This window comes from Cryptomeria japonica, chromosome 2, assembly GCF_030272615.1.
Source record: "Cryptomeria japonica chromosome 2, Sugi_1.0, whole genome shotgun sequence".
Lineage (NCBI taxonomy): Eukaryota > Viridiplantae > Streptophyta > Pinopsida > Cupressales > Cupressaceae > Cryptomeria > Cryptomeria japonica.
The window spans coordinates 570576075-570648163 of NC_081406.1; the positions used below are offsets into that span (position 1 = coordinate 570576075).

At 36.4% G+C, this 72089-nt stretch overlaps 1 protein-coding gene across 3 annotated transcripts; it reads right to left on the bottom strand.

The window, feature by feature from the left end:
- Positions 1-3252: 3252 nt before the first annotated feature.
- Positions 3253-41216, bottom strand: LOC131043557 (F-box/LRR-repeat protein 15). 3 transcript variants are annotated; one of them, XM_057976776.2, is made up of 17 exons: positions 39402-41216; positions 33014-33263; positions 32721-32853; positions 32538-32637; positions 32189-32386; positions 31798-32068; positions 31259-31357; positions 31078-31166; positions 30872-30971; positions 30557-30727; positions 12552-12704; positions 5532-5692; positions 5027-5225; positions 4407-4903; positions 4228-4291; positions 3952-4038; positions 3253-3847 (listed from the first exon to the last, which is right to left on the bottom strand). In XM_057976776.2, exons 1-17 carry the CDS (start codon positions 40544-40546, stop codon positions 3770-3772), a joined length of 3795 nt encoding a protein of 1264 aa, XP_057832759.2. In that variant the 5' UTR covers positions 40547-41216; the 3' UTR covers positions 3253-3769. The 3 variants fall into 3 exon arrangements, with proteins under 3 accessions (XP_057832759.2, XP_057832760.2, XP_057832761.2); XM_057976777.2 differs by having other exon boundaries at positions 33014-33260; positions 39402-41215; XM_057976778.2 differs by having other exon boundaries at positions 3670-3834.
- Between the last annotated feature and the right edge of the window lie 30873 nt (positions 41217-72089).

Genomic DNA, 72089 nt, shown 5'->3' on the forward strand with positions numbered 1-72089 from the left:
AAAGAGAAAAATTCTTGAATTCTAATCAAGAGTCTCCTTGTTGCTAAACCCTATTATGTACTCTATCGTCCATACTACAATATCTAAAGCTCTTGCAACTCCCATTAATTTGTTTTGATAACGTTTAAGATACATCACCATTTATCATTGACTAAGTAACACTTCCTTAGGCTCCTATTGTTTTTGCTTCATATACTTGTATGTTCTTTACTTGTCATCTCAACATAATTTTTGAAAATTCATTTCTTTCTATGTTTTTGATTGACATCAATGCTAACTTTATTAAAAACCTTGAACATGAAACCCAAAATACCATTGAAAAATCAATGGGACTATTAATTATGGTGATTGTCATGTCCACGTATTGTACTACTTATTTTCGTTTTTATTTGTCATAATTATATGCCAGGAGTTTTGCAAATAAAGTACAAAATCTTTGAAACAATAAAAAACTTGGATTATCTTGTCCACCTATGCTTTAGCCAATGCAACTTTTAACGATTATCATTAATCTTTGAAATTCCCTACACGCCACAATCAACACTCTCCCATGAAAGAGCATTCGGTGCCCTTGATTTGTATTTTTCATTGCTTTATTTTTTACTTATGTTTTCGTTCTCTTATATTATCATTCTTTTTCTAAGATACACCTATAACCAATACAAATTATACTATCTCCAAAGGGCAAGGGGGCAAGTGGGACATCTATACAAACTATTGCTTTGCTATCACTAATGCACCTTATAGATAGGAGGGCCCATTTGCCAAGCAATTGTTTTCCTTAGAGCCTTCTCCCTAACTAAATTGATTAGAAAGTTGTTGCGGAGTCATTAGCCTACTTGGATGGGATTGAATCACCCAAAGAATCTTTTGTACACGAGAATGGAAGACCTAGCTACAATAATAAAGATGACAAAGGAGACTATCAAACCATATAGAATGCAACTCTCCATAACGGCCAGACACAAGGGACAACACTACAACCAACATTGCTAGTATCCTATTCCAACGATGGGGGAAAAGCACATGCACTTCCCTTAACCTACCAATATAGACTTGCCTTGAGAGTCGACTCACACGTCTTCCGGTGTAAGCTGTCCTATCTTTTAGTGCATCACCTTTTAATTAGATGATTGATCCTTTTCCCATTATGTGTGTCATTAGACACCTAATCACCCCATGGATAGTAGGACCCCACCATCTATTACAACTGATGCTCTCAAAGATTGCCTAGATTCACATCTACAAGAGAAACTAATTCTGCAAATACAAGTGACCTAAAAACAAAGCGTTCAACGCCACCCATAGATTGTAGGGTGCTACTATATATCACAAGGGCGAACATATTGACAATAAGGAGGTTCAGAGCAACCTCAAGTATTAAAGTGTCAATATGCATCGGCATTAATTTTGCTTAACCACCAACACTGTTGAGGCCTGGGGCAAGACTTCTACAGATTACAGTTTAAGGATTTGTCTGAGTTGTGGTTGTTCGTCTACTATAGAGCCATTATTTTCAATGTAAAGGAAGGAAAAAGCAACCTGCTTTTTTTATTAACATCAAGCCTACATGTGTGCATCGAGTCTATTCAGCTGAGTTGACTTATTGAAACAGAGCATCATATGCGGAAGAAAAAGGAAAAAAATAAACACTTCAAACACTCGGGGGCTCAGAACCCCTTCGCAAAAAATTATGTGCACATCCAAGACCCTTAAACACAATCAGCACTGCTGAGTAGAGAACCCTCTCATCACCTATCAGTAAAAGCTTGAGCTTGACCTTTTTCGTAAACACAACATACGAAGACATCCAGGACCCTAAAAACATCAAACAAGAAAACCACGTTAACTTTCTTTCATTTTCAACTTTGCTTTTTAACATTAAAAAATGCTGGAAAACTATTTAGTTTGAAGATTAAACCTATATGCAATGATTAGCAGTCCCTGATTACAAGGATTGCATTTCAACTTTCTTTTGACGTCTTTAATTGTTGTGCTTCATGAATGGATATCGTGTAAATGACAAAAACAGACATGCTTTTACCTCTAATGAATCTCTCAGTGAAAAATATGTGCACATCCAAGACCCTTAAAACCCCATCAGCACTGCCGAGCAGAGAGCCCTCTTATCACCTAAGTAAAAGGCTTGACCTATTTGGTTACCAAAACATATATGAAACATCCAGTTCCCTAAAACAATAGACAATAATAACAGGTTTAATTTCTTTAATTTTCAACCTTGCTTTGTAACCCAAAACAATGCAGGGAAACTTTTTAGTTTGAACCTATCTGGAATTATTTCAAAACTTGAGCCATTGAATCTTAAAGTCGACTGAATGCTTGAGGAGTAATTCCAGACAATGACGATTAGAATTCAGCTTAGTTTTGACCTCCCTTAACTGTTGTGTGTCGTAATCTTCATGAACAGATGCCATGAAATTTATGGCAACAATAAACGTGTTCATTTATCTGTGAATGTAATAGACCAGAAATTCAATAAACACTTGTAAATCAAGATTACGCTTATTTGAAGTGTACAAGAATATATGTGGACAGGTATTTTTTGGTAATGAAGTGTATTAGATATTCTTTTGCATAGTGAATCCTTAAACTACCCTGTCATGCATTGCAGGCTAAGTTTCTGTAAAAGCAGCATTCTAGATCAGATAATAATTACCCAAAAATGTGCATATCCAAGACCCTTCAAACATCACCAAGCCATGTCCTCAAGTGGCAAACATGAATTTATTCTCGAGCATCACACTTTTCTAGGAAATGCTTATTAATCATCACCATATGTTCTGATTATGAGAAAACTGTAACATGAAGGGTACAAGTTATCTGAAAATAAATACATGAGACAAGAAGCAACTTACTGAATAATGACAACAATCAATTCTATTTGCAGATTTTCCCCAGCATAGAGCTGAATAGAAATTTTTAGCACTATATCTTCTTAGTAATTTACAGAAAATTGTAAGCGAGAGAATTTAAACTTATAGAAGTGTAATTTCTATAAAAGAACAATAAAATACAAGACACGTTAAAAAGTCAAACCTTCAATGATCTGAGTACTGATTGAACTTGTCACATGAGATCTTCATGTTTGGCTACAAGAATGAATCTGATTTATAAGTGACCACCTACTCAATAACATATTAAAAAGGTTTAAAAGAAAAAGCAGGATGTATTACATCTTTGTAGTCAGGTACTCCAGTTATCTGGGATTTAACAGAAAGGTTGCAATGAGAATGACCAAGATATCATGACAGATACTCATATACAAACGGCAACTATACGTTCATAGATACACAAACAAAATTCCTAAATGGAATTTTTAACTCTCCATCCAAAATCTGCAACTATAACTTTTCTTTACATGGTTGGACTCACTGGCCCACATTATGTATGAATCGGGAATGCTAAACTGATTTTTCCAGAATCAACAAACTTGGAATAATATCTCTTACGTCACAAAGTAAGGGCATGCTTACAAAGCAGTTGCCCTAAGCTGTTATATAGGATATGAGACACTACACTAAGTAAACAAAGAATTAACCTCTATTAAAAACATTTCCGAATGCAAGTCTCCAGCCAAAAAGGCAGACTCAGAACAGTTAACAAATTCTGCCTACAATCCCAATGAATTTGAAAAATGCCACCATTAAAAGAATTTGGGCATTGAAAATTCAATTTTCATAAGAATTTGATCCAAACCGATAGTAGTTAAATTAGCAAATGGTTATTTAAAGCATAGCCCATGAGATAGCTATACCGACACACTGCTGAAAAGGCGTTTCAGGCCTGGAGATATCATGCGCAACTTTGAAATGCCTGTCAAAGAAATCTATTTTAAAAAGCATTGATATTAGTCTATCTGATATACAGTAATACAATTTTGAAAATTTATCTCATTAACTAATCAATAATGCTTTGCACATTACAGCTAACCTTAGGACAAAACCGAATGTCTAGTGTTTCAAGTGAATTACTGCTCCTAATAGCAGATTCCACTTCTTCTTCCTCAATTCCACATCCCTGGAAGAAAAGGAAATTGTAAACAGAGCCATAGGGATTTTCTTATTTCAAATGCAGAGAAAACTGTAAGCTGAAAATCCATTCTTTGCTAATTACATGTTGGCTCAAAGTAAAATCAGATGAGAATCCAAAGGGAACCTTGTGAAATAAGCACAGGATTGATAATAATAAAGAGTTCAAGTAACATACTTGAAGAAACAAGCTTATTAGTCGAGGGCAATCCAGCTTCAGGACCTCCAAAGCTAAGCAGTTGCTGATGCAAAGTCCACAATATGTTACTTTCAAGTCCAATGGAGACATCTCAATGTATAAACATCACAATATCATCAATTATTGCCACAAGACAAAACAAACAAAAAAAATCTGACCTTAAATTCAATGATATGAGATTGCAACAACCCAAAGCAACCTCCTTTAAATTAGCTGAGAGAGAAAGATTTAATGAAGAAAGGTGCAAACAACATGCCGATGCAGGAATCGTAACTTTCTTAATGTTTGGGCATCCCACACAATTGAGGTTCTCAAGCAAACGATCTTGGATCCTTTCATCATCCATCCAGTCAGAGGAGCTTTCAAGTTCATCCGTGCTGGTTTGTCCTGTATGCACACTGACAGCATTGTCTATGCTAGTGCAGTTATAAAGTCTGGCAGCTTCCAAACCCCAATCAAGATCATACATATTTGCACAGCCATTTAAGCTAACGTGAGTCAGATGAGGGCACCATGCAAGAAGCTTCTCTATAGCAGACTGGCAGAGACTACTGTAGGATAAATCCAACTCACGAAGACCCGGAAGTGCCTGGCCTCTATGAAGAGCATCTAATGATGTATTCATGAGATACTTACAGGCTTGTAACTTCAAAACCTGATAGACATCCAAGAGGGTAAAAATGAAATCTGGCATTTTCAATAAAAGGCATTGGATGCTTTCTTTATTTATATAATAGTATAGAATTGGCTTCACGAGAGCAAACATTTCCAACATTACCTTCAGTCGACTACAAGTCTCAAAGACGGGTTGCAGATTTGTCAAGAATGTATACGATAAATCAAGCAGACTCAAATTGGAAAGTAGTTTCAATGCCGACAGGCCCTTGGTTCCAATGGAGGGGCAAGACATCAGTATCAATAACTCAATCTTTGGACACAAAGACGTCGTAGCAAACACACAATCATCCTGAAGTTGGCTGTTAATAATAAAGCAAGTACATTGCAACAGCAGTCAAGTGATGCATATACATGACCTCAAAGAAGGAAAACAAAAATTAAATAAATTAAATAGACTACATGACTTGGATGTAATAGATGTATATGATACCAGTCTAATTCCAATTAGTGCAGTTCAAACATGACAGGAACGATCAATTGAGGCATATAACATGATCTAAAACAATGAAAATAACAATGAATAGACCACATCACTTGCATATTATGGATGTAAATGAACCACCACTAATTCCAATTAGTGCAGAACATTGAAACATTACAATTACCTGCAAAATGATGCATCAAGTGATAGCAACTGAGGACAATTTATCGATACTTGAGAAAGGACACCACATCCTTTTAGCTCCAAAACCGTCATTAATGGTGCTTCCATTTCAAGTTTGCTTAAGCGAGGACATATCCCCAAATTAAGTGAGTGAAGCCCAACCTGTAGTGCAAGCTTTTTCACAATTAGATAGCACTCACAAATGGTAAGACACAGAACTCATTACTACAAAATGATCCTCATATCTCAACAACAAACAAATTAAGCAATACATATCAACAAGAAAAAGATCCCCCAACAATACAAATTTCATGGCATCACTTTGGTGAAGCCCACTTCTTTGCAATGTATGGCAGTTGTAGTTAACCAGGATCCACAAAATTAGCTCTGTCCAGGATGCCTTTGAAGCTCAAAGCACCCTTAGCTCTGTCCAGGATGCCTTTGAAGCCCAAAGCACCCTTGAAAAGCAACAAAAGAAACATTAAGATAGCCATGTAGGAAAATAGACAAAGGATTGATGGACATGTGAATCCCAAGGACGACAAGCTCATCTTCCAAATTGGAATTGCCTTCCTCAAGTTACTAAGCCAGAGGCTGTTCACTTGGATCGCAAGAGAAGATTGGCCATGGAAGATAGGAACAAAATGGCAAAGAAAAAACAGTGCCAGAAGGTCCAAATTTGGAACAGAAGATGAAGGAAATAAAGGAAAAATTGAACAGAGTGATTGAGGTTAGTAAATGCATTATCAAGAATATTGAATAGTGCTATGGAGCTGAAGATATTGAATGAAAAACTTAAGAAAATGAGTAGGGATCCTATTTTGGCGCTGTTGATATCTTAAAGAAGTTGTAACTTGCTCCCAGGTGTGTCATGTATTTGCTTATCTGTTTGTTGTTCACTGTTTTGATGTTGCTCAGTTGTTTTCTGCTCACATTTTGTCATAATTGGATCTTATGAGCCCTGTTAAAACTAGTCATCCTTTAATCAGAAACAAGACAAAAATCCCAAAAATTGTCAAATGTAGCCTTTTAAATGTCAACATTAAAATTTTCCACATTTTTTTATCCTTGTTCTTAAATTAAACAGTAATAACATTAGATTAAGGCCCATGTAGGTTTTCCAAGATCTCATCTACAATGTGAGAGCAATCACCACAACCACTTGTGACCTCCAAAACACTCTCATGTTCAAGTTACACTTTCTCAATGCACTAAAAAAACCACAAAGGGCAGGCCTCCAATTTGAAGTCCCCATGCCAATTGCATCTGCTTTGCCCAAAGAAAACTATTCTGCCCTCAACCAAAAATTCCTAACTGCGCAAGAAACAATGAAAATATGTTTTCCAATTCACATTAATTCAATTTAAATGGTACAATGCTTTTGATCCTTCTGCTTTCCATGAATGCAAGACAATTGCATCATAGGTAAGTATCAACATTCATCATGATCGCAACACGATCCTGAGTGCACTTTAACATTACTTGTTCCTACCAATTAATAATACTTAAAAGCATTGAGGCAACTTTTTGTCAATAATCAGTGAGTTCTTGACCAAAAATTGCCTGCTACTCACAAGTCTGACCTGAAAACTTGCCAACGAACACAAAACACCAGTCCACAGCAATATACGCAAAAAATCAATTCATTTTTCACTTTCACTCTTCTAGCTCAAAACTTTTAGTTTATCTTTCAGTTTAAGTACTTAGAAAGTTATAAATTTTGTCCTTCTAGATTTGTAATGGGAAGATTATGATGCAAAAACACCTAATCTTCAAAAGTTCCAGCCCTATAGTGCTTCTAGCTGCGAGCACAATTAGCATACATTTGAAGCAATTCACACTAAGAAACACAATAAGTTGACTCAAAGGCATCTAAATGACCTTTCCTTGTGCAGTATAATCTTCATCTAGGCACCAAAAAAATGGAGAGAAGGGGCAATAACTATGCCATTAACCTTCACGACAGATTCCTATTCAAATTGGATTGTTGATGATGTGGATGAACTTGAAACCCTCTTTTCCAATGAAGAGTTCGCTGAAATTGAAAGAAAAGCAACAAAATGGGCAGCAGTTGTAGCTGCACAAGAGGAAGAGGCAAGACCAATACATCAATTGAGGCCTCATTGAATGTTGCAGCCCATGATTTGCTCAACTGAGAGTAAAGACACACTTCCTCGAGCAGAATCAATACAATCCACTTTGACGGCACCCACATGACCACTTAAAAGTTTTACATGTAGAATTAATTTGTAAATTAATAATATGGATTTTTATTTTTTGATCATAAGTGTTGTTTTCACCGCTGGTAATCTCCAATTCATTCGACAACCCTCTTAGTGCTCCCGATAGAGGAACCTAAATACCCGATCCAAGGAAATGAAGAGACATGACTTGATAATTAGGATATGACCAATCCAAGGGGTGCGTTAATCCAACAGCCCCGAAATGATAATTACTACTAAACACGTTAGTCAAAGATATAACTAAAGAGTTATTATCTGGAAACAATTTAGTGAATAGTTAGAGAAATAAGTAAAGAGATCACTGATGTAAGACAGCGACAATACAGTATTAATAATTAAGATACCAGACAGGAGAAAGATATCTCCTTCACAGAGCATACACTCACACCCACACAGAAAATACACGTACTGGTGTGGCATACGATATCCCTGAGAAACAAAATGCTTATACACAGCAATCCAACTTTCATTGAAGTCACAAAAGAGTTCACCAAGCAAGAATAATAGCCATTCGCCTATTATGAGCACACAAATCTTTCGTAGGAATATGCCAGGCCCGTGTTGGAATGAAGGCTTGCGCTAAATAACATTACGCCTGAATATGAAGCCATCACCCAACCAATAAAGGTGATGTTTGCAAGACGCCCTGCTATTTTGCAATAATTATTTGGAGTCGCCGCCCTTCCAATATGGTGATGCGTAGCCAATGGCAAGACAACAAGACCACTCTTCTTTTCCTCTACGCAACACGAGACTTTGGAGAGAGAATCAAGTAAAACAGTTCAACGAAGTTATAGAAGCAAATCCAAATATGGAGAAACGATAAATAGCAGGGAATGCTCAAGATAGTAAAGAATCACAAAATGATAGGCACAGAAAGCACATTTATTCCCTTTATTTGTGCCTGCTCTGAGACCATGTTGTTTTAATTGCTGGTAATCTCCAATTCATTCGACAACCCTCTTAGTGCTCCCGATAGAGGAACCTAAATACCCGATCAAAGGAAATGAAGAGACACGACTTGATAATTAGGATATGACCAATCCAAGGGGTGCGTTAGTCCAACAGCCCCGAAATGATAATTACTACTAAACACGTTAGTCAAGAATATAACTAAAGAGTTATTACGTAGAAGCAATTTAGTGAAGAGTTAGAGAAATAAGTAAGGAGTTTGCTGATGTAAGACAGCGATAATTCAGCATTAATAATTAAGATAGTAGACAGGAGAAAGATATCTCCTGCTGCTATAACATCAACAATAAGACACTATGATGTGTAATTAACTTCTTTTTTAATCTATGAATGAATGAAAAACTACTTGTCAGTTCTCTGAAAATCAGTTTTATGAATATATTTTAACATTATTTTGTAAATATGTCTTCTTAATGTACAGAAATTTTGCCCAGGTTTGAGTTTTTGCCATGCCAGTATTATGTCTACTTTTTAACATTATTTTGTAAAAATGTGTTTTCTTAATGTTCAGAAATGTTGCCCGGCTTTGAGCTTTTGCCATGCTTTTGCCCAATCACCAAATCGGAGTTGAATTTGGGCCTACTGAGCTTTTTCAAATCACAATTTTTTAATCTATGGTAAAGAGACAATTTACAATCTATACAATTCAACACACAATTCCATAAATGAATTCAATGCAAGATAGGCAAGTGGTTAAGAAGCCCATTCTGCTATATACTGACAAGTATTAGTTGGGTGCATATGCTTTGTAAGTCACACATAGGTAGTGTTAAATAAATGTGTGGTTGCATTTACTTCGTAAATCATCCCACTAGTTACTCAGAATAATATTATGTCCCACATGCATGGGATGGTAATAGTGATCTTTACTATAAAAGCAAATATCTTCTCAAGGATATCTCAGCAAACCAAATGACAAAGATATTTTCAATTTCTCAGGACAATATCGTCAAATTCAGTAATCCAAAAAATGCATAAAAATTAGAAAAGACAAAAAATTGATGTTTTTTAATTTTTATATTTAAAGGTATACTCATTGAATATAGAGTGAAACAAAGAAATTAAAGGAGAGGTACATCATTAATTTTGAAATATAATTTTCCTCATTAAATGGCTTGAGGCTTACTCATGTTACTTTGTGCCTGAGCGACACAAACAATGGGCCTGATAGATACCTCTGAGTAGTGGTATAAAACCACTTATCATAGTGCTTAAAAATGACCCTCTACGAAGCCCTCTATGGTACTCCCCCACCTTCCTTGGGTACTTTTATTCTAGGGCCTTCCACGTTTTTCCAAGGTTATAGCAATTCACAATACTCTGGCCAACTGTGAGGATATTTCCTAGCTCTTTAAGGCCAATCTAGTAGTGGCACAAAATCACATGAAAATTGGTCCTTGAATTTTATTTTTGCATCTCTAGCCCTACAACACATTGGTGAGGTGGCATAAAAGTTAGCACTCCCACCCTCTTATAAGCTCCATGCAATTTTTCATGTCTCTTGCCTCAAGAAAGTGATTGGGTTTACCACTTGAATTCCAACAAAGCTACCATTACATTGGATTTTTTAGAACCTGAGGCTACACTAGACAAGTGCATCAAGCACCTTCACAATCCGTTCTATTGATGAGACTTTAGTCCAACAGAAGTGCCTGAAACCTGAAGATAGCATGTGGGAGCCTGTCAACATTCTCTCCAAGTTTCCTCAACTCCAGTTTTAAAATAAAGCTTTTCCAAGGAGGAGGCAATGCTATAATCTCCATTTTGCTATATAGTTTCTAGTATTAGTTAGTTTCATATGCTTTTTAAGTCATCCCACTAATTAGTTAGCATAAAGTATTTGCCCCACATGCATGAGATGGTAGTAGTTGTCTTTAACAAGACTATATTGTAATGACTTCCCAAGTGGAAGTCATCCCACTAATTAGTTAGCATATTGTATTTGCCCCACATGCATGAGATGGTAGTAGTTGTCTTTACCATGACTATATTGTAATGACTTCCCAAGTGGAAGTCATCTTGGAAGATTTGTGATTGGAGTGTACACTTTAGTTGGAGGTTGCCCACTTGAAGTAGTACTAAGAAGATATAAAAACATTATGTTTCTCTTATTTCTGCACACTTGTGTGTAGTTTTATTTGCCCCCCTTGAAGCAGCACTGAGAAGATATAAAAACATTATATTCTCTTACTTCTGGTGTTCTATTTTATTTAACTTGTAGATTCATTAGTCAAGCACATCCACACCTAATGCGAATTAAACTCTTGTCAATTTATACTAGCCATCAAATCCAGACACAGAGACAACATACACATTACTTATTAATGTTAATGGACCATGTCACAAGTCCATAAGATCTAAGGAGTAGATTGCAATAATTCCAAATATTTATTATTAAGCCAAGGTCTTATTATTATTTTTCATTTCTAACATTACCAAATCCCACCAAATCTGGCCCTGCATAGTTTTCTGATGTTCAATATAGTTCCAATCTGACCTGGATATTTTTTACTTTTTTGCCTAAAAATTATAATTTTCTTCCACTACAAACCCACTCCCCTTGTTATGTAACTAGGGATATGATATTACAAGGTATTTAGATGAATGGAGATGCCAACATGTGGCACACATCCCTTAAGTTAGTATATTGGATCATGTAAATAATTTGTGTAATTAATTATATCAGGAGTTGAGTAGGCCTTCATTAGGATTTACCTCCATTGTATTATTAGGAGGAGGTATATTCAAATGATGGTGATTATCATTGTAAGATATGTGTTAAGTCTGATATCGTATTTGGGATCTCTTGGAGATATAGCGTGGAGTGGCTTCTTTATATCAGGAGTTGAGTAGGCCTTCATTAGGATTTACCTCCATTGTATTATTAGGAGGTATATTCAAATGATGGTGATTATCATTGTAAGATATGTGTGAAGTCTGATATCGTATTTGGGATCTCTTGGAGATATAGCATGGAGTGGCTTCTTCCTTAAGGAATATTGTATGTTGTTACCCTACCCCAAGTGTTTGCTATCATTGTATTATTAGGAGGATGTATATTTAAAGGAAGGTGATTATCATTGTAAGATATGTGTGAAGTATGATATTGCATGGAGTGGCTTCTTCCATAAGGAGTATTGTATGGCATTACCCTACCTCAAGCGTTTGATCTATTTCTGTATATATTGGATATTAGGGCATCTTGGCCCACAAACATCTCTTGTATTGTGTGAGATATATATTCTGCAATACTAAACATATTATTTTCATTATTATGTGTGGATTTTATCACCCCTACCAACTTACACTACTCAGCCCAACAATCAAAACTTTGTGAGAATATATGTTTACATAATATTTTTGCATAGTAATTATATACATAAATATCAATATTTATTTTGCTGAATCAACTTTTCGTTTTTTGAATTCACATTATTACTTCTTCCATTTTACCATATGAATCTAGATTCCATAACAAAGACCTCTACAGCAACTTACATCACGATGTTAGTTGATTGTGCCTTTGAGAAGGGAACGAATCAAGTACAGATTCAGTGCCCTGATGCTACAAACTACATCTGCAAGTCTGTGTACTGACACTATGATATTTCAATATTCTTAAAATAACAGATTTAAACAATGGCCTTGATAAGCAAACAACTACTTCCATATTAGCTATATAAATTTATGCCTTATGAAATGCTACAATCTAGATTCTCAATACCACAAAGAGGTAATAGAATGTCACACTCCATCAACACAGAAAAATCAAAGCTTACAAAACTATAGGATCCAGGAAAACTTACAGGACGAAGCAATGCTTCCTGAAGATGATCACACCCATCTAAAACAACTTGCTGTAGATTTGGGCATGCCAGTTCAAGGTTAGTCATTGCACGGCAGCCAACGAGAGATAGTGTATTCAATGACGTACTGTTGAGCTGCACTTCTGTCAAAGACTGCAAAAGAACACATCATACAGTAAATATTCATACTCATGCTTCATTGCAAGGAAGAGTGACATGATACAGCAATAGTCAAGCAAATAATAATAACATATATAATGACGATCCTAATTTCAACTGTACAAAAAAACACGACATCATTTGAAGCTTTTGATCTTGTGAGGCAAATGCTTTGGTATATCCATAGATCAGTGACCTAGAGTACAAAGATTGCTATTTTGTTTGTTTATTATAAGAAAATAAATAAATAGATCTTCGGTTATGATTAATACAAACCTTACAAATATTAAACATTGAGTTCTGCACTTGGAAAGTAAGACAGCAACAACATAGCCATGATGAAATACACGAAAAAAATGTGTTTCTAAATAACCATCTACTGAATTGGAAAACATAAGCCATATTTCACTTAGAGAAGATTTGACCTGTTAAAAACTCTATATTTGACAGAAAATTTACCATCATGTGGAATACCTTGATGCCAATAAACATTACAATGCAAAAATAAATAAAGAACAGTACTGGACTTATTCAGAAAATTATATGGTAATAATTTAAGTAGCCTACTATTGCCAGTATTTCAGTGACCTAGAGTACAAACATTGCTATTTTGTTTGTTTATTATAAGAAAATAAATAAATAAATCTTCAGTTATGGTTAATACCATAGTAGCAAAAACCATTTGGGGAAAAAATTGGCAAACCAAAAGTATAAGATTTTCTGAAAAATTCGGGGAAAAATCAACAGAAAAACGGATTTAAAAATAAAATAAAATAAAAAACTCGTAGAAAAACTTGTAGGGTCGATTCAATATTTTAGAAACCTTATCAAATCATATTCCACAATTGCAATGCTTTATATCATAGCAACAAAAATCATTTGGGGAAAAAAATCGGCAAACCAAAAGTACAAGATTTTTTGAAAAAGTGGGTGAAAATTTGGATTTTAAAAAATCATAAAAAAATTGTAAAAAAATAGAGACAAACTACTTTTTTTAAAACTTAAAGGGCATTTCTATTGCATAGAGATATATAGAGTAAATAAAGTAGAGTTTAACCCATGACTGTTAAAAAATAGATTTTTGTTGTTTATATTCATATTGCTGATTACATAGGCAAATATTCATTTGACTTTTTAAAAGGGCAGTCACCAAATGGTTGTCTAAGTGTGAGATCAAAGATTAGCTAAATTTATGAAGTAGCTAAGATCAAAATTTATTAGACAAATATCCAGATATTGTTAGGAATTTAGTAAAAGTGGAAGCCATTTTGAAGTGATCCAAGACTTTCATTGTGATTGAGGCAAGGAGTTTTCTAGGGGTAGTTCAATATTTGAGAAAGCTTATCAAATCATATTCCATAGTTGCGATGCTTTATATTCCCTGATGGCAATTGGTGAGTCTTTTATATGGGGTAGAAATCAACAAAAGGCATTTGTTTAGCTGAAGTAAACGATTAGCAAGCCACTGGTTTTGGCAATAACTAACTTGCAACTACTATTTTAGGTAGAGACGAATTTTAATGATTGCATGTTAGAGGATCTTTAATTACACCTATGTAATCTTGTTGTTGTCATTCAGATTTATTTCGTGGAGCACTTTGGATATATTGCTCACATAATGAATTGTATGTCTTTGTTTGAGCAAAAATTAACTATATCAATTATAAATTAAATATCATATATCTATATCTATATAGATTATATAAGTCTTCAGACGTTTAGTGTTGTGGTAGAAACACTCCATTGGTGAGGCAGCCACCAAGGTTCAAACCCCTACTGGGCCATTGAGCTCACGGGCTTTCTACCTTTGTTGGGTCGCTGAGCTTGTGGGCTTGAACAAGTGAAGTGTGGGGAATGATAAACCTCTCAAAAATGGACAAAATAACTAAGTTACTGATTCGGATACAAGTACGGGTACGAGTAAGGATTTGACAAAAAAAAAAAAAAAGATCCTTGGGTACGAGTACGGCCGTATATATATATATATATATATGAAATATACAATGTGACTTTACATACATAAATGATAAATGATAAATTATAAATCCATAATTGCCAATGCCAATAAATATTCATATATCGCAAATGTAATCAGTAATAACTAAAGTCTAATATCATATTCATAATTTGCAAAAAAGATAATATTCAAGTTTCAAGTTTCAACTGATTCAAGTTTCAAAATGTCAAAAATGTCATGACACAATAAAAATTCAAATTACAAGCCATCTATAGGATTTAAACTCCATATTCATCCTCATCTGAAGCATCCAACCCAAGCCCAAGCTCATCAAGTGGTTCAAATTCAACTTCAATTTCACCACTATCGAATGGAATGCCACTCCCACTAGCCATGTCTCTCTCAAGTTCCATAGCTGCCTCGTCTATAGAGACTTGGGCAAGTTGCGCAACTGTAGCATCAAAATCAGCACACTCAGGGGCTAGATCCCAATTCCTTGTGGCACCCACACTATATTCGAGGTCCTTATGTGACAACAAACGAAGGTTGGACTGTACGTAGACCAAATCCTCGGCTCTCTTTGCACCCAAATGATTACATTTGACTGAGTGGATGAAGGAGTATGTACTCCAATCCTACTCAGCTGAAGAAGAACTTGCAACCTGTTAAAAGTTAAAACATAATTAGAAATTTATGAATTATAAAATAAAAATATGATAGCATCAAATGGAATTGAAAAACTATTAAAAATAAAAAATAAAAAGATACATACTTGGGAGAGAAGTTTAATTGCAAGAGGCTGCAAGTAAACGGAGCCTTGACCATGTACATACCACCACTCATCAGCATCCATCCCATATCTAGCATTGAGAGCTACAACATCATGATTTTTTGTGGATACAAACTGGCCAAACTCCCTCAAGACAACATTTCTTGTCTCCACATCTTGATGTATCTTTTTAAAGGCAGCCCTATAGCCACGAGCAACCTCTGCGTCTCTATATGGTGGCACCCTCGGTGTTGCAAACATCTCTGCACTATTAAATTTTGGCATCAAAGCAAATGCTAAGAGATGTAAGGGGATGTTCATCTTGTTCCAATGGTCAACAATAATATTATGCACAACTTTGAAAAATGTTTTTGTTGGATAATTTACTTTCCTTTTTATTACTTCTCTTATTTTCTCCACCATGCAAATCCATGCCATCATAAATCTCACCCAAACATGGGCGATAAATATCAGCATACCCAATCATGCTCATGATGGGCTCAATGAAATTCAAAACATATTCCACATTATTCCACCATTTCTCATTGAGGATCAATGCTCTTACTTTTAGAGCTCGTTCTGTGTGGACCTTCTTCCATACACTCCACAATCCGTTGATGACCATAGAACTCAAGGCCTCTCGCATGTTAACAAGTCGTCTTAAGACGAGCTTGTGAGATGCCAATCGTGGTTTTGGCATGAAAGGATGTGAACCAGCTGGTCTTGTGGAGCCAATACTACTATAAGGCCCCGTAGTCTTCGAGCTTGACTGGACAAGACGATGATCAGTCTTTGCTTTGCCACTTCTCCTATCAGCTTCCTCTTGTTCTCTAATATATTCCAAAACTAGAGCTTTTGACAGCCCTTTGCCATCTGATCCCTTACAAAATTTTATTCCACATCCGAGGATGAAGCAAAGGTGACCTTTCACTCGATAGTATGAGCTGGTATACTCAGTGCCACAATGGTTACACTGCCAAATAAAACCCCCACCACCAGACATTGCCTTGATCATTCTTGTATAATGCCACTGTGGTGAATCTTGATCAATTTTAAAGGGGTTATTTTCAGTTCGGACCTGAGCAATTGAACTAGAGCTTGCACTTGCACTTCCAGTTCCAGCCATTATGTATGATTATATGAATAATGCACCTTAAATAAAAAGAGAACACACAACATTATTAAAAAAAATTGAAAAAATTTCAGAATTATAACCCCATCCTATGCATACAAAGTGTAAAAAAATATACAAGGCTGCTTTAAAAAAAATTGAAATTTGAAAAAAACTTGAAAATATTCTTGAAAACTTGAAAAAAATTCAGATTCATTCACCTTTGATGGCTAAATCTTCCTTCTCCAATGATTCCTACGCCTTTGATGCATGTCTCACACCTTCATAGTCTTCACCTTCGAAGAAAAATGCAAAAACTAAGAAACTTGGCTGTAGAGAAAAAATCTTCAAAAATGCAAATGAAATGAGTTGAATGAATGTTTTGATGCATTTCATGCATCATAAGGGGCGAAATTAGGGTTTAGATGTTAAAAAAATATTTTAAAAGGTGTTTTTTTATTATTTTTTGGTCTTTTATGACCCATGGGCCCCCTTATAGGAAACCCATGGGGCTTGGTTCTCCCGGGTTCTCCCTGGGTTCCACCTGGGCAAGAACCCGGCTTGGACCAGGACCCGAACCCAGCCCTTTTAGACAAGAACCGGTATCGTAGACATTTTCTACAAACTCTACAAAATAGTTGCCCATAACAAGCTACCACCAATATCCGAGCTATGCAAAACAGGATAAGAAGAGTTAATAAATTGGTAATTGGTATGACCATGTGAAAAGGTCCAGATGATTATAATAAAGATGACATTTGGCATTAAGCATATCATTTCACCAAGAAATGATATAAGTGCCAAATCAACCTGGATTAGTTGCAATGAGTTAAGGAAGAGGTGGAAAGTTGCTAGCAATTTAAGGATATGTGAACCATTTTCAATGGGATGGAATGTGAGCTACTTTAATGACTCTTTTGATTCCTTATGTGTTATACCATAGAACCAATGACATTTTCTGCTTCTGCTAACATGCTGCAACCATGATTGGTCTATATTGCCTTAAGTTCTTCTACATGATTTGCCATTTGGTGTATCCAACAAACGTGTAAAGTATTGGCACAAAAGTTCTACAATAAAAGACAAGTTGCTGATCAAGTTAAGCTAGAAGATTGAGCTCAAAGGCAATACCTCCAACCTTTTTAGGGAATAACATTGATCATACTAAACATGATGCATATGCTATAAAAGCCTTTCTTTAAATAAATAAATACAAACATTACTGCTAACCTTGAGGATGTGCATCACTCTATACTAATCAAGCTGCTACTAGCACTTTTAGCATTGTGGTTTTGCAATGGCTTACACCTACTCGTGTATGTGTTGAACGTGCTCAATAAATTTGGCAGCTTTATCAACTTCCTTTAGAGTCAGAAGATCAAAAATGGTACCTTAAACCTTTTTAGGGAATAATATAAGGTCACAATAAACATGATGCATACTGCCAATAAAAATAATTTTGAGTCTTTCTTTTAGCAAATAAATCACTACTTTACTGCTAACTTTGTGGATGTGCAGCGTTCAATACTAATTAGTAAATTATGGCACTACTTGTACTTTTAGCATTAGGTTTTAGCTTGAATATAATGTTGTATGTTTTGGATGTGCTTAATAAATCTAGCAGCTTTGTAAACTTCCTTTAGAGTTAAAAGAGTTGTTATTAACTTATTGTAAATAGCTGCATATGATAGGCTACATCAATAGATGATACTAGATGTAAACCCAGGCAAACCTAGAAAGAGTTGTGTTGGGTAGAGTTGTGTGAGCTCTATTGTGGCTTTGTTTGATAAGAAAAATTTTCATCCCAAGTGAGATGCTTCTTTGAAGTGTACATTTTGAGCTAATGTACTCCTATTCACCACTTATGTATGTCAATTAGAATAAGTATGGAGTGAGATTATCTATGTCAATTTTGTATCCATCATTGACCAAAGTACTTTCTAAAAATTGTTCACTACTCTTGCATATATTGGATACAATGGTCAAACTTGATGGTAACCTAAAGTGAGCCATTACATTTTGAAAATACAATTAAGTTGTTTTTGGAGTTAAGGTAGTGTTTTTCCATAGCTCAAGAAGGATCATCTTTGAGAAACAATGCACTAGTTTACTCACATATTTATTGCTAAGCCTACTAAGAAGTAAGAGGTAAACCTAAATTTGAAAATCCATAAAAATTTGTTAGGATAAGATGACATTAACCTTGCAATCCTAAGCCATTCATATGTCTCCACGTTCCTGTTGATTTAGGTGTTCTCGATTAACCACGGGCAATGATTTGCCCTCCCAACCATAGACAATACCCAATTGTCTCCCCCGAGCACTTCTCTTCATGATTCAGCCTGTTGTATGTAATCACACTGTTGTGTGTTCACCTACAAAAAATGATTGTAGAGAGGGAACCAATCTTGTTTATACCCATATGTGAGCGACTCTCCACCAATGGGTCGACTCTATTCAAACCCACATGTCTTTCCCCAAGGGTGGCGGACTTTCCAAGTTGGCCCACTTAATAATAATATACTTTGTTAACAAAGTGATTATATTAAACAGCCCATACATATTTGATCGTAGTCGGCTAAGGATTACAACCAAAGCTACAATAACATCAACACTCCCTCTTAGCTAGGGAGGAATCCTTCTCGATATCTTAGTCACGTAGTGACATCCACCATGGCTACTCCTAGAGGGTGGGTCCATCATGGCTACTCCCATGAATGGAAATACAAATGAACACAACCACCATGGCTACTCCCAGAGGGTGGGTCCATCATGGATACTCCCATGAATGGAAATGCAAATGAACACAAGTGCCCATCACGGAATCCTTAACGTGATGTCGTCATCCCATCATGACGTTCACCATGGCTACTCTCAGAGGGTGAATAAACACAAGTGCTAAGTCACAGAGTCTCTCACATGACATCCACCATGCCTACTCTCAGAGGGTGGAAACAAGGGCTTTCACCTCAAACTTCACCCACAGAAGACTGCATTACCATCGTGGCTACTCCCAAAGAGTGGATCCACCATGGCTACTCCCAGAGGATGGAAACAAGGGTTTTCACCTCAAACTTCTCTCATAGAGAAGAATGCATTATCAAGGGCTTGCACCTCAAAGTCTCAAACTTCTCCCTCACAGAGAAGAATGCATTAACAAAGGTTTGCACCTCAAACTTCTCTCACACAAAGAAGAATGCATTAAGAAGGGCTTGCACCTCAAACTTCTCTCACAAAAAAGAGAATGCATTAAGGTACATCTCAAGAAATCAATGATGTTGGGACTCCCTCTGAAGCTCTAAGTACTACCTCCTGACCTTCTCATCCAAGGTTGCCTCTATAGGTTTGTCAAACTCCCTCTGAATGTTAATTCCTCCTCTTCGAAGAAACTGATTGTAATGGCAATTTGTAGAGGTTCTCCCTCTTCAAGAGATGTCTCCAGTTATGTGCCACCAACTTAGTCCCAAGGCAGCAGGCTATGTCTCCATTCTTCAGCCTGTGTGACTTACTCACAAGTGTAAATGTTATTCAATTCTCAATTCAAGATGCAAGTTATATTCTAGTTTATCTTCTCTTTTAACTATGTATTATCTATTTAATATGATAAATCTGATTATCTTCTTTTATATTGCAGGTGAGAGGAGCATTTATTGATTTTGATGTCTTTCTCACAAATTTCATTTGATATATATATGAAAGCAGGGAGTATCAAGCAATGCCTTGACCGGTCATGTCTTTTAGACATGATCGATCAAGACATTACTTGATCGCACTCTTTGACTATCGTAGCATTTACCAAACGGTGTGTACTTAACAAATCACCCGATACTTAATCGGCGTGACTATCATATGCAAGACAACTGATATTAATCGGTATGTATTAGTTAAGCCCGATAATCAGCAGTGTTCACTGTTTAATATATCAACCGATATTAATCGGTGATCATAGTTTAATATATATCAACCGATATTAATCGGTGATCACAGTTTAATATATATCGACCGATATTAATCGGTGATCACAGTTTAATATATCAACCGATAATAATCGGTAGCCACAGTTAATATAATAACCAATATTAATCGGATTGCATACGTTTATGATGTAAACCGATAACAATCGGTATTTTGTGCTATGAGCATTGATCGAACTTTACAAGTATGATTGAACATATACAAATGAAGAGTGATCATCAAATGAAGGAACAATAGCTTGAAGTTTTTCATCATAGTTTATCGATAAGATAGATGATTGAATGAGAGACTTCATTTATCTCTCATTCAATCATTTATCTTACCGATGCTATCATGCATTAACACTCCCTCTTAGCTAGGTAAGATAAATGGAAAACAACATATCAAACATCACAATTCAAATGATGGTTAGTATTCTTTACACAATCTGACTCTTCAAAAAATCATATCACCTAATCACATGACATGAAATATCACCTAAACAGGTGATACAAATGTTCATCACATCAATCTTGTGATGACAGGATATCACCTAAGCACGTGATATCAGTATTGAGTAAACATGCAATACTTAAGGATAAACATATGAGGATGATTAAATTCTCATCTTATCCAAGTTGTGGTATGTGCACTAACATCTTATACAAATGTTTTACCACAACATAGTCATGGCACATCCATGACATACCAGAGATCCAACATGATAACTGGTTTGAACATCATAAGATCATCACCTTATAATGTCTACATACAAGTGTTCATCATCTTGAGAGATCGTCACCTCTTAGATATGAACCCAAGGGATAAAATCCAAAATGTCCTATCATGACAAAGAAGTTTACACAATAAACATCTTATTGATATGTAAACACAGATTACAAAGCAAATTACCTTTCTATCATACCTAAACCTTTTCTGAAGTGATCAACCTTCACTCTGGAAAGAGGTTTGGTCAGAATATCTGCAATTTGATCTCCTGTACAAACATATTCTAATTGGATCACATTCCTGTCTACCATATCTCGCACATCGTGGTATGGAATCTCAATATGCTTGGATCTGTCATGGAACACTGGATTTACTGAAAGTTTTATGCAGCTCTGATTGTCACAATGTATGATAGTAGGTTTCATAGGCTCTCCAAACAATCCCACAAGCAACTTCCTAAGCCATACTGCGTCTCGGGCAGCCATGGAAGCTGCAATGTATTCGGCTTCGGTGGAACTCTGAGCCACAAAAGACTGTTTTCTGTTGATCCCAGATATCATGGCTGAGCCTAAACTGAAGCAACACCCTGAAGTGCTTTTCCTGTCAGTCACACTTCCAGCCCAATCTGAGTCTGTAAATCCGTGTGGGTCTAGATCAACTTTCTCATATTTGAGACCAAGGTTTAGAGTACCCTGTAAGTATCTCATAATGTGTTTTACTGCAATCAGGTGGATCTCCTTAGGCTCACACATAAACTGACTCAATGCATTAACTGCATAACATATATTTGGTCTTGTATTTACAAGATACATCAGAGACCCAATCATTTGCCTATATAGAGTAGGATCTGATGGTTGTGATTCTGCTACTGCTTCCTTAAGTTTATGAAGGTTTGTTTCCATTGGAGACGTCATGGGTTTGCAGTTTAGCATTCCAAATCTCTTCAAAATGTCCAAGGTATATTTACCTTGGTTTAGTATAATGCCATCAGTATTCTACCATACTTCCAACCCTAGAAAGTAATGAAGGAGTCTCAAGTCCTTCACATCAAATTCTTTAGCAAGGTCTTTCTTACACTGATCTATGAGGTGATCTTTTCCTATGATTAACAAATCATCAACATATAAAATTAATATTAGCATATCACCTCTGTTTTGCTTATAGTAGAGATTAGGATCTGCATCATTCTTGAAGAAACCTAATTTTGAGAGATAGGTATCAATTCTTTCATACCAGGCCCTGGGAGCCTGTTTAAGCCCATAGAGAGCTTTCTTGAGTCTACACACATGTGACTCTGCATCATGAATCTCAAACCCTTCAAGTTGCTCTAGGTATACTTCTTCTGAGATCTCACCATTAAGGAATGTTGTCTTAACATCCATCTGATGAACTTTCCATCCCTTTGATGCTGCAATGGCTAAGACTGCTCTTACTGAAGTGTATCGAGCTACAGGTGCAAATGTTTCCTCATAATCAATTCCTTCTTTTTGAGAAAACCCTCTGGCTACAAATCTAGCCTTATGTTTCTCAATGCTGCCATCTGCAGCGTGTTTGATTTTGAAGAGCCATTTGGAGGTGACAACAGATTTCCCAGTCGGCCTAGAAACAATTTCCCAAACATCATTTTTCATAATGGATTGGTATTCTTCAGACATGGCATTCTTCCATACTTGATGTTTAAGTGCATCTGATACATTAATAGGTTCTGCTCTTGAGAGATTATTCAGGAGAGCGACGTAGTTGGTCAGTTTGTTAGGCCTTTTGCTTTCTCTGAAAGTCCCTAAAGGGGCAGCATACTTTTGAGCTTCTTCTACAATTTTGGTGGCCCATAGTGGTCTTGTCTTGAAATTTTCTCTAGGTGGGTTTTGAGTTTCATTTTCATTTTCCTCAAGACTCTCCCTCTGAAGCTCAAGAGCAAGGTTTTCATCTATGCTAGGGGTAGGGATATAGACTTCAGGTTCTAGTGAACTTTGGGGGCTCTTTTGAAGGCTAAGTCTTCTTCAAAGATCACATCCCTACTTAGTTCAATATTCTTTTGATCAAGTACATAGATCCTGTAGGCCTTGGAGGTTTCGCTATATCCTACAAGTATTCCCCTTTTTCCAAAAGGCTCTAATTTTAATCTTTTCTCCTTAGGTACATGAATATAGACAGGGCGTCCAAATATCCTAAGGTGGTTGATATTTGGTTTTGATTTAGTAAAGACTTCCTTAGGAGTTTTATCTTCAAGATGGGAGTGAGGACATATGTTTTGAATATATACAGCAGTGCTAGTTGCTTCTGCCCAAAGATTGACATTTAGATTCTGATCAAGAATCATAGCTTTGGCAACTTCTACGATTGTCCTATTTTTCCTCTCAGCTACCCCATTTTGTTGAGGATTAAAAGGTATCGTTAACTCCCTCTTAATCCCTGAATTTTTACAAAAATCTTTAAAATAAATCTGATGTGTATTCCCCCCCATTATCAGTTCTTAGGGTTTTAATTTTATTTCCTGAGTAGTTTTATGTTAGTGATTTGAATTCTTTAAACCTATTGAGGATCTCTTCTGATTCTTTACATTCAGAAAGTAGATCCAAGTTTTCCTAGACTAGTCATCAACAAATATTACATAATACAAAAATCCCCCTAAAGAAGGTACAGACATAGGCCCACATACATCAGAAAGAACTAACTCTAAAATTTTACTTGTTTTCCTAGTACTATTTTGAAAAGCGCCCTTAGTATTTTTACCTAGGGCACATCCTTTGCATGCCCCTGAATGATATTGCTTTAACTTAGGTAGGCTTGTGACAAGGTTTCCCATTGATGATAAAGCTCTAAAATTTAGGTGACCTAGTTTTCTATGCCAGACTTCATTAGCATCTGTAGTTTCATGGATTAGGGCTAAGTTGGGCTATGTGCACAACTCATACAAGTAGCCTTGTCTTTGACCAATGGTTTTAGCTTTCTTGATGGATGAACTCTTTGGCCAAGCCAACACTCTGTTGTCCATGAAGGTCACTCTGTATCCATTATCCTCTAGTGCTGATATGGAGACTAGGTTTCTCTTGATCCCTAGGACATATAGTACTCCTTTAAGTTGTAATGATACACCTGACTTTAGTTTGATGGTGCAGGTTCCAACTCCTCTGACTAGATGTGTGGAGTCATCTCTGATAGTCACTTCCTCATCATTCTCCTCTATCATGGAGTCTAGCACTTCTTTGAATCCTGTAATGTGTCTGGATGAGCCACTGTCAATCACCTAGGAGTTAACTTTGTTTGATGCTTGGTTTGTAAGTGCTGAATAGAGTACATACTTCTCGGAGTCATCTTCCCTTTTAGATTTTCCTATTTTTGCAAATGTGGCTTGTTGTTTGGCTCTTTCTGGACATTTGGCAACATAATGCCCAAATTTGTCACATCTGTAACATTGAATCTGTGAAAAGTCCTTCTTGAAGGTGTTCTTGCCATGACGACCTTTCCTCTTCCTAAATTGTTTCTGCTTGCTTTCTTGTTTGAGTTTGTATTTAGAACTTGAAGATCTTCATCTATATTCTTTTGCTTGATTCCTTTCTTATTTAACCTAGATTTTTCTTGGAGACGGTCTGGCTTTAGCCTATCGAATTTTGGAAATTCGTCCCTTGCACTAATGCCTTGGACGAATGTTTCCCATATACTAGGCAACCCATCTAGAACAATGAGTGTTAATTCTTTGCTTTGGATCTCATATCCAAGAGTTGCTAGTTCATCCCTTAGGGCTGATATTCGCATGAAGTAGGCATTGACTGATTCTCCTTTGATCATGGCTATGTGATTTATTTCTCTTTTTAAAGCCAAGGTTCTACTAGCATTGGATATCACAAATGCATCTTCAAGTGCTTTGAACATGTTGTAGGCAGTTTCATGTTTCCTTATGATGGGCATAATATTATTTCTCACCCCATCAACTATGATTTTGATGGCCTTTTCATTTCCCTCTCTCAAAGTTGTTTTGTCAGGTTCAGTCTCAGGTTTTGCAGTTTCAGTTTTTACAAATGATTCGACTTTATTTTCTTTTAGAATCATCTGAATCCTGAACTTCCATGCTGGGAAGTCATCACCTCCTCCGAGTCTACCTTCAAATCTGATAGCGCTAGCCATTAGAAGAAATGTGATGTTAAATATATGCTTGTTTTGAATTTTCCACAAAATTGAACAGCCTCAAGTTCGATTTAACTATAGCTCTGATACCATGTAAATGTTATTCAATTCTCAATTCAAGATGCAAGTTATATTCTAGTTTATCTTCTCGTTTAACTATGTATCATCTATTTAATATGATAAATTTGATTATCTTCTTTTATATTGCAGGTGAGAGGAGCATTTATTGATTTCGATGTCTTTCTCACAAATGTCATTTGATATATATATGAAAGCATGGAGGATCAAGCAATGCCTTGACCGGTCATGTCTTTTAGACATGATCGATCAAGACATTACTTGATCGCACCCTTTGACTAAAGTAGCATTTACCAAACGGTGTGTACTTAACAAATCACCCGATGCTTAATCAGCGTGACTATCATATGCAAGATAACCGATATTAATCGGACCGATATTAATCGGACCGATATTAATTGGTATGTATTAGTTAAGCTCGATAATCAGTAGTATTCACCGTTTAATATATCAATTGATATTAATCTGTAATCATAGTTTAATATATATCAACCGATATTAATTGGTGATCACAGTTTAATATATATCGATCGATATTAATCGGTGATCACAGTTTAATATATCAACCGATAATAATCGGTAACCACAGTTAATATAATAACCGATATTAATTGGAATGCATACGTTTATAATGTAAACCGATACCAACCGGTATTCTGTGCTATGAGCATTGATCTAACTTTACAAGTATGATTGAACATATACAAATGAAGAGTGATCATCAAATGAAGGAACAATGGCTTGAAGTTTTTCATCATAATTTATCGATAGGATAAATGATTGAATGAGAGACTTCATTCATCTCTCATTCAATCATTTATCTTACCGATGCTATCATGCATTAACAACAAGATGCATCAAGCTCTTTCTCCCTTGAATGTGATCTCTCATCATCCTTTTGCTCCTCGATCCATCATAGAAGCATTTTAGAGAGAGATTACTAATAGTTCATAGAATTTAAACTATCCTGAGGAGAGATACCAATGTTATTGCATGAATAATAACTACATAAGAAATTCATGAACATGATTCAAAAAAAAAAAAAAAAACTTCTATTTAATCTTCCTCACAATCCACCAATTGTTCTTTCCTGATCTTTGCAACACTGTAGTGTCTCATGAATGATCCAGGAAGTTGACCAGCATTTTCCGTCGTGGGCATCTGTTTGCCATGGTTCAGGCAATACAGAGGTCTCATAAAATGCATTGTGGGATCAGCGACAATTAAAGGTATCTCCTTTGGCATTGAACCAGGATTCATTGGTATCATCCTTGTATCCCAGACCAAGGTGGCATTCATTGTACTTGAAGCATGAAAGTAGATTCCACAACTACTGAATGATACAGAGGTCACTCTTCAGATACTGCATCACTGTGCATAGCTCCAGTAGACAACAGCTCCAGTATTGAATTTATAAGAATGTTCAGCGGGTAACGGTGTTGTTAGAATCTCAGACTTCTTGAAGAGCTGCACCAAGGAAGTAGCTTCCCACAACCAACTCACATGTTCACTTGACTTCTAATGCCCAACACCATATCACTTCCACTAGGTGACCTGCCAACATTAACAGTTTACAGAATAATGGTACCATGCATGCCCACAATGAGTGTTAGAAACATCTTCCATATTTTCATGCAAAAACTGTTCTAAGTTTCCAGCAATAATCTTTGTAGTAGCCGCCCAAACACAAATACATCTCCCCGAACTACACCTTCAAAAGATATGAAACGGTTCTTGGAAGTGAATCGACCCAGCGAACACTCCAAGAATTTATATTCGGCAAGCCAACAACTATTATATTATTTCAAGAACTTCAATCACTGCTGGCAATAGAAGTCTACAGCAATACAGCCTTCCCGAAATATAGCCTCTCCAACCATATAGAAGACCCCGATTATACTTCTCATGTTATAATGTCACAAATGTACTCTTATATATATATATATATATATATATATATATATATATATATATATATATATATATATATATATATATATATATCGGATCCCACTGAAAAATACACAAACAATTGATTATTCCAAATAATAATCTTCGCACTAATATTGGATATCAAACATTTTATTTCCTTTGTATTGCCCGATGACATTAAACGACAAAATTCTAAATGCCCGTGGGAAGAAATCAACTTTTGATGCGATTATAAATATAGTGCCGCTGATATCAATAAAGTTGCTCTATATTTAGTTCTCAGAACTTAATACAATCACCAGAATTATTTCCATATGCTTTACGGTGAAGGCATACATATAGAATCGGTCCCAACACAAATAATGAAAACTTTAGCATAAATGATATACAATAATATATTGCCCCGCCAAATAATAGAAGGCTTGAATCAATAGAAGCATCCCATCTGAAATAGATTCGGCAAGAAAATAAAATCCTTCACAGACTTCTATCTGCCCCTGCTCTCCCAGATCGAACCTGGCTCTGATACCGTGTTGATTAAGGTGTGCTCGATTAACCACGGGCAATGATTTGCCCTCCCAACCATAGATAATACCCGATTGTCTCCCCCGAGCACTTCTCTTCTTGATTCAGTCTGTTGTGTGTTCACCTACAAAAAATGATTGTAGAGAGGGAACCGATCTTGTTTATACCCATATGTGGGTGACTCTTCACCAATGGGTCGGCTCTATTCAAACCCACATGTCTTTCCTCAAGGGTGGTGGACTTTCCAAGTCCGCCCACTTAATAATGATATACTTTGTTAACAAAGTGATTATATTAAACGGCCCATACAAATATGTAAAGCCGAAAGGCTAATTACATATTTGACCGTAGTCGGCTAAGGATTACTACCAAAGCTACAATAACATCAACAGTTCCTTGGAAAGTGTTCTCTAGGACGTGAGAAAAGTATTAAATATTGTACTTTATGGCTATTTGTAATTGCAATTTCAAGAGGTGAACATAAAGAGGTCATAAATATAAATTAAAATGAACAAAATACACTCCTCATGTCCATAATTACACATGAAGGGTCTGCATAAGAAAACCAAGTTTAAGAGGAGAAAAGATGTCCATTTGGAGATCTAAACAGTCACCGGGAGTTACGGAGCACTCCAAATATCTATAGTCTAAGTGGCTTCAGGTTTGGCGACAATGATGAGTCACTTGAAGAGTTATTTATTATTTTATTATGTCTATTGGCTATTCATTCTCCTAGGCATGGGTTTTTGCAAGTAGTTTTGGCTCCTTGTTTTGGGAAAACAGCAATGGTTTCTCCTCTCCCATTTGGCAATAAATTGGAGCCAAGGCATAGTTGTTTAATCATCAATTGATTGTAGTTTCTTTGAGGTTTCCAAGTAGTTTCAGGATCATTTGGAGAAGTGAAGAGTATTATTGTTGTAGTCTCTCCTTTGAAAATGGATAATATACTTGCCTTCATTCTCTGCTGGAGTTATTTCCGGAAAGGTTTCTCCACATAAATCTGATGTCTCTTTTGGTTTAATTGATTTATATTCATGTTGAATGGTGCAATCACATGTTCATTTCATATTTAGTAATCTTTTCAGGTTTGTAATTACATAAGAAAATTAATATTGCAAGCTTTCTTCACCTTGTTTCTCAACAAAATTGATTCACAAGGCTTGGAGTAGTCTACACTAATTGCTTTTTCTTCACTAACTTGGCTATAGCACAAGTGGTATGAGATCTAACATATTTCACAACATCCATGCATAGGTGAGACCAAAAAAAGCACTTCAAGATTAATCAAGTCTTTTACCTCCAAAGACTTACAAGGTTGCTAAAATAAGTCTCTCATATCAAATTCTGAAACTTAACATCATGTAGCCCACCCAATTGTCCTAGATGATACAGATATCCATCCTTCAAGTGACAATCTAGACATGGATTATGACTATGCAATATCAGATAGATATCTACAAATTTTGAATCAGATTGTACAATTTTGCCAAAGTGCTTGTTAAATTAATGACATGGGTCAATGATCAATCAAATAAAGTCTACAAGTAGAGACCACATATTGTAGTGTCAAGGAATACCAAAGATGAATGTTAGTACAAAAGAGAATCTTACTGATAAATTAAAAATAATATGATTAATAAAAAGGGTGAGAGGCATTGGCTCTATTCAATTGCCTCTCAATGAGTTACGTAAGGGTAAGGCTGACCAACTAAAGCTCTACCCCTGATATAATTGCAGGGCAATTTACATATCCAAGTTACATGTGCAAGGTATGCATAACAAAATGTTATAACACAAGTATCAATAGCTTTAAGGAAACCAATAAGATGGGTTTTCCTCCCTCACCCTCACTTCCCCAAAAGCATAGCTTGGAGAGCCAAAAAAATGATAAGTGTCCACATCCATCATAATAACACCATCTACCAGCCCAAGCAGAACATGTTTTTAGGCCTACCTATAATCAACATGTTAGGCACAACACCCTTGATAAAACGAGACTTGAGTACTCAAATTTTCTTTCTACAACAAATTGAGCTTAAAACCTTAGTGGCGAACAAGAAGATGCGAAATTCCCATTGTATTAATCTCATCATATAAGCATTGAAAACCAAATGACAAAATTCCCTACTTTCAAAAATATATACTGCAAGATATCTAATTAAAAATATCCTTGTCCTATTTTGAAAATCCCAACAAACATTTTTTTTATGCAAGTCCTATTCAAAATAGTATAAAGAAATATAATTTTTATTCAACAAACCAATAAAAGAGCACACAAATTCCTTCCAATTTGGATAAAAACATACTTTTTAGCGTTTCCTTGGGACATACAAACAAGCATGACTTGCAATCCTCAATAATCCTACGTTTGTCATATGGAGGTCAAATGAATGTATTTCTCTCTTCTACTAGAAACAACTCAAGGCAAGATAAAATTGAAATTACATTCAGGAAACAATTATGTCCAAAAATACTCGTATCAACTGACAGTTTCAAGAGCCACTTTGACAGAGCGACATTTTGCACAAAGAGGAAAAAATATTTTACCCAGTGATGTCATACTTTTCAGTCATGATGCTTAATAAGTGAAAAATACTATCCTAATGAAAATAATTGGATAATCAACGTAGTTGGAGAAATATAAACAAGTAATTTAACATGCACACCTCACAACCATCAAGAATCAAACTGTTGAGCTTTGGGCACCCTCCCTTTTCACTGAAGACTTTGCAAATTGAATTGGTCAATGACTCACACTCAGTAAGGTCAACTTCACATAACTGAATGCATTGTAAAGAAATTGCTGTCAAGCTCTGCTGCTTCTGAAGCACCAGTTTCTGCAAACCAAAAGTCAAGTCAACAATGTTGATTATTAGCATAATAGGGCAAGAAGGAAAATGAAATTATGCTAAAATTAAAAATTACAAACTGCATAAGAAAGTGTAAAGTGCATGAAACTCAGAATCTATTCTCACATCTACCTGGAGTGCACTTGATGTGATGTCAATGCGGTTAAGTATAGGACAGTTTGAGACATTGATTGATGACAGAACAGGAGAACGCAAGTTTAGCTCTACAAATCTGTAATAAAAAAACATATGAGTGTCCTGCACTGGAACCTTCAGTGTGCTGTTATAACTAAACAATATCAATGTTTCAAAGTAACATAACAAATTTTAAAACATACTTTCGGCAATTGATGAGACTTATTGTTTGAAGGCGGGGCAAATCTAAAGTGACTGATGTTAGCAACCAACAAAAGTCAAGTTGAAGTGCCTGCATGAGATTTGCAAAACCCCGGTCATTAAAAATTATATGCTTCATCAAAAAATGTCTTAATAATACAATGAAAGAAAATTTAACTCTACCTCAAGCATAAAACAGTGTGATAAGGAAACCATTGATGAAGCATTGATTCCCTCACAGCTGTGGAGTTTCATATCAGTCAACATTGGCATTCGAACAGCCTTCAAAATCATACACCACACTTCTTTCATTAGATACACAATAAGCAGATTGATATATATAGATGACCAAAAGGCATCAATTGCGCCGGAAAGGTATGCAGCTAATACATTCTAAAAAAAGTACATAATGCAGCAGTCAATTAAACCAGAAGAAACATAATTAAAGAACATTAAAAAAGTATGTAAAGCATCCTGAAAATAAACAACACAAACATAAATCTCAAATTTGCGATCAAGAGTACAACATGGTGTCTAATCTAATGCCCCATTTCAAGTTTACTTTGAAAACGAAAAAACTAAGTGTAAAAAACATAACAAGTTGTGTTTTTTAAACATGTTAATATTAAAAAGATCTAATGGACATAGAAAATGAAAGGATTTACCACTCAAAAACCTTACATATATTTTTGCGAAGCACAGAAAAGAAGTGAGATAATAACCTCAAGAGAAATATTTGGGCAGTATGATGCATCCAGAATATGAAGATTTGAACAAGCAGCTGCAATTTCCCTAAGTGTTTCATCACTGACATATGAACAGTTTGACATGTCTAAAGATGTTAACAGTGGGCAGGAAGTTGCCGCAATACGAACACCTGCATCTGAAAGCTTGTGGCAAGAAGCCACATCAAGCTCACGGAGTTGAGGACAAGTCAATATTGCAGATGCCATGCCTGAGCGCTTAAGGGACAAGGTTTCCAACTGCGGACACCTGCACGTTATTTTCAAATTCATAATATATTATATCAAATCTCAAGGAATCAAATGCTATTCCAAATCAAAAAAATTATAATTCAATACTATAGAAAGATAAACAAAATGTTCACCTCACCTGATAGAAATTCGAATTACACGACACCTGATCATCTGAAGATGTCTCAACGATTCATGTTGAACTTGAATATCTTGAGAACTATTTCCTAATGATGCTTCAGATATGCTCAATTGATGTAATACAGGGCAATCTACTAACCCAGTGAAAAAACGCTCACTTAAAGGCCCTCGACCTAAGACAAGAACTTCAAGATTCCTGGATGCCAGTTATTTCAATATCATAAGAAACATTTAAATGTGTAATAGAGCACAAAACAATATGGATATGAAAAAAAAGCAGACATAAAAAATCTCATAATAGAAAAGCAAAGATTCACAGACAAACTCAATGAGTTGGCAATACTAACCTAAGAGAATACATTGCTTCACATAAAAGTTCATCCACAAAAGGAGTACCCCTAACATTTAACTCCACAGCCTTCGAGTACCTCCGACACATTTGAGTAACTGTCCAAAAGAAGATTTACAAATCATCAAGTTAGATCCATGTGTTTCAAATTTCAATACAACTAAGGTAGGCAGATTTATACCTTGTTCTATAGTAATTTTGCAGTTCTCAAAATTCAAAGATTTCCAGAAGTCTTCATGGGTGCTAGCCGCCCGCCACTGCTTACAAACCATAGCTGCTTTACACAAATTTGAATGGTCGAGGAAAGAAAATACCTGCAAAAATTAAATCGAGAAAAAAGTTGAAAATTAGACATCGAGATATTTTAAAAAACCTTGAGCGACAAGTCCTTAAATAATTCTCACAATAAAAACTCCAAATAAACTTCCACATCTCAAAGTATTGGCTCTGAGTCTCCGAGAATTACAAGCATACCATATGTAGCAAATCATCTGTAAGGTCCATTCTAACTTCAAGATCTTCCCTCTGGTCCAGGCATCTTTCATGGTCATTATCATCGTCACCACCACTAACAGAGTCCATGGGTTCTCCATGCACATCATTGCTAGTCAGTGAGCTGCCTCCTCCATTTGAAAAAATCAAAGATAAATCCAATTGGGTAACAGATGAAGAACTAGGACCAGCAGCCTCTGAAGGAAAAGTTGCAGCAAAATAATCTGATCTGCTATATATTATATGGCATTCTGCTATCAGTAGAGTTGGAAACATCAAAAAAACATCAACGAATTGTAAACATACCATAGATAAATCTAAACTAGCACCTCCTTGGAACACATATATGATATAGTATTTAGTATTTACAATGAACCAAATACTAAATTAATAAATCACTCCAACTCACCCCAACATTCTGTAGATGTTTTCTCATAGATGTGTCCATATCTCATAAAGGTCCAAAAATCTTATGACATTATTATTGAAGAAGAATTATAAACATTTCACATTTGCATAAATATTAAATACTTCCTTAAGCTTAAAAAAAGTTAAAACATACTTCCCCACAAGTTCATATTCTGACCACAAATACTCGTCTCCTGAAACTGAAATGAGTCCCTACCTCAAAGACGTGAGGATGCCACCAAGCATCAAGAAAAATTGGCTGATGTTTCCACTGCCTCTTGGAAAGACCTGAGAAAACTGGTCAACATTGTCCAAGTGAGCATACCCAACCAGAAAACAAGCCACTATGGAGAAGCGCCTGCACCAGGTACACAGATGTGTAGATGTAACACACACCAACTGAGCCGAGTTCAGTTTGTCATGCCCCTTGCAGCAAATACACATCTGTGGCAACCTGAATAACGGAAGGATAGAGGAAAATCAAGTGCATTTGGTCAAACAAGTGATTAAGTATAGATACCATGTTAAGGGAGAGTGTGGATTAGTTACCACGTGTTAAGGTTGAAGCAGCAAGCGCGATCATGTAAGATAATGATTTGTTAAGACAAACAAACTAATGAAGGGCAGCGATTAAGGTATAAAAAAGAGACACTACCTTTCTAGGAAAAGTCCACCTCAAACAACACACCCTTTCAGCGATGGAGATCACCCAAACACATTGAAGCACAATACCAATACCCAGCAAATTATCCAGCAGATCGTACAGGAAAGAAGAAGCATTGCCCCATAAGATAGGGAGCAGCAGTCACGAGGGAAACCAGTCCATTTCCTCACAGCAGAACTCAGATTATTATTATCAGATATATATCCAGTGGTATACTTGATATTTATGCCAATCATTGCTTTATAAATGTATACATGTTATTTATGCATAATAAAGAATGTTTAAGTATGTATGAGATGTGCTTGTTTGTCTGAAACCCACCTTGTAGGAAGGGCCTGGGGTGTAAGCAAAAGGAGTCTACAAGGCTAAGTAAATAAAGCCGTTCTAGAGTCAACCGTAATGGCTCCTAGAACCAGAGGGCACTTACATAGAGAGCAAAGCAACTCACACACAACCCCTGCCCAATTCCACAAGATGGCAAGTGTCTTTAGGGGGATGAGACATTGATGGGGACAGCAGATACAAGCCGCCAAGCAAGAGGGCTGTGGTAGACATCCCTCTTGGACTTGGTGTAGAAATGGCTTCAGGCAGACCTATCGTGTCCCTTCTCCCAAACCTTAATATGGTTGCATTATTAATAATCTATGAATATGACAAATTGCCTAATCCTAATAATTAAACATATATATGCGTATATTTGCATATGTTGTTCATGTTGTGATTGCAAGATTCAAATCCAGAATTGCATCATTAAAGAGATTTACTTGGTAAGACGAATCCTAACCCTAATTTGCTGCAATTGTGATCTTAGGGTGAATTCTAGGGTAGATTGGGAAGGGGACATCACACGGTTTGATACACCCGCCAAGTTAACCTTTTTGGCTTCAAAACAGGGAAAAGGTGAAGAGAAAGTCAAATACATGTGTTCTGCTCCTACTTCCAATATTACTGCTATGACTAATCCTCAATTCTCAGAAGAAAACTCCACAGCTTGAGCTTCAGATTATCAGGTTCTGATTGACTTTGAGGTCAATAGCTCCACAATTGGTGTCTGAAGTTCTGCAGCTGAGCATGTAAGGTTTTGCTCAAACCAGGGGCATGGGAGACAAAGGTTTGCAGGTCTCAAGCCTTTGTTATGTTTTATGCCAGATATGCCTCTGCCCTTCCCCTGGTGTGCATATCCCCATCTCCAATATGGTTACGGATACAATACAGCGGGATACACATTGGATACTGTACCCACGTGTGCCAAAAAAAACTTGATTTTCCAACCGTGCCGGGCACTGTGTGTGTCTGACTTTTTTTAAATTTGACGTAAATCTTCCTAAACTTAATTTTAAAAAACTTCAATCATGAAATTTTATTTATTTTTCCTGTATAAACAAAACCTACACCAAATGATGAAGACAAATGAAATATTTTTCTATTTCAGCAGCCCATTTTCTTGGGTTATCTTCCAATGCAACTCTACTATTTTTTGCATATTGTAAATTGTTAAAAGAACTTATAATTATTTGTGTAGCAATTATGTATCTGTATTACTTTTAAAGTAATGAGAATCTCCTCTGAAAACTTAGAAATTTGTGTTAAAAATATGTGTATTTGTTTTGCATTAATGTTGTATCCAACTGTATCTATATTAAGGATCTTCAAAAATGGCCATATTCACATCTGTATCCATGGCTGTGTCCGTGCAACTTTGTTTTATTGCCATTAAGCATGTGGGTGTCATCGGATAAAAATACCGGAAAAAATTTTTGGTTTTGAACTCAAAAATGTTATGTTGTATACAAGAATAGGTTCCTACCATGTCTCTCTTCTGCCTTCTGTCTAGCTGCAGTAACCTGATATGTTTTTAATATTTTATCCTACCTACCCCATTTGCAGCACCTGCAGCAAGTAGGTTTTACTTTTATACTTCCATTATTTAGATATTTGAACTTAAGATAAAATAAGGCCGCCAAGACAAGCTAGCCACAAGGGCCTCTGTGTTTTTTATTTTCATTTAACAGTAAAAGATTGAGCATGAGTTAAAATTAGGCTTTGAAATCCACTTGTAACTTGGTTCAAAAGATTCTTTCAATTTTAATTTACAAAATGAAATATAGGCCCCGAGTGCCTATATTAAATTTAGGATTTTATTGTTAGAAATTCTAATTTTTAACTTATCAGTTAACCTTAAAGGTCATTATTAATTTCTAATCTAAAAACATTTAATTTTCAATTTTCTTAAATTATAATTTTCATGTCTTCCAACCAAAAAAATTTACCATGAAATATTAATATTAAAAGTTCAACTGCAGACTATGAGCTTATTTTTTTAAATTGTGTCTATCAACCTTTTCAATATTACAAGCTATTAATTAATTTTTAGGTTTTTCAATAGTCCTAACTTTTTATAAGTTTTGTAAATTTTTATTTTAGAATTTGTAAAATTGCATTAGGTGTATTGGTGTTCTATTACACCCAAAAGAGACGTACATGACAATATGGGAGGCCAGAAGGAAGGGCATCAAGACTATCAAGTGCAATCTATACAATTAGACACTTTGGGGCAGCTACTGTCATCCAAAGACATATTTGTTGGGTGGTAAAGCTAAAGTTGTGACCATCTGCCAAAAAAGTTATCTCAAATTCCAATGACACAAGTCATCGTGACAATGTTTCACAATCTTCTGCTCTCTATGGTAGACTTTGGTTAGTTTTGCTGAATGTGAAGGTGCAGAGACCAAAATACACACAATTCCACAAGTCACTAAAAAAAATTGTTCCCTCCATACGTCACTGTTTGACAATGACAACAAGGACAGATTTGATTTATCCATTACTAGATTCTTTTAGTCCAAGCAGCATCCCTTTTAATGTGCTGGATTATTTCCTATTTTAGTAAATTCCTCTTCTATTGTACCAGGACCCAGTCCAAACCTATTACCAATTCCAAGCCATTTTGTGAACTGAAAGAGTCTGATTTATTTTCCTGTGGCCGCCTGGCCATACCAGCTGTGCCCTGACTTTACCGGAGTCACTCATGCAATTTTTATTCAAGTCAAGAAAGATATTCAAAAGAAAAGGTTAAACCTAATAAATTAGTTATAGAACTAACTATCCTAAACCTCAATATGTCACTAAAAAGAAAAAAGGCGAAAGATAAAAACTTACTTTCAATCTTCAATCAACCAAAACTTCCATGAATATTCATTACTTGCAGTTTCAAACACTTCCAGCATTCAAGCATCAATAAAGCCATTAAAAACAAAAAGTAAACCTAATAAATAAATTATAAAACTGACTATCCTACACCTTAATATGTAACTTAAAAGACAAAAAAAGGAAAAAATTAGAACTTATTTTTTAATCTTCACTTAACCAACTTCCATGCATGCTCATTGTTGACAGTTTCAAACACTAATTGGCATCCATGCATCATCATATTGATATTACAATATTAGAAGTGTCAATCGGGTTCCAGGGTGAGAGAGATTGAAGAGCAAACTTGGAAGAATTTTTTAATTGAAAGCATTTTCATTTTAGTTTTTAAGTTCTAATTTAATTCTATCTCCACAAATCTAGAGCTCCTACTGCTTGCTTATAACCTAGTGGTTTTATAAATAAGCAATGGTATCTTAGGCTAAAGAACAAACTGACAAACCACCATACCTGATCCCTATTCCCATACACAATCACATATCAGGATTGTCAACCTAGCTTCCTTCCATGAAATGGTATGTGTTACCAATGAGGTTCCTAATTTGTGCAAGCATTTTTCTTCTGACACTCTCGTTTCCTGTTTTCCATGCAATGATATGTGCCATCAATGAGATTCCTAAACTGGCTAAACCTCAAACTTATAAAAAAAACCACATCACCCTTTTGCACAAAACAAGTTGAAGGTTGGAATGCCTCTTGCAAGAGTTAATAATGAGCATAGAAAGGAGGGATGCACAATCATAATGGATGGATGGATGGACAAATACTAGGAATTGATCTTTGTTGAACATAAAAGTCTCTTTTCCTGCAGACCCATACTCCTTATAAGCTATTGATGGCACACTTAAGAGAGTAGGCACATTTCAAGAGACTAATTTTGTTTATCAAGCAAAGGCATTGTCTACCATGATAGGAGAGATTATCAGATCCAATATTGTTCAAGCTATTACAGAGGCATCTCATGCATGTCAAGTTGCAGGAGGGAGAATGCAGAAAATTATATTAATATTTATTGAATATCGTGTTTCCTTCATGATAGGAACATGTCTCCACGGATTTAATTTTCTTTGACTGCTCCTCACATTGCAAAAGAAAGGCAAATACAAACATCCATATACAGCCACCAACGAGCACAACTTATGCTTTGAATATATGCAAAGGTTGAGCTTCTAAAACTTTGTGATATATGCTTTGTTGGTTTTTAAAATTCTTCTTCAAAGATTATTTAAAATGCATGAAGTAGTTCAAAGAATGGTTATGGGCGAGATGTTATTTAACTGAAGGTTACCTCATTATGACAGTGCCGAGGAGGTTAAAGGCATTAATTCTACATAATGCATTCTGATTTGAGGTGAGATACACAATTGATATATTGCAGCTCATACTAGATATCATCCATTATGTAGACACAGATTCTCCTTCCTTTGCAGGAATTTATAGGACAATTAATTCGATGTGCAAAGACATCAAAACAAAAAATGAATTTACATAGGAATGAAAGAAAATCAATTGTGTTTTTCGTATCCATGCATTCAATCTGCAAAGGGAAAATAGGACTAGGGATAAATAATGTGATAACAGGCACTGTGATAATTTATGATTTATAATTTATCTCATGTTTGATGTCAGCGTGTGAAATGAAGACAACAAAAGCTCCCCCATGCAGCCAACTGGAGGGTGAAGCCCACTCTTGGTCATTCCTAACCAGCCTTGTGGCATCATCTTGGTAATGCTGAGAGTCAATTAAGTGTTTCCACTGTCCATTGAGACATATCCCTGAACATGTGAATGATGGTTACACACAGAATGTACATATTGCTATTGTTCTCTCCTCACCGACTAATTGTTTACTCTCCTATTCGCTGTAACAAAGCATTTCATATGATTAATGAAAAATCAATATTCACTATGTAGTTCAATTCTCTTACATTGTTACACTAATTTCATGTGTGACTATTTTCCTATTTAGTGAAAATTTTCCACCAAAATGCAGCAATTTTGCCAATATGTTACAAGAACCTGATCAGGTAGAATCATCAACAATACAAATGTGTACATGTGTGTGAGAGAGAGAGAAAGAGAGAGACTTACAAAGAGTTCCCCAACACCTTAGCTCGCTTGTGTTGGATGATAGCCGGATCATTAATATGAGGCATTGCAAACATTGAGGAAAAAGGAATATGTTCACAGAGAGAATGAGGACCAGAGATAGAACTTCCTCTTTCAATCTCCTTTGAATGCTCCAAGTGACTATCTTCCTTTGCTTGAATAGAATCCGGTAAGTACAGCATTTCATCGTCATCCGAACCTCCTTCCCATTCTGAAATTGGGAAAAACTGAAATTCAGGGGGCGGGGGAGAACAATGGAAAGGAGATATCCCCTGAAGTGATCTATCTGAATGTCTTGCAGGATCAAACTGTTGACAAGTAATACCAAAATCCAAATGCCGCAAGCTATCAACTGCAGAAGATGAAGAAGCACCATTCAGGCATCTGTCCTGCTCCACTTCTTCCCTGAGAATTCCTCCATCAAAACTGCCTTCAGCTCTGGCCCCGTGAGAAACATCCAATTGCAGAGATTTAACAAAACCCCGAGACGAAGAAGCATCATTGCAGCATCCATGCTGCTCCACTTCTTCCCTGAGAATTCTTCTTTCAAGACTGCCTTCAGCTCTCACCTCATGCGAATTACAAACTTCCAACTGGAAAGATCTAACAATCCCAGAAGACATAGAAGCTTCATTCAAACATCGATCCTGCTCTGCTTCATCCCTGAGAAATTTTCCACGAAAAGTGCTTTCGGCTCTTCCCTGGCTATACAACCCAAAATTGTCTGAAATCAAATTAGCTGAATTTGAATAGGCTGAATTCAAATTAACTAAATTTGTATTAGTTGAATTAGCTGAACGCAAAATAGGTGAATTTGAATTGGCTGAATTCAAATCGGTTGAATTCACGGACAAGCCAATTGACGGCCCGGCACAATCCCAGAGTCCCTCCAAAGTCTGCCTCCCACCGCTCGACAACTGTTCATCAAAATCAAAAAATTCACCCTCAATCAAGGCATCCCGCGAGGGCAACCCAACACCACTTTCTGTCGCCCTAGACTCATCTGAAGCCCCAGCCCCAGGCCCAAGTCTAACACTCTCTGCCCTCCTGCTGCTGCTAGCAGGCTCTTCTCCACCGGCACACTTGTTCAAACCCCACATTGTCCCAAAGGACCTCCCATTTGCCATTGCAATAATTACAGACCCTCAAAACTCTAGCTCACCCACAACTCCCCTGCTCAGTAGACTGCACTCCTTACAAACCATCAAAACCCTAACCCAACAAAAAACCCACCCCTCAAAACATTCCAATAATTACAAACCCTTAAAACCCCAACGCATCCACAATTCCACTGCACAGTGCAGACTCCACGAAAATGTTTCATCGGCATTGCAAGAACAAAAAAGTGAGACCGATATCGAGACTTGCAAAGTTTTCCCATTTCCCCCCTCTTAACATATTTCGGAAGCAGCAAAAGGCATTTGCACAGTAACGCTTTGACTGGGTCTGAGCACTATTCCAGATTTTTTTCAGTTTTTCGTTCGCTCCAATTCATTCCAACTAAGATTTTGAAAATACTAATAATAGTAAACAAAATCTGTAATTTTTTTACAAAAACTATTATGTAGACAAGTGGCAAATGTAACAGAAATCACTCGAGCTTGGTTAAAGAATGGAAACCTGCCTGGTAAAAACCACTCTTTTTGAACAAATGCTGAAAAATTCTGCGATCTACTACCACTTTGTAACGCTTCCTGCTAAATCAAACTCCCAGAGAACAAAAAAATTGAAAACAGGGTAAAGCAAAACAACAAAACAGAAAGAGGGAAAATGAAACGAAACGAAATGGCACTTTTTTCTCGTCACGTGTAATATAAGAAGAAAATGTTCTTATTAGACCGACAGAAAATAGGAAATATTATTAAATTATATTATAGAAATTAAAACTTTTTCTGCAAGTCTTTTGACTTGTCTAAGGTTTGTTTTTTCACATCATCAAATATGATTGGAAAAGAAAAGGTATTTTTTTTTTTCTAAAAAAGGTAGGGATTTGAAAGTTTTGGGAGGTTTTATTTTTTAGGTTTTAGTGGAGGATTCACATGTTTCATGCATCTTTGAGTAGGTGAAATAATGGATGCAATTAATAGTTTTATACATTGTTTTTAATGTATATAATTAAAATTATTGAAATTATTAGTTCATTGTATTTATTTAGTATAATTTGTTGATCTTAAATCTCATGTGGGTAGATTTAATTTTCAAAGAATCTATTTCATTTTAATAAAAAACTAGTATATATGTAGTTCTTCTTAATGTGTTTTTTTGGTAAGAGGTCGAGGCTAAGAATTTTATTAATCATTTTGGAATTATACAATGCTCCACTCATGCGGGTGCCGGTAGGAAGAGTGGAGGCGAGAAAACCTTCGGCCTTGCCCAGGACCATAGTCCAGCAAATCATTTATAATGGTTTCAGATTTAATACATCATCACCCCGGGCCAAGGTGATCAGATGGGGGGTATTTTATTTTCCCTTCCCTTACAAGCCCATAAGTATTGTTTTTTGATTCAAAAGTTGTTTCATTTCCACAGCTTCCGACGGTTTAGCTCAGAAGTTGTTCTTTGATTTTATGTAGTCTCTCCTTAATTGTCTGAGCTAACCTGTTTGGCCTGCATTGTCATATCTCAAACACTTGGCAGATCTGTTAGTGATATCCAAACATTTATATCGTATGAAAATTCATCTGTAAAATTACATTCTTACCATCATGCAATTCCTTGTGAAAACCAATCTTTTCAGATCATACAATAAAGAATTTAAAGAAGCAGAATTGAGATTCTGATTACGATTAGGCTGGAGCAAGATTGACCAACCAAATAATCTTCAGCCTACCAACTCTTGTTTATGCTTTTGGATTTTGTCCTTATTAAAGGATAAGACCCAGGCTACAACAACAAGAGTTGGTGAAGGAAATTCAGTCATACCGACCCTTCCAGCCTAGTAGATTTATAGCATAGAAGGTGACTGAATAAGTGAATATTCAAATTTGCATATTATCCACCTATAATCCACCATCTTCAGCAATGCCAGGGGGATGTCCAAAAATAGATAACTTCAATAGGTGGCATTTGAGTGCTACAGTCATTATTTACTATTCAAAATAAATCAAAATTACTCATTCTGATATGATTACTGCAAATGAAAATAAATATCAATAAATGCATACATCCAAATGCTTGTAAGTATCTATAGTATCTATTCAAATTGTTGGGTATTCATAACAAAATGTTGATATATGTCTATATAATAGATATTCCTTCATACCTATAAAGTCTCAGTAATTTAGGATAATATCATTCTAATTTAGAGTCCTATATGTTACTTTTGTTTGTTATTTAAGATTCGATGTTACTTGCTATCTATGCCTTGTTCTCTGATAACTGCAAAATAAACCCTGTTTTACTTAGAAACAGTAATCTACTTTGATCCAAGTCTTTAGTTACACTATTATCTCCTGCAAAACAATTCTGGCTAGTTTTCAAAAATGGACCCAAGCACTTGCCAAAAGGCCGACCCAAATCATTCCGACCAAGAAGATGAGGAAGAAGCATTCTCATCCTCCAGAACCAAACCCTCGGCTTTGAGGAAGTCCTCAAACCAAGTGGGTTTTGGAGGGTGTTTCACATGAAATAAGAAGAGCAGAAAGTTGACATTTCTGTTGATTACCTCAAGCCTTTCCGCGGAGACAGGCACGCCATCCGTCGAGATAATAGGGAGACGAGGAATCGGCCTATTATTTTGAATGAGAATATCATAATTCCGCGGTCGAGGGATAGTCCACTCGTTGTCAATATTGACTAAAACCCGCTCAAGATCACCCAAGATAGAGGCAGTGAAGACCTCTTTACACGGAGCACTAGTTTCCTCACGATTTTTGGTGGAGCTCACAGTCACAGCAAGAAACATGGTGGCCACATCTGTGTTGGCCCTGGTTTTGTCTGAATTTGTAAGAAAGTTCGGGCCCAGGATGTTCTCAATTGCATCAATCACTAAGGTATGGGGAAGCCGTATGATGCGCTTGAGGCGGTCTCTAGTGATGGCTCCTTCAAAGGCCATTTGCCTTTTTGAACTGCACAGTTTAACCGGGCTATCCATTATCTGATTTTCCTCACTTCTGGGAGTCTATGTTATTAAAGAGCACCTTCTATTTAATCTGGAACTTTAGTTAGTGGCCGAATGTATTCATGATGTAAAAGAGCAAAGATTACTCATTCTTTCTAAAAACATGCACACCAAAACCACTGTGGATGGATCTCATTGGTTACAAATTATCATATATCCTTGAATGATGCGCCGTATGTGGTAAGATCATGTCGAGGAGCCCAAATTAATTTTGGCAGAAGAACAAGCAAGTACGCTTCACACCAAAGCCCTGACAAATCATTATTGTTAGGATTTTGTGGGGATCCTGCCAGCTATAATGTTCAAGTGCTCCTATCTGTGGGTTAACTACTCCATAATATGAGTATAATCGACCGCTAAATTAATGATCGTCCTCTAATATATGAGTTAAATGACTTATAGACTTCTAGGCATGGTACTCGTGATTAAATGCTAATCCTTAATCTTGATGTGAATTTAATTAAATGAGTGTCAATAATCTTAATATGAGTTTGGATAATTGCCATGAGGGTAAGAGTGAAAAGACCGTATCTCTATAAATGCATATATATGTAAATACAAGTGTATGACAATATATGTGTATCCATATGTATATAAAAATATATATATCTAAATATGTATATATATATATATACATATGTATATACATATACATATACATACACATACACACACACACACACACATATATATATGTGTGTGTGTGTGTGTGTGTGTGTGTATCTACATATATATACATATATATATATATATATATATATATATATATATATGTATATATATATATACATATATATATATATGTATGTACATATATATATATATATATATATATATGTATATATATATGTACATACATATATATATGTATATGTATATGTATACATATACATACATATATATATGTATATGTATATGTATACATATACATATATATATGTATATATATATATACATATATATATATATATGTATGTACATATATATATACATATATATATATACATATATACATATATATATATATATATATGTATGTATGTACATATATATATATATGTGTGTGTGTGTGTGTGTGTACATATATATATATATGTGTGTGTGTGTGTGTGTGTGTGTGTGTGTGTGTGTGTGTGTGTGTGTATATATATATATATGTATATGTATATATGTATATGTAGCGTCCTAAAATTGCAACACTTGCAATTTTGACTGCATTTGGGTCTTCACGATGGCGGCACAACGTTGAACCTGAATGGAGACCCCGAAACCTATTTACGACACCAAAAACTGCATTTTTCAGCACCCTGGCCTGATCCTCCTTGCACCCTGCTGTCCCGGGAGGTGGGACCATGGCGCCCAGCGCCCTAGTCCTTCAGGACTAGGGCGCCCAGTGCCCTGGTCCCCCAGGACCATGGCGCCCAGCGCCCTGGTCCCCCAGGACCATGGCGCCCAGCGCCCTGGTCCCCCAGGACCATGGCGCCCAGCGCCCTGGTCCCTGGCCCTATTTTGGGCCCGGTCTCTTTTGGGCATCGGGTCTTTAAGTTTGCAAATTGGAAAATATTGTTTCTAGGTCAGCCTAAGGTCGGAAAAATTAGTCTATCAGCCCTAATTGACAAGTATATAAACTACTTTTCCTCTCCTAGAAAGGGAGGAAGGAAATAAGTAAGAGCAAGACACGGAAGCGATATTCAAACATTTAAGCATTCAAGCATTCCTTCAAGCAATTGAGCATTCTAAGTCTCCATTCAAGGCTAGGTGTTGCATTCAAGACAAGGATTCAACCATTGAAGAGGAGATCACTTACAACACATAACACATAACATACATTACACCTTCGCATGTAAGAATACAAACATTCTTACAACAAGGTATTAGTACTTGTTTACATTACAAACATTTACATTTATAGCATTCTCATTTCTTGGTTAATTCCAAAACCGGGGTTTGACCTAAAGGCAAACCCCTAATCCCTAACCCCCCAATCGTCCTCTCTTTTCTGTGTGTAGGTTGCAGGTACGCGGCTGTAATTGAAGATCTAGAACCCTTGTGCAGAGACGAACAGATCCCCCTTCATTTCGCGGATTTTTCGGAGGACCGTGTGCACGTCGAGCACCATCATCTCGTCAATTTTCGTCCGAATTTGCAGAACAACATCATCTCGACATTTTACTGCTAATTCCAGGTCCGCAGCTTCATCCCGTATCCCTATCTCTGTTTATAAGTGAATCTTTCCTACTTTACATGCATTCCTAGTTCAATCATTCTATCTGTATTCTTTACAAAAGAGGGTATCTTTGATGTCTTAACCCTTGAAACTCATTTAGAATCCAATCCTGCATTGCGTGGGATTGGATCTTGTGGGTTTCAACCCCTCTTTTGAATGTAAAGTCTCTCCTAAGTGAAAACCATCAACCCTAGTGACCCCCTTTCTCCTTGGAGTGGGGGAGAACACCTAGGGTTCGATTTTCCGCTTTACATTTTGGTGAACCCGACGTGAACATCCTAATTCTGATTATTCATGGTTAGATCTGAAAAATTTGCTCCCTTAATTACATTTCCATGTTTGATCTTTTGCAAATTTTAGAGGTTAATTGCACAAAACCATAAATTTTCTTTTTAATAGTTGAGCTTGCGAAATGTTTAATTGTTAATGCTTGTTTCAGATCTACCCTTCTACTGCAAATTGTCAAATCATATCTGTGCTTTAATTTTGAAAATTAAGTGGTTAAATGTCAAAACCCTAATTTCTAAAACCCTCTTGATTCGGCCTTTGATTGATGATTTCACTGATTAAAACACCTCCAAATCGGCTGTAACTTTGGATTCCGCAACAAAATCATAATATCTCTCATCCCTGAAAATTTGGAAAAAAGTTGTGAGGACCGTGTGCACCCCGAGCGCCATTGTCCCTGACATTTTTTCCGAAATTTCGGGAGCTAGATCTTACTGTATTTTTCTACTAAAATCCAGAATTTTGGCTGATTTCATCAATTCTAACACTTTCAAAATTACAGTCAAAGTTGGTCTGGTGATTGCTTGGGTTAAGGCTTTTAATCATTCAAAAATTATTGAAATTAAAATTCATGTCAAAATTGTGCTTCTTACTATCCTAAATCTAAAAAGTGTGTTGGCATTCATTCGAAATTTCAGTGCTTTATTCAAATTTTTGCAATTTGTGACTTTTGAAATTAAATGTTTAATTGCGACAACCTTGATTTCCACTTTCAAAATTGAATTTTGCATGAAATTGAGTCAATTTTTAAATTTCAAAACCTGCATTGCTTTTGGTATTCCCTCTAAAATCATAAAATTCAAAATTTCAGTTTCCCTCTCTTTTTCAAAATTCAAATTTTGCATTTTTCAACAATCTTGGTAGAGTTCAATTTTGAGATTGCAACTTTAATTTGGCCTATCTACAGATCGTAAAATCACTCAATTTTTTTAGGTTAGCTTTAAAATCATCATAACTTTCATCCCTGAAAATTTCAAAAAAAGTTGCAAGGACCGTGTGCACTCCGTTCGCCACGGTCCCGGACATTTTTTCCGAAATTTCGGGAGATTGTCCTGATTGTATTTAACAGCTTAAATCTAGGAGATTGGCTGATTTTATTGAAACTTGCTACTTCTAAAATTCAAAATCTTCTCTCTCTCTTTAGTGCACGAGTTTTACAACAATAAACCCTACTTACACTATTCCTGTTAGACGAAGCCTTAGAATTAAGTCTTTCCAAGGTTTAATTACTGAGGAGATGGAACCTAATTTGAATGGCCTTTTTAACGAGGACACAGGTAATTCCTTTATTCCTCTTAATGATGAAGAAGCTCTCCATGAGGTTTCTGTAGAACAACTTTCGAAATTGGATAACCAATTTGATGATTTTCGACAATGGATGTCTCAATAATACCCCGATAGTCAAGCTCTTCCCTTAATTGAGGGTCTAAAATGTATGGTTCAAAATGATAAGAATGGAATTGATATTTTGCGTAGTATTGCACACATTATGGATTCGAATGTGATGCCTATGAAGAGTTGTGCTAAAACTTTGGGTTATACACAACCTCCTACTCAAGTCAATCATTCTATTCCTTTGACAACTTCTATTGCTAGTATACCTACTTTCACATCAAACATAATGACTACTTCAATACAAGACATTCCACCTATGATCACCAGTCATGGGGGCAATCCTTCTTCTTCAATTAACCCTCTTCCTTCATTCAATCCTTCTTCTTCATTCATTCCTTCAATAAGTGTTCCTATTACATCTCCACAAATGAACCTGGCGCAAGGGGGCAATTCATTTAACCATTCCATTCCTCCTTGTAGTGTTCCTCCTTTCCAATCATCTCCTATGACTAACTATCATAGTGTCCTGCCTCCTTACTCTCAATTAATACCTTCTTTCAATAACATAATACCTCCTTCACAATCTAACACGTCTAATATGAATTCTTCGACTGAAGCAACCATTAACAATCTTGCACAAACTGTCTCTTCTTTACAGCAACAGATTGCCTCTATGAATCAATCTAAGTTTAGTGTGCCCACATTTGATGTTGCGAGCCCACTTTCTCTTGACATTGTTCGAGCTATTCCCCCTAAGCATGTTGAACTCCCACAGTTGGAGCTTTATAATGGTAAAGGTGATCCTCTAACACATGTTAAGACCTTTCAAACAATATGTACCGATTTTGCTCATGACCAAAGGTTGCTTGCAAAACTATTTACTAGAACATTAAGAGACAAGGCTCTGCAATGGAATTGCTCGTTGCCTTCCTATTCTATTACTTCTTTCCAACAACTTGCAAATGCTTTTATTCAACAATTTCAAAACAATATAAGTCCTAAAGTTACTTTGATTGATTTAATGCATTGTAAACAAGGTGTTAAAGAAAAAGTGACTGATTTCATTGGTAGATATAAGCATTTGTATGCTCAAATTTCTTTTCCAGTACCTGACAATGATATTCAAAGAATCTTTATTTCTAATTTACAAAAAGATATTAGAGAAAAACTTCTGTTTTCTGAGTTTACTTCTTTCCAACAGTTGTGTGCAACTCTTCACAATTATCAACTGACTGTGAGCCAAATGGAACAAGCAAATCCTATGGCTCCGAGTGATAAGGGTGATAGTAGTCAACAACCATTTGGGAAGTTTAAACCAAACAGAGAGTCCATTAAATTCAATGAAAACATCATCAACAACAATGTGAATGCAGCATCAGGTGTGCCTCCTATTTCTAAGTTTTTCAAGAAAGAAAGAAAGTTTACTCCTTTGAATGAATCATTGCATAGTATTATGAATAAGTTATTGGAAAAAAATGTGCTTACTCTTCCTCCTATAAAGCAAATAGATCCTACAAAGATTAATTCACCCTATTTTGATAACAAATCTTTTTGTCAATTTTATCATCAACCTGGGCATGATACTGAAAAATGTTTTGCTTTAAAGGGTAAAATTCAAGATTTGATTGATAATAATACTATCTTTGTTTCTGGTGTGAATGATAAAGGCAATACATCTGTAGCTCCTCCTAACCAAAATCTCGAGATTTTTACTGATCCGTTACCTTCTCATACCTCTAATGCGATTGATACTAATGATTCCTCTGTCTCACCTGATGATCTTGTGTCTATGACTCCGAATGTGATTAACTTTGTAGAGCAGCAGAAAATCCCTAAAGAACCTTCCATCACATTTGATTCTAGTGAAACTATCAGGGCACCTGATGGTCCTTTATATATAGTTGCAAAAGTCAAGAATACACCTTGTCGTGGAGTGCTTATCGATCCTTCTTGCATGGTTAATATCATTACTAAAGAATTTCTTTTTACTTTGCAATTGAATCAAGTGATCTATGACGAAACAAATGTGGTTGTGAAGTTATTTGATGCATTTTCTTCTCCTGCAATTGGTTCTATTACATTACCTATTGAGGTCCATAACAAATCCTTTAATGTGAACTTTGCTATTATTCCATCGTCTGAACAATTTCGTGTGAAGCTAGGCTATCCTTGGCTATCTTCCATGAAAGCTATTGCTTCTCCTATTCACAAGTGTTTGAAATTTCCCCATAACGGTGAAGTTGTTACTGTCAATCATAGTCTCTTTAAACCAGTTGAAAGAACTTCTAGCATTCCTATTGATTATTTCTGGCCTAAACAATTCCAATCTCTTCCACTGCGAAGTGATCATCTTTTCAAATCTTATCAAAAGTGGAAAAAAGATATGATCCTATCTCTAAGTGAACCTAGAACACCCAAACTTGATATTCCTATCATTCTTGAGAAGGAAGTTCTTCCTTTGAAAGATAAAATTAATGTCTTTCCTCAAGGAGATTCCCAACCCATCCCTATGGATGTGATTATGTCTATGCCTAATAAACTTTCTAAAGGTAGACCCATACCTCCTCGTCATGATGGACTTGGTCTCCTTCCTAAACCAAATATTCTTCCTTTATATGGAGCAGTTCCTCCTCCTTCTTCTTATAGAGAGAAGAGACCTTCTTCTTCTCCTATTATCCAACCTAAGAGACCACAACCCAAACACCCAAGTGATAAGGATGAGAATATTCCTCCTCCTCAATCTTCTCAACTTCCTACTAAGACTAGATGAAATTGCTCTGCACGTGAACGTCGACGAAAGCGTCGTCTTAGAGCTCAGGCAGCTGCTTCTCAAACTTTGCAATCTCCAAAAACACCTTCAGCTAGCATTATTCCATTTTCTCCTCAGCCGGAAATTGAGCCAAAATCTCCTAAACATAAGATGCATGATGGTCTTGATCCTGTGCGAGTTAAAGATCCTATTTTTATAAATCTTGATGATGATATAGATGAAAATGTTATTCATGATGAAAATGTTACTTCTTTTCATTCTGATAGTGAATATGAATATGTTGATGTTGATAACCATTTATCTAACGAATTTTCTAAAGCACTTATCCTAGCTCCTAGACAAGAACAACGTGGCTTGGAACATGAACATAGCCCTTGTTTGGATCTCGTGATAGCTCCATCTGCTGTGTTGGATGTTCCTCCTCTAGCGTGTTCTCTACCTTCCCGAAACATTGGTCAACAAGATTGGGGGGTAGATGACGTGCTAGACTAGTTTCATTAGCATAGCAGACTCTCTCCTCCTCTCTTGATCTTTTGTTACTTCTTCTTTGTGTTATTCTCATTCTTCTATTTGTTGTCCTTAGTGTTGTCTACTTGAGGACGATGCAAAGCATTGCGACCTCTTTTGGTCTCTCTCATGTTGACTCAAAAGACACATGTGTTCCCTTCTTCTAGGTGACCTTCCTTGATTGGGGAATGAAGAACAATTATGCATACATACATATGATATACATGAATTATCATACAGCATACTGACCCCAAGGAAAGCGAAGTCACCTTGTGCTTTGTGTTTTGTATCTATTATCCTTGGGCTTATCTCACACTTGGGGGCTAAATCCTTGTGATAATGTGCTCCTTTCCTTCTCATTTTCTACATGTATCACTACCTTAAAGCAATCACCCCCGATGAGGCATGTGTGATCGCTTTAACGTAGGGGGGCATACACCCCGTTCATATCTCTTCAAGATACTTGAAAATTTCTTGACAAATTTAGCTTTGCCTTGAAAATTTTTGATATCTTTCTTGCATGACTCATAGTGAGGGAACCTTACTACAGATAGTCATGGTTCTCCCTCGTGATCTTCCCTTTTACTTTGTCAATTGAAGTCGTAAGATCCTTAGTCCACTGGGGGCTTGGTGTATCTTGCCTCCTTGACGTGGTGAAAGTCTTTCAATGTGTTTCCTTGTACTTTACCGGAAGTATGGGCGTATGCTTATACTCCCGCTAAAGTGGGGGCTAAATGTAGCATCCTAAAATTGCGACACTTGCAATTTTGACTGCATTTGGGTCTTCACGATGGCGGCACAACGTTGAACCTGAATGGAGACCCCGAAACCTATTTACGACACCAAAAACTGCATTTTTCAGCACCCTGGCCTGATCCTCCTTGCACCCTGCTGTCCCGGGAGGTGGGACCATGGCGCCCAGCGCCCTAGTCCTTCAGGACTAGGGCGCCCAGTGCCCTGGTCCCCCAGGACCATGGCGCCCAGCGCCCTGGTCCCTGGCCCTATTTTGGGCCCGGTCTCTTTTGGGCATCGGGTCTTTAAGTTTGCAAATTGGAAAATATTGTTTCTAGGTCAGCCTAAGGTTGGAAAAATTAGTCTATCAGCCCTAATTGACAAGTATATAAACTACTTTTCTTCTCCTAGAAAGGGAGGAAGGAAATAAGTAAGAGCAAGACACGGAAGCGATATTCAAACATTTAAGCATTCAAGCATTCCTTCAAGCAATTGAGCATTCTAAGTCTCCATTCAAGGCTAGGTGTTGCATTCAAGACAAGGATTCAACCATTGAAGAGGAGATCACTTACAACACATAACACATAACATACATTACACCTTCGCATGTAAGAATACAAACATTCTTACAACAAGGTATCAGTACTTGTTTACATTACAAACATTTACATTTATAGCATTCTCATTTCTTGGTTAATTCTGAAACTGGGGTTTGACCTAAAGGCAAACCCCTAATCCCTAACCCCCCAATCGTCCTCTCTTTTCTATGTGTAGGTTGCAGGTACGCGGCTGTAATTGAAGATCTAGAACCCTTGTGCAGAGACGAACAGATCCCCCTTCGTTTTGCGAGTTTTTTGGAGGACCATGTGCACGTCGGGCGCCATTGTCCTGTCAACTGTCATCTGAATTTGCATAACAGCATCATCTCGACATTTTATTGCTAATTCCAGGTCCGCAGCTTCATCCCGTATCCCTATCTCTGTTTATAAGTGAATCTTTCCTACTTTACATGCATTCCTAGTTCAATCATTCTATCTATATTCTTTACAAAAGAGGGTATCCTTGATGTCTTAACCCTTGAAACTCATTTAGAATCCAATCCTGCATTGTGTGGGATTGGATCTTGTGGGTTTCAACGCCTCTTTTGAATGTAAAGTCTCTCCTAAGTGAAAACCATCAGCCCTAGTGACCTCCCTTCTCTCTCCTTGGAGTTGGGGAGGGGAGAACAACTAGGGTTCGATTTTTTCGATATATATATATATGTATATATATGTATATATGTATATATGTATATATGTATATATGTATATATATGTATATATGTATATATATATATACATATGTATGTATGTATATATGTATATATACATGTGTATATATGTATACATGTATATATATACATGTATACATATATATGTATACATGTATATATATACATGTATACATATATATATACATGTATACATATATATGTATATATATGTATATATACATGTATATATGTATATGTATATATGTGTGTGTGTGTGTGTGTGTGTGTGTGAAATACATATACATATACATATACGTACATATACACACATACATACACACACACACACACACACAGATATATATATATATGTGTGTGTGTGTGTGTGTGTGTGTGCACATACATACATACATATACACACACATATATATATACATACATATGTACACACACACACACACACACATATATCTGCCAAATATATATACATATATATATTTGGATTAAACACGTATGTATATATATATATGTATATAAATATATAAGTATATGTATATATATTTATACATTTGTATATATACACGTGTGTGTGTGTATGCAAATATATATCATTACCTATCCAATTTATATAAAAATTTATTCATATATATATGCATTTATATGTATATCCGTGGGTATCGTTGTATAGCTATATATCGAATGAGTCTAAGTAAACATGGAAACATATCTATATGCATATATGTCTATGTCTTATCTATATACGTATAGATATATTTTCAAATATTTGTTTATCCAATTTGCTCCTTATCAGCAGAGTCTGAAATATTAATCATTGTCTCAGTTATCCCATCAACCCCTAAATTGGCTAGAGCATCGGCTGCCAAATTTGCCTCTCTATATATGTGGTTAATAATGAAATATGTGAAATTATTGAGTAATTCCAATGCTTTATCGAGAATACCTTTAAGTTTCCAACTAGGCATTCCTTTAGTCCTAATTGCATTAATTATTATTGTTGAGTCACCTTCAATTTCTAGTTTAGGTATCCTTAGTTCTCTGCACATATTTAGTCCTTCTATGAGGCTTAGGAATTTAGCGGTATTGTTGGTGGACTGTCCTAAATGAATGGATTTAGATCCAATAGACTTTCCCATATCTGAATGTATAATACATCCTACCCCTGCAATTCCAGGGTTTCCTCTGGATGCTCCATCAAAATTTAATTTGAACCATCCCGGCTTTGGAGGTTGCCATTTGCATGTTTTCCTCATCTCTTCTTTGTTTGTTCCTGTTTTTCTAGTAAAGGGAGGGATTTTTATTCCACTCCATTGATTTCTAATAAATTTGTCCCATTCTGTGAATGATTTCCCATATAATGGAATGTTCATATTCCTATTATTTGAGGTTTCAGTTGTAGCCACTTCTATTTTAATTATGATTTTTTCTACTTGCATTTCCTTTTCTTTAAATATTCTCCTATTTCTTTCTTTCCAAATCTCCCATATTACTATGGATGGGCTGCAGATCCATAAATTATGAAATAGACTGTTCTTCTTAATTATTGGCCAGTATAAACACCATTCTATCAAGGAGGAGCTAATAGCTCCCGACCATCCCAGCTGTGCCATTAACCAGTACCAACATTTCTAGGTATATTTGCACGTCATGAAAATATGGTCACTTGTTTCCTCATCTTCTCTGCATAACAGACAGATTGATGGCCCTTCATATCCCCTACGTCTGAATTGGTCTGCAGTAAGTACTTTTCTTTGGATTGCCGCCCAAGCAAAGAAGCTTGCCTTTGGAAGACACAATTTATTCCAGCAGAGTTTACCTAGAATGTGATCTTTGCTGACTTTTGCCTTGTTGTATATGCTTATGAAGCCATCTCTGCAGTTATATTGTCTATCCTTGGAATTTGACCATACTAGAATATCCTCCCCATTTCTAAAAGAAATTAGTCTATGACTAAGTATTTTTTGCAGTTCTTGGAATTTGATTTCAGGCATAAATGGAAGCATATTTTTCCATTTCCATCCAAATACCGATTTTGGTTCAGGAGTTATGTAATCCTTTACATAATTCCCCCAAAGGTTCTTTATTTGATGTTTGATGTTGGATGTATTCATCAATACATCTATTGGGGGTTGGTCCCCCCAGGAATCTTCCCAAAACAATGTCGATTTGCCATTGTGGATGTCCCAAGTCAGATGATTTGTTATGGTGGGGCGACAATCTTTTATAAAATTCCATATTCTAGAACCCTTCTGCAAGTGTTTTTCCCTGAATATTGCCTCCTTCTGGTTGCTTGCTAGATACTTATTTCTTAGGATTCTAGCCCATTTAGCATCGGATGAAAAATATGTCCTCCAGATTAATTTTGCCCCTAAGGCCTTGTTCTGCCATGTTAGGTTCCTTGTACCCATGCCCCCATCGCATTTGTCTCTGCAAATTTTGTCCCAGGATATCAATTTAATTTTGTTTTTGTCTTTTGTGCCCTGCCAATAAAAATTTATGATAATTTGGGATATGTTCTTATATGTTTAGTGTTATTGATTAGATTATGCGCAATTTTTTAATATTATTATATAATATTCATTTTTTATTATTTTATTTATATTGTAAAGGATAATAAATGGGACATATCTGTCTAAATGTTTATTTAAATTTGATTAATGTATATTATTATAACAGTAATCTATATTATTATATGTGTAATTATATTATCATTATATCATTAAGGTTTATATTAGTGTGCATTATTGCTACTGATATATTATAATTATATTTATATATTATTATTATTGTTTGACCAGAATAAACAAGAACTAATTGTCAAAGATTAGCCACAAAACCTTCAATTTTACACGATTATAATCTACTGATAGAGCATGTAAAGCAAGTGCATGAAATCGATGAATCAAACAACAAACTTACCTTCATACAATTACCTTGCTTATCTCTATTGTCTTTCAAGCTCTCTTCAAATGAATGTAGTGAAGATAGCATATGATCACACAAAAGCTCGAAGATAGTGGTTAGAGAAATAATGGTAAATGGAGATCGAATTTATATATTATTATAATATCAATCAATGGTGGAGATTGGTTGAAACAGATCTGAAGATCAATGGACAAGAATTGATGAAAAGTATTGAAGGCTAAAGATAGGAGTTAATTGATCTCGTGATTTAGTGAACCGACTGCATGATTTCACCGAATTAAAATTGATTGATTAGAAGGCTTGATGTGATTTTTCAATTAAGTGGTGAAGTGGAGATGTTAACATAATTAAATAGTTAAGAAACCATTTAATTCTTGTGCATGAGAAATTAATGAAAAAAAAATTAAATTATTTATTATTACATTGAGAGGCATCTTCTGCAGCCATGACATGGATGTAATGAGTCTATGTACATAAAAAAGAAATGCTTTGCATGCTTGACAATTACAATTGAAATGGAAGAGTCACACAGTAGTGGAAGAGGAAGCATTTTGTCTCTCTATTATATAGTATAAACGCATCCTATATTTTGAAGTCTAAAGCTAGAATAGCTCAAAATCAACCGACATGTATTGCTTTAGAATGGTCTCAATGCTTTAGTGGGATTGGTATTGCGCAAGAGATTTGATACGATATATGTCAGTTGCACCTCCCATGAAACATTTCTTGAGGTACTCTAGGGCATTGGCTACATCTCTTAAGAAATGACACTTTGTGATTAATTTTGTGAGTGGCTCTTTGATTTGACAACAAAATATATAGTAGTTCTTTGTTATAAGGTTGTGCTTATCCAAAAGGTTGGTGTACTTGACCTCAAACTATAGAAGATAGGGTCCTATATTGTAGTATCATAAAATTGCGACCCTAGCAATTTTAACCACATTTGAGGTCCTCACCTTGGCGACAGCATATTCCTTCCCAATCGAGACCTCTTGTTGCACTTTTACCTTGAGCCCCTCCCTGTTTGAGCCTTGTTTCTACCTCAGGACCCTATCCAGGCCCCAAGATAGGGTAGAACAGGGGCGTAGTGCCCCTGTCCCCCCTCTTAGGGTGGCCCCAAGATAGGTCCCTTCGATCCTATCTGCATTTTGGGATTCCAAATATCCTTGATGTCGGCCTTTGGTGAGATGAATTAATCTTTTGAGGCATGTATAAAAGGGATTTGGTCCTCTCATTTGCATAGAAATGAAATACAAGAATGGGTGAAATAGATGGATGAGCGAATATACACAAAGAGGCGAAGTGCAAGTTAGGCAACCTCCATTACCATCATCAAGCATTAAAGCATTCAAATCTTCTTCATTCATCCCTTGGAGCAACATTACAACATTCATTTGTGATCATGTGTGTGTGTGTTAGGGTTTTGTCACGTTACATGCCATTTCATGCGACATTTGTGATTACATTCAAGAAGCAAAGCAACCATCATCAACAAATTGCAGATCTACAAGGTATACATTTTCATTGTTTACATTCAAGCATTTGCAATTACTTTCTTTCAAGGTTGATTCCTCAACCGGGGTTTGACTGAGGCAAACCCCTATCCACAACCCTTCTTCCCTTCTTTTTTGTGTGTAGGTTGTAGGTGTGCAGCTGTATTTTTAGATTTGGACTCCATTCACAGAGGCGAAAAAACCCTTTTCGTTTCGTGGATTTTTCGGAGGACTGTGTGCACTTTCAACACGGTCCTGACAACTTTTCTCCAAATTTATAGGGAAGATCCGTATCAGTATAAATATATCAGATCCAAAGTTACAGTGTGATCCAGAACCAGTAGCTCCTCATTTCGCTCATTTTATCTCTCTTTTCTTCATAGTTAACAGGTCAATTTTCCCATTTATAAAAGAGGGCAAATCACACTTCAACCCTTGCAATCCACTTGGAATTCACATCCTTGTTTTCCTTGGATTTGGATCTAGTGGATTCAAGCCCCTCTTTTGAATGTAAAGTTCCTCCAAGCAAAAATCATCCTAGTGACTTCTTTTCTCTCTCCTAGATGTGGAGTCACTAGGGTTCAATTTTCCACTTTACATTTTGGTGAACCCGATGTCTTACACATTAATTTTGATTTCCCATTATCATATCTAATTAAGTGTAATTTGAATTTCAAAATTTCATTTCCAAATTTGATCTATTTGCAAATTTTAGAGGTTAATTGCATAAAAACCCTAATTTTTCATTTTGAGGAAATTAAGCTTGTGAGGTGTAAAATTTTAATTGCTTGTTTTAGATCTGATATCTATTTCAAAATTGCAATTCAAATCTACCTTTTTATCTTGAAAATTCAGTTGTTAAACAGTAAAACCCTAATTTTTAAAATCCTTTCATTTTCGACCTTTGATTGCTTATTTGACCAATCTAGACATCTCCAAATCAGCTATTTTTTTGGATCCTGCAATAAAGTCGTAATATCTATCATCCTTGAAAATTTTAAAAAACGTTGGTTGGACCGTGTGCACTTTCAACACAGTCCCTAGCTTTTTTCCTGAAATTTTGAGAGACGGAATTGACTGTATTTTTCTACTTAAATCCAGAAAATTGGCGTGCTTTATCAATTCTAACACCTCCTAAAGTCGAAAACAAATTTGAATTTCACCACTTTCATCTTTTGATTTTTTTTTCATAAAAAGGTCCTAAATTTAGATCTTCTTTTCCAGCAAACTAAGATTTTAATTAGGAGAATTTCAATGGAAATTAATAAATTGGATATACTTTCTCTTTCGCATATGATTACATTGCTTTTCGCATGTATTTACTACAGTCATGTGTCAGATGAGGGTTTCTTTCATTTCATGTTACTTCTCTTCATTCATAGCACTTGGTCATACTGTGTTGTTAAGATTTCAAAATTATTTCCTTTTCAATTAGATCTCAAAGCTTTCATGTATCGTTTATGTTGCATTATGGTGATGTTGTTAACAAAATGTATTTCCTATGTTAATCACATTAGAGCTTTTGTAGATCCTAAACCTAAAGATTCTAACCCTTGTACCTCTCCTAGGGTAGCTTGTGTGGATGAGATGAGACCTAATACTTTAACCAATGATCTCTTTAAAAAAGAGCAAGCATTGGAAAGTGATGCAGACCTATCTTCTTCTCATACACATACCCTTGAGCAAGGGGGGCAAAATCAAAACATTAACATACTTACATCTTTAGATCCTCCTTATTCTCCTAAGACCTATCTTCAACATCAAAGTATATGTAGGGAGGAGGATGTCATGCATTTTATTCATGACCTTTTCCCTCACATAGAAATAACTAAAAATGAGCTTCTAGATGATGAAGATGTTCATCCCCAATCTCCCAAAAAGGATAAGCTTGATAAAGGAAAGGAGATTGCCATTTCACATGATACTCCTTTGTAGTGTCATAAAATTGCACCCCTTGAAATTTTGACCACGTTTTAGGCCCTTTACCTCGGTGAAATCATCTCTTACGCTTGATTGGGACCCACCTATGCCTCCACCATGGAACTGGGCCTCATTTCCATACTTTGCAACTTGTTTTGACCTTGTTTTGGGCCTTGAAAATGGGAGGGACCATGACGTGGTACCCTGGTCCTCCTTAGGACCGTGGTGTAGCACCATGGTCCTCCTTGGGACCATGGCATGGCACCCTGGTCCTCCCTCCTAGGATGGCCCCAGGATAGGTCTCCCCGACCCTGTCTGCACTTCGAGATCCTAAATCTCCCCAATGTCGACCTTGGGTAAGATGCATTAATCTTTTGAGGCATGTATAAAAGGGGATCTAGTCTTCTCATTTTCATAGGTGAAGATAAGAAGGAAGTGGATCATAAGCAAGCATAGGCAAAGATATACATCATCAAGCATTTAAGTCTTCTTCATTCATCCATTGGAGCAATATTTCAACATTCATTTGCAAGCATGTATGTGTGTTAGGGTTTTTTCATGTTATATGTCATTCCATGCAACACTTGTGATTACATTCAAGAAGCAAAGCAATCATCATCAACAAGTTGCAGATCTACAAGGTATACATTTCCATTGTTTACATTCAAGCATTTGTAATTACTTTCTTTCAAGGTTGATTCCTCAACCCGGGTTTGACTAAGGTAAACCCCTATCCACAACCCCTTTTCCTCTCTTTTCTATGTGTAGGTTGTAGGTGTGCAGCTATAATTGCAGGTTTGGGCTTTATTTGCAGAGACGAAAGAGCCCTTTTTGTTTTGCGGATTTTGTGGAGGACCATGTACATTCCCTTCACGGTCCTAACGACTTTTCTCCAAATTTGTTGGGCAGATTCGTATCAGTCTAATTATCTCAGATTTGAAGTTACGACACGATCCCGAACTGGTAGCTCTTCATTTCACTCATTTTCTCTCTTTTTTCCACATAGTCAACAAGTAAACTTTCTCATTTACAAAAGAGGGTAAATCACACTTCAACCCCTTGCAATCCACTCAATATTCAGATCCTTGTTTCCCTTGGATTTGGATCTAGTGGATTCAACCCCTCTTTTGAATGTAAAGTTCTCCCAAGTGAAAATCATCCTAGTGGCTTCCTTTCTCTCTCCTAGGTGGGGAGTCACTAGGATCCAATTTTCCACTTTACATCCTTCTTCATCAACAAATCCTTTTCTTCCCCCCTACACATCAAATCTCAAAGAAATTCATGATCCTATTCCTCCATCTAGTCAATTGCAACATTCTTATAGTTGTGGCTTTCGTATAATAACAAAACAAAGTTTTAAAGGACAAGGAATTAGGAAATTTGAGCAAGGAATTCATGTCCCTATAAACCCTCCTACACAAACTACTACAAAAGGCTTAGGAAATGATACTCCTCTCTCTATGAATTAACTCCTTAGGCTCCAAAATTTTAAAAATTATCTTCAAAGATAACAAACCAAAAGAGCCCAAAAGAATGTTTCTTCTTCAAAATGTCCTTTTTGTTCATTTCATCAAACCCATGACCATAATGCTAATTATTTCCCTAATTTCCAAAAATCTATTCAAGATGGCATTAACAGTGCCAAAATTAGAGTTGTGGATAATAATCCTTCTTCTTCTAACAATCCTTCTCCTTTATGTCAAGACAATGTTTATCATCCCGAAAGACTAGCTGCAAGAATTTATTGGAAATTAAAATATGATAGGAACATTTCCTTTCCTCCTCAAAAGAAATACAAGAATCTGAAGCAACTAAAAGGTATTGAATATTGCATTTTTCATGATTTAAATTCACATTCTCTTGGGAAATGTTATGCATTTAAGAAATTTGTTCAAAAGCAATATGATCTTGCACGAATTTCTCTTACAATAGATCTTGTTGTCTTCCTTGACATTAAAATAGTGCATTAACACTTCTTTTCTCTTTATGTTACTCCTCACCCTATCGCATAAATAGTCAACTTAGTTGGGGGTTTTTAATCATTTGAGGATGAATATGAGGAAGTCGATGAAGAGCTTGAGAAAGCTGAAGGACCAGGAAATGAGAGAGAGGAAAGATTCCTAAAATTAGTGGTGCAAGGGACAAATATCTCTCATTGTTATTACAAAATGGTGCCAACTTACCTAAAGATTTTGATACCACAACAATCTTACACCATAAACTACTTTAGGTCCAAATAGCAGTCAAATACCACATGTGACACAAACACAAGCAATGACCACAAGTTTCCCTCTGAATTCATCAACATCATCTATACAAACAAAAGTCATGTCAAACGCGAGTTCTCAATCAAGTGTGTCATCCTCAATAATAAACGTTAGTGCACCAACACAAGCTAGCATAGCCTCTTACACTACACCAATAATGTCAAGTGTCTCGACACCTATTCAAACGCAATTTTCTCATACAACAAGTGTGACTCAACCTCTGGTTTCCTATTCAATAGGATCTACATACAGTCATCGAAATACAAACCCAGGTTCCACTAATACAATGAGTACAACCGAATCAAACATGGGTTCACATTTCGCTTATTTCAGAGTACCTAGCAGAACCCATAACACACAAAATTATAATTATGGTACCTTTCAATAATCTCCTAGTTATACTACCATGAATCCTCTTGTGGGAAATATACATGCACAAAGTGTACTCCTGACTCAAATAAACATTTTGGCCCAACAGGTACAAAATTTGCAACAACAAATGACAAATATGCAAACTGGTAATGATACAAAGAGCTATACAATGCAGGACTTACGTCCTTATCCTTTTGATCACACATTATACATGTCGCCTTTCCCACCATATTTTGAAACACCAAAATTTGACAAATACTGAGGGAAAGGTGATCCTAGAGAGCACATCAGAGAGTTTTTCACGACATGTATAGAGGTTGCAACTGAAGACACTTATCTAATGAGATTGTTTCCAAAAAGTCTGGGAGGCTCCGCCTTGGAGTGGTTTTCACATCTACCACCAACGATCACATCATGGGGTGAATTAGCTAAACATTTCATTGCCAACTTCTCACATAACATTGAAACCCGAGTTACTTTGATGGACTTATGTGTCGCAAAATAATATGAGAATGAAACATTTGAGTCCTTCGTACAAAGATGGAGAGCTCTTTACATAAGGTGCAAGATTATTATTCCCGAAACTAAGCAAGTTGACATGTTTACAAAAAACTTAATCCCTAAAATTAAGTACCCGATACAAATGCAATGTTTGACCACATTTAAAAAAATCACTGAAAAGGCCTTAAAATGTGAGAAAGGGCTAGTAGAACAAGGTCTCATAAAATATGGCAATAACAACAACAATGATAAATCCAAGTTTTGGTCAAGAAATAAAAATGTGACCAATGATGGTGTTGTAGACGCCCATACAGTGAACAAATCTCAACCGATTTTGTCTTTACAAGGTCCAAGTCAACCATTTAGTCCACATACAGAGAATAACATTGTATTGGCCAACACAAATGTTGCACAAACTATGAACATGAATTCTTAAGGGTAAATGCTCCAAAAAGGAATTACATACCTCTACGGGAACCTATCGAGTCAGTGTTAAAAAAGTTAATACAGATAAATATGATCACTTTGCCAGAGGTTAGAATATATGAACAGGTCCTTTCAAACCTACATGGTGGAATGATAATGATTTTTGTGAATATCATCGTACAAAAGGTCACAAAATTGCAAGTTGCTATAAATTGAAAAACTTGATCCAAGACATGATCGATCAAGGTGACATCACAATTGACACCAACAAAACTTCAGCAAATATGAATCACACCATCTTTAAGGATCCATTTGTCAAACATGATAAAGGGAAGGCATCTACATCGGGAACACAAGACAACAGAAATAACTACACAAAAATCTCATATGACTATACTATTCATGTCATTAGCTTAGGATATGTAATAAATGATGATTCACAAGAAGCACTTGATAGTGATGAGCAATGTCAAGAGACTTATGATTATGATAACCAATTTTGAATGATGTCAGGAGCACCAAAATATGATGAAGACAAGAATCTATGTCTTATGGACTGGGGGCATGAATAACCGTTTTATTTGGGTTGGTTTGAAGATGAACTTATAGCACATATCATGGATATCAGACTTGCACATAATTACTATAGGAAGGGATATGAAATGAACCTTGATAACACAACATATGTTGCAAAAAAGTCCCTCACAAGAGATAATACAGTGGCTACAATCACAATAAATCCTAGAGATAGAGACTGTGCAGTAGTTACTCGCAGATCAAAAGTAACTTTACAAGGAGTACCATCCAACCCACCATCAGCAGTAGGGATCTATAATGTTGTTGAGAAACTCAAGAAAACCCTAACCCAGATATCACTCTTTAAACTATTGCGTATATTACCAAATCATAAAGCTATCTTGGACAAAGCCTTCAAGATTCGGTAGTTGACAAAGATATGGATGAAAATGCTTTCGAATCCATGGTAGGGAATTTGGCTAGTGGTACTCGTATTGCGTTCACAAAATAAGATGTTCCCAGTAATAGACTTCTCCATAATGACCCACTGCATCTAGAAGCTTACATACATGAGAAAAGAAATAGAAGAGTACTTATAGATGGAGGAGTTGGTCTTAACATTTGTACATTAAAGTTGGTTAAGGCATTGGGATATTCTGACCTTCATATTGATCCTTCAAAAAGAATAAACATCAAAGCATATGATGATGAAGAGTGTCCTTAAAAAGGTGTAGTTATACTACCATTGCAAATAGGACCTATAACAACAGAGGTTACTTTTCAAGTGTTGGACAGAGAACTAGGGTACAACATGTTATTGGGTCACCCATGGATTCATGCCATGCAAGTTGTACCATCAACATTTCACCAATGTGTTGAATTCCCATACAATAGCATTGAAATCACCATAAAGGGTGATCCAAATCCATTCCAACACTGTAATCACTTAAAGGCAACTGTAGATAACCAGGTACCTATTAATCAGGAAACACCCCTCACTACACAAATGGAGTCATTAACGATCACATAAATGCAGAAGAATATGCCTACAACATCTCCTTTGTAGATCAAGGATGTTGGTTGTGGGGAATACTCTATTTCAAGTACCTCAAATGACAAACAATTATCTCTTTCTCCCAAGCCTTTTGGGAAGCCTCATAACACAGTAATGAAACAAGATAAAGGAAAAGAAATAGTAAGATACTTAAATTCATGCTCTTTCATTAGGTGGGGAGACTTACAAGAAGATTCTCTGAATGAAGATGTAAATCACTGAATATACAGAGAAGAAGATGACATGATACCTTTAGATCAGTATGGCAATGGATTCAAGATGCTACAAAAACATGGGTATGATGGTACCACAGGCTTGGGATTACAAAAGAAAGGACGATTAGAACCTGTTTTACCGAATGAAAACCCAAAAAATCAAGGGTTAGGATATAAACATGTACCAAATATAATAAAAGCAAGACAATGTACACTAGATATACTGAACAAAACAAGGCTACCGTCAGAGTACATACCTCAAAGTCAATTGTCAACATGAGTATTTCCCTCTTCATCTCAGAGAAGCAAGAAAACATCAACATCTCCTAGTATGGAATCAGATGGTGAAGATATGAGACAACTTCTACAAGAACCTAGCACCGAGTCACCCAACAATACAATATTTGAAACATCCACACAAGCAAATATGGTAACAAACATAGGCTTAGCACCAATAAATGAGCCTAAACCTTGGTTGTTGTCAATACTTTTGCTAAGGGAAACAACGCAAGCTCCATCCAATGAGTCAGATGAGGAAAGATTACAACGCCTTATACCAGGTTTAAGAAGGGTATCCACCATACAAAGGAGGTCCACAAATCTACAACAAACTCAGCTACAAGAACAAGAAGAGATAAGTGATACTACCTAAGAAAGTGAAACACACATAGAAAGAGTGAAAAAATCTCACGAATATGAATTCCTATCTTATCATGATTTTCAGCCCACAAGCAATAGACACGACAAAGGACCATGAATCACCTATCGATGATGAAAATATATCAGGTCACCCAAATAACTAGGTATGCATGTTATCAGAATATTTTACAACAGAAGGAAGCAATGAATTACCCCTAGTTCACTCACATTTGATTGATTGGGGATGAGAAGGAAAACTAACTCTAGATTGGTTTGAGAATGATGAAGCTATTACAAAATTCCTTGGTGTCAGAGAAGGGTTACCTGGTGCAGGAGCACTTGAACAAATTTTGTTGTGTAGGTTCCACAAGTTAGGAATCATGAGATTTTGGATTGTTACAAGGTCAATAGGTTAGTGAACAAGTACTCAGATGTTTGTAAGGACCTTAGGAGTCACTGATTGGCAAATGTTGGCCTATGGGCTCTTAAGGGTGCTAGGTAGAGTACTTGGTAGAATAAGTTGGTTTTATGTTAGAATAGGTTGTTTGATGTTGTTTAATGGTTTTTAAGGTCATTTGGACCTTTATAAGTGACCTGGGTTTGATTTGGGCAAAAGTTGTTCAACTATGTAAAAGTTGCAAAAAGTTGCTCATAGCAACTTTGCAACTTTTGCATCTTCCAAACACCAATGGCTAGTTGGTTGTCTTTTTCAGTTAAAAGAAACTTGTAACCAACCCAAGGGAAATATAAGTCTTGGGACAACCGATGAGAATGTTGGTTGAATAATTGGAATAAGGAGAGCAATATTTAGCCTTCAATTTTTGTGTTTTTTTAGCGAGTTGCATTGAGTTTCCTTGGTATTGTATGGTCTGTATAGGCTCCCAAGCCTAGATAAAGACATGGATTGTTAGAACAGAGACTTAAATTCCATTTCGTGGTGATTTGAGATTTTGAAGTGTTCTTGTTTGCAAGTTTTGGCATTTTTGTTGCAGGCGGGTCCTAAAGACCTTGAAACAAGGGTTTTAAAGATTTCATGGCTCAAACCTAGCATTTCATGGTGGAAACACATAGTGAAACCTTGTGGAATGCTAGGAGGATTTATACATTATGTATTCATTTTATTTTTAAGGCAAGGAAGGCTGAACTCCAGTTTTGCCACCATGCCCTAGGCTTGGCACGTTGAGTTGGCAAGCAATGGGGAACATGGACAACTGGCCCTAGATGGGTAAATCCGAAGAATGGAATTGATACCAAGTTGTATTGGACATCCTCATGGGTGTACAGACCTGAGACAATCATTATATTTCTTGGTCATTCAGACTAGTGAGGACGTTTGAGAAAAACCCTAGTTTGTAGGCTTAAAAGGTGGAAAGTAGGCCTAAAAAGGGTTAGGTGGGTTAGAGACCAAACCCAGAACCAATTCTAAGATATTGTATGAATTTTATAAAAGGGTATCCGAAAAGATAAATATTTCATACCGGCGTGTAGTAATTTTGGTAGATAAGTGCAAAATACCTCACTGGTAGGGCTAATTGGACTAGGTCTCCTAGTAGGCCTAAAAGAGCAAAATGGTCCTTAAGCTTGAAATCGGTAATCTCCACAGACCTAGTTGAAGGGATAGAGTTGGAAATCAAAAGAAAATCAACCCTAGGTGAGTTGGGAATGAGTGTATGAAGATCCTAAGGTAGAGGGGGTTGGCTCATGGGGAAGGTGTGAGAAGGTGTTGGGTTGGAGAGTCTCAATTGAGGAGTGTTGGACACTCACAAGTCTAGGGGTGATCACCTTAGTAATAGGACCTTGGGAAGGTTAGTAAAGGTGAGCCCTACAACCTTTGGAAGGTTGGGATAGTGGGAACCATTGGAAGGTTCATGAGACAACCAAGAGAGGCATCAAGAATAGGCAAACCCTGAAGGAGTGAGCAACCTCTCTACATCAGATTGGTATCAGAGCCACTTGATTCAACAAAGTGGTGTATGTCAGACCAAGAGGTAGAATCAGAAGCCAACAACATGCCACCTAAGGCAATGAGTCAAGAGGCCATTAGGAATTTGGTCCAAGACATGCTAAATGAAGCCTTGGAGCAAGATTCCAAGAAAGGTAAGGGCGAGATCACAGAGTGGGGTGATGAAACTAATGACGAAGATGCATATGTGATAGGAGTGGTGGTAGAGAAGAAAGAGTCAGAGAAAGATTAGAAAATATTTTTAGATGCCCTTAAATCTCTCAACAAAGATAGCCTGATGGTTTACTGGGCTATAGTGGAAGTCTGAATGGAGAAGAACTATTGGATTCGATAGAAGCTTTGAACAACTATTTTGAATACAAGGAGGTTGCAGAAGAGAAGAGGGTCAACATGGCTAAGACCAAGTTGAAAGGATCAACTCTAGTGTGGTGGAACATGATGCAAGAAGAGAGGGAACAAACCGGGAGAAAGAAGATCAACTCTTGGGAGAGAATGAATATCAGAACCAAAACTCAATTCCTACCTATAGATTATGAGGTGCAGATACACAAGAAATTGATGAGTTTGAGGCAAACAGAAATGGATGTGAGTGCTTATATAGAGGAGTTCAACAAACTAACTCTAAGAGAAAGGAAATAAGAGGAAGAAGTGAAGAAGGTAGCTAGATACCTAAATGGTCTAAGACAAAACATTCAAGATGAAATTTTCATGATGACACCTGAGACAGTTCATAAGAGTTTTCAGTTGGCCTTGAGAGCAGAGGACAAGATCAAGAGGAAAAGTGAGTTCAATCAAAGAGGTAGAGGTGGTAAAGGATTTAGAGGAAGAGGCACCTTTGGAAGGGGTCATAACTTTGGAAAGAATGAAGAAAGCAATCAAACTGAACATAGTGGGGATAACTTTAGCAACAATTGTCCATTTAGAGGCAACTCTAGAGGAAGAAACAACTTTAGGGGCATATTTGGTACTCAAGGAAGAGGACCCATAGTATTCACCAGTAAATGCTTTCATTGTCATCAAGTGGGCCACACAATGAACCGATGTCCTAAAAAGACTTCAAGTTCTCATGTAGGTGAAAGAAGAACACAATTGGTGCAGGAGAAGACAATCAAAGTGTTACCTCACCAATCAACAAAGTTGGACCAGTTTTAGATGGAGAGAACTTGATGTTAAGGAGGACCTTGTTGAAGGTATCGCAGGCCAAAGAACCTACTCAAGAAAGACACTCTTCAAAACCACTTGTAGATCATATGGTAAGATTTGTAGGGTCATAGTGGATTCAGGGTCTACTGAGAATATTGTAGCAGTTGAGATGGTAGATAAACTCAAGTTGAAAAGGTTGCCACATACCAATCCTTATAAGATACCATGGTTGAGTAAAGGACAACATGTGTTAGTTGATGAGCAAGCTTGGATAGATTTTGAAATTGGAGAGTCCAAGGACAGAGTGCTATGTGATATACTACCTATGGATGCATGCCATTTATTGCTTGGATGCCCTTGGCAATATGATGTCAAAGCAATACATGATGGGGAGAAGAATTCTTATGTTATCACCAAGGAAGGAAGGAAGTTCCAAATGGATCCTTTGGTTGTTCAAGGAGAAGAAAGACATGTAGGATCAAGTGTTATGTTTCATAGTGCGAAGAAGTTCCTAAAAGAGTTGAAGCATGAGGGAGACCAAGGATATGCCATCATAGTGAAACCAAAAGAAGAGGCAAAGTTTGAACCTAAATCGGTAGTACCTCAAGAAGTGAAGACCTTGTTGGACTGGTACAAGGACATTGTTGTCAATGAAATACCATATGTTTTACCCCCATAAAGAGATGTGAACCATTGGATAGACCTCATACCCGTAGCTACCTTGCCAAACAAAGCTGCTTACAAAATGACACCTACTCAAAATGAAGAAATAGCAAGATAAGTGCAAGAATTGTTAGATAAGGGGTTGATAAAGAAGAGTCTAAGCCCATGTGCAGTACCTACTGTCTTGGTACCTAAGAAAGATGGAAAATGGAGAATGTGCACCGATTCAAGAGCCATCAACAAGATTACCATCAGATACCGGTTTACAATGCCACGAGTTGAGGACCTAGTGTACTACCTAGGAGGAGCTTGCTACTTTTCAAAGGTGGATTTGAAATCAGGCTATCATCAAATAAGGATCAGACCTGGAGATGAGTGGAAAACAACCTTTAAGACTAATGAGGGGCTCTATGAATGGTTGGTGATGCCCTTTGGGCTCACAAATGCACCTAGCACCTTCATGAGACTCATGAATGAAGTGCTTACAGAATTTATTGGTAAATTTGTGATTGTTTATCTTGATGAGATTCTGATTTTTAGTAGGTTAAGGGAGGAGCATATCAGACATTTGGATCAAGTCTTGAGGAAGCTACATCAAGTAAAGTTGATGATCAACTCAGACAAGTGTGAGTTCTTCAAAATTGAACTAGTGTATCTTGGTTTTGTAGTTTCTCAAGGTTGTTTGAAAATGGATCCAACAAAGGTAGATGCAATAGTCAATTGACCTACTCCTATGTCAATAGGAGATGTGAGAAGTTTTCGTGGATTAGCTTCATTCTATAGGAAGTTTATTAGAGGGTTTAGTCATGTATGTGCACCCATATTGAATACCATTAAAGGAGGAATGAAATGTCAGTTTAAGTGGACTAGTGCAACAGACAAGGGGTTTGAATTGTTGAAACAAAAAGTGGCAAAATTACCTTATCTTAGACTCCCCGATTTCAATCAGCTCTTTACTGTGGAGTGTGATGCTAGCAAGTTGGCAATGGGAGCAGTTTTGAGCCAAGAAGGTCATCTGGTAGTATTTTTCTCTGAGAAACTCAATGAGGCAAAACAAAAGTATTCTACCTATGACCTAAAGTTGTATGCCATGATACAAGCCCTTAAGAAATGGTGACATTATCTACTTCCCAAGGAATTCATAGTTTATATGGACAACCATACACTTAGCTTCTTGAATGGGCAGGAGAAGTTGCGTCAAAGACACGTCAAATGGGTTGAGCAATTGTAGGCTTATAGATTTTCCATCAAACACAAGAAAGGAGTCACCAATAAGGTAGCAGATGCCTTAAGTAGAAGAGTTCTTACCATCCAAGAAGTGTAGCTCCAAAGTGTGGGATTAAATAATCTCAAAGATCTATACCAAGGTGACAAGGATTTTGGTGAAGCATATGAAGTTTGCACCGAGTTTACTAATGTTTGTCATGTTGCATATTATGATTTTATGTTGTGGGAAGGCCTTTTATTTAAAAGACACTCACTTTGCATACCTCAATGCTCTATGAGAGACAATATCATTAAGGAGAAGCATCGAGGCAGCTTAGGAGGACATTTTGGTCTTGACAAGACCTTAGAGCAGGTTGGAAGGTTTTATCATTGGCCTCAACTTCAGTCAGATGTTCAAAGGTTTGTGAAGCAATGTCCCATATGTCAGAGAGCTAAGGGAACCTCCAACAATGCAGATTTATATCAACCATTGGCCATACCAACCAAACCTTGGGAATGCTTGAGCATGGGCTTTGTTCTTGGCTTGCCTAAGACTCCAAGAGGGTATGACAGTGTTTTTGTCATAGTGGATAGATTCAACAAGATGGTACACTTCATGCCTTGCAAATGCACTAATGATGCCTCCTACATAGTAGGGTTATTCTTCAAGGAAGTTGTGAGGATTCATGACCTACTGGTTAGCATTGTGAGTGATAGAGACACTAAATTTTGAAGTCACTTTTGGCGAACCTTATGGAAGAAACTAGGCACAAAACTCTCCTTTTCATCAACATATCATCCACAATCAGATGGTCAAACTGAAGTGGTTAACAAATCCTTAGGTAACTTGTTGAGATGTCTCACCAAACAACATGTACAAGCTTGGGATCTAGTATTGGGTCAAGCAGAGTATGCCTACAATGACTCGGTTAATAGAAGTGTGGGCCGGAGTCCCTTTGAAATTGTTTATGGATGTCATCCTAGGGGTATCTCGGAGCTTGGAGACCTTAGTCCTATGGACCATAGAAGTGCACGAGGGGAAAACTTTGTAGAGAATATAAAAGAGATACATGAGCAAGTCAAGAAGACATTGCAACAACATAATGAGAAGTACAAGGCACTAGAAAATAAGAAAATAAGAGAAGTACACTATAAGGTTGGTGATCTAGTATTGGCTTACTTGAGGAAGGAGAGGCTACCCAAGGGACAACCTAGCAAGCTATGCATAAAGAAGATTGGACCTCTTAAGGTGATACATAAATTTGGCAATAATGCCTATGAGTTAGAGTTACCTCCAAAATTGGGCATATCCCCAATCTTCAATGTATGTGATTTGTATCCATACAAAGGGTCTCAGACAACAACAAAACAAGAAGAACCTACTGATATGGAAAATGTATGTTGGTTACAAGATTTACCTCCAGGCCAACCGGTCACATTGGAATGCATCTTGGATTCTAAAGTTATGAAAAAGACTAGGAAAGGAGTCTATAGAGACTACCTGATCAAATGGAAAGGGTTACCTAAATCAAAGACTACATGGATGTCAGAAAGAGATATCATACAACATGGTACCACTATCCAAGTTTTATCCACTTAAGAGACTTGAGTTCTTCTTACCCCCGGAGCATGGTGCAGGAGCACTTGAACAAATTTTGTTGTGTAGGTTCCAGGAGTTAGGAATCATGATATTTTGGTTTTTTATAAGTTCAATAGGTTAGTGAACAATTACTTAGATGTTTGTAAGGACCCTAGGAGTCACTGATTGGCCAATGTTGGCCTATGGGCTCTTAAGGGTGCCAGGTAGACTACTTGGTAGAATAAGTTGGTTTTATGTTAGAATAGGTTGTTTTATGTTATTTAAAGGTTTTTAAGGTCATTTGGACCTTTAGAAGTGACCTAGGTTTGATTTGGGCAAAATTTGTTCAACTATGTAAAAGTTGCAAAAAGTTGCTCATAGCAACTTTGCAACTTTTGCATCTTCCAAACACTAGCAGCTAGTTGGTTGCATTTTTCAGTTAAAAGACACTTGTAACCAACCCAAGGCCGATATAAGTCTTGGGACAACCTATGAGAATGTTTGTTGAAGAATTGGAATAAGGAGAGCAAGATTTAGCC

Coding starts and splice junctions, on each gene's coding strand:
- LOC131043557 (XM_057976776.2), bottom strand. CDS start 40,546: ATGGCAAATGGGAGGTCCTTTGGGACAATGTGGGGTTTGAACAAGTGT. Junction 32,069..32,188: donor GTAATTCGAATTTCTATCAG/GTGAGGTGAACA, acceptor AATAACGTGCAG/GTGTCCGCAGTTGGAAACCT. Junction 3,848..3,951: donor ACATTCGGTTTTGTCCTAAG/GTTAGCTGTAAT, acceptor TTTTTAAAATAG/ATTTCTTTGACAGGCATTTC.